This window comes from Sebastes umbrosus, chromosome 23 (assembly GCF_015220745.1).
Source record: "Sebastes umbrosus isolate fSebUmb1 chromosome 23, fSebUmb1.pri, whole genome shotgun sequence".
NCBI lineage: Eukaryota > Metazoa > Chordata > Actinopteri > Perciformes > Sebastidae > Sebastes > Sebastes umbrosus.
The window spans coordinates 16,857,961-16,930,049 of record NC_051291.1 but is presented as its reverse complement, the minus strand read 5'-3'; the positions used below and the strand labels follow the sequence as shown (position 1 = coordinate 16,930,049).

General features: G+C 41.5%; 1 protein-coding gene across 1 annotated transcript; it reads left to right on the top strand.

The window, feature by feature from the left end:
* Positions 1–43,558: 43,558 nt before the first annotated feature.
* gpr37b (G protein-coupled receptor 37b) lies at positions 43,559–65,300 on the top strand. The gene is made up of 2 exons (XM_037759949.1): positions 43,559–45,669; positions 60,058–65,300. Exons 1-2 carry the CDS (start codon positions 44,587–44,589, stop codon positions 60,874–60,876), a joined length of 1,902 nt encoding a protein of 633 aa, XP_037615877.1. The 5' UTR covers positions 43,559–44,586; the 3' UTR covers positions 60,877–65,300.
* Positions 65,301–72,089: the final 6,789 nt, after the last annotated feature.

Genomic DNA, 72,089 nt, shown 5'->3' with positions numbered 1-72,089 from the left:
AGTAAGGACAAATAGTCGGGGGAAGGTGTATGAATGGTATCCAAGGGTGGTAGCTTTATTCTTTCCTGACTTTGTGACATTTACAATCCATTATCAATTGGCTTGGCGTGAGGAGTGAATTGGCTTTTTCTTCCTGAAGGACACACACAAAACACAGCAATGCACCTATTCAGTACATGTCCTTCTATGTGCAGTTTTTAATAATGTGAGTTGAAGTGTCATATTACTTTTTAAATGGTTTTCTTTGTATTAAAGGCACCATCAGTATTTTAGCAGCAACATATTTAAGCAAAAACACTTGGTGATTTGATTATCAGATATTGCTGGATATTATATTATCCTCATTCTTTGGAAATTAAATGGAACCAGGCGGAAATTAATAGAGAAACCAGACCCGTGTGTGTGTGTGTTCTTGTACTTGCTATATAGTGAGGACCAAAACAAGTTTTTAACCAACAGTGAGGACATACCTCACTTCTTCAAAGGCCTGTTTGAGGGTTAAGACTTGGTGTTAAGGTTCAGGTTAGAATTGGATTAGGTTAAGGTAAGGGTAAGGGTTGGGGTTAGGCATTTAGCTGTGATGTTTGGTGGTTATGTCAATAAGCAACACGTTCTCATCCCAACTCACTACATTGTAGTTAATGAAAGCATGCTGCTTCTCATACTGGTGCTAAAGGGGGCCTTGTGCGACAGTATCACACGCCGACGGCCGTGACAAAGCATCGGTAGTGGACGCCTTGGGAATGAGAATGAGCTGCAATGAGGGTCCTCACAAAGATAGAAGTTTTTTTCTAGTGTCTTTATTATCACCATATGCACAACGATTAGTATTAACGAAGCAGTCGTTGGCAATGAAAATCCCTTCAACAATGATCTTTAAAAATGCATATAAAAAAAGGAAGCAAAAGCAAAATGAGAATCTAAAACATGAAACAGTGCAAGTTAATAGAGCTAAAACATAAAGAAGATATAAAATAAGTAATATAAATTTGTGTAGATAGTATTTCAAATGGATAAAGTGAATGTAAACAGGAATATGTATATATATGTATATTAAGGCTGTCAAAGTTGACGCAATAATAATGCGTTAACGCAAATTTGTTTTAACGCCACTAATTTCTTTAACGCATTAACGCAACTTGCGTTTTTTAGGTTGTAGCGGGCTCAGTTTTAAAGCTAGAGTGAAGATACTATCATATGAAACTAGAAAACCTAAGAAAGCCATCAGTGCCAACCATGTCGTACTAGCCTGTCAAGAATGAGGCTAAATAACACCCCGAAGTTATACCAAATTTTGATGAGAAAAAGTTGGCATCAAGAGGTCCCTTGACCTCTGACCTCAATATATGTGAATGAAAATGGGTTCTATGGGTACCCACGAGTCTCCCCTTTACAGACAGGCCCACTTTATGATAATCACATGCAGTTGTTGTTGCCTGTTAGGCTTGAGTTTGCCATGTTATGATTTGAGCATATTTTTTTTTTATGCTAAATGCAGTACACACACGATTCATATAAATATGTTTATATATTAGGGCTGTCAATCGATTCTTATCAACATGGGAGTGGGTAATTATGCTTGCTTTATGCAAATGTATATATGTATGTATTATTAGAAATCAATTAACAACACAAAACAATGGACAAATATTGTCGAAAAACCTTCACAGTGTGTGGACGTGCACACCATGCCTTTGCCCTGTTAGCATGGTGTGCAAACATGTACTTGTGTGTGTATACCACATTGTGTTTCATCATTTTTGGCTGAGAGAGGAGATGGGAGCATTGGAAGAGAGAGTCTACAAAAGATTTTCCTGAGAATAGTATTCTCCGAAAAACAGGGGCGGGTAGAACGGAGGAAAATGAGCAAAAAGCACAGAGAAACAGGGAGCTTGAGACAGCGAGAGAGAGAGAGAGAGAGAGAGAGAAGAGAAGGAGAGAGAGTGAAAGAGAAGGAGACAGGCTGAAAATGGATATCATAGAAAGAGGGAAATATGGAGAGAGAGAGAGAGTCTGGGTATGCAGCCAAAATATCAAACTTGTCTTTCTCAAACACTGGACGAGTAAAATGTGAGGGTAGAGAAATGGGAGTGTGTAGAAGAGGAGGAATCCAAATCCAAATTGCTTACAGCACATATCTTCCCCTCTCTCTCTCACACACACACATTCATGCAAAACAGTGCTGCCATCTTGACATGACAGCAAAAGGCAGGCGTCTTAGTTATGTAATCCAATCTCTCACACTGCTCTTAGATGTAAGCGTGCTTTTGTCTGTGAATTCGATCTTCTGATGATGCTCCAGCTCACCGTTCACGTCTACTGGCTTTAAAGGCCGGCGACGTGTGCGTGGCAACTGAAGTACCACAGCACCATCTGTTGACTGTAACAGGCAACAGCAGCTGACTGCAGCAGCTGTGCAACAAGAAGAGTACACAGATATAAGAACCCTCTCTCTGTTGAGTGGCACTAAACCCACTCTTATCCTGTCTCCTCCCAGTCATTTGCATAATCCCTTGGATTGGCTCAATAGGTTTATATACATTATGTGCTGTAGGCTATAAACTGGTGGAATTTATAATTCCAGCTATATGACGTCTCTGACAGCACTGTGGCTTTAAGTATAGAAAGGAGCATTTCAATCAACCTCCAGTTTTAATTTAGATTATAGGTGACTACTGGATAATCCCTTTAAAAGGTGTCATCACCCACACACACAAAAAAATCAATTTTTTTTACCTTTATTGTTTTATTCTAGTACACTGATTTGAAATGAAACAATGATCTTGAGGTGCGTATCTGAAGCTTTAATGTAGGGCTGTTCAACATCATATGAATCAAAGGAAATATATTTAAAATGGACTCAAAGTCTTATATATTATTATTATTATTATTATTATTATTGTTTTTATTGTTATTGTTATTGTTATTGTTATTATTATTATTATTATTAATAATAATAATTCAATGTGATATAGTACAAACAGGTGACAAACTATACGGACAAAGGTGTAACACGAAATATACGTAAATACATTCACATAAGACGTATGAAATAGATGTTATGATTTGAATATGGTACAGATTTTGGATTATTTTTGTTAGTAGGAGTATTGTAAGTGTTTATGTGCATGTATGAAAGTGTGCTGTGGAAGTGTGTCACATATTCTTACGTGAATAACTGTGACCAGAGGCAGGTATGTCCGAGGAGAAGGAGGATAACCAAATAACGTAATGCATAAATAAATAGTATTTGTAATAATATCAATAAGTAAGTTCAACAACTACATAAATAATAATAATAATAATAATAATAATAATAATAATAATATAAAAATAAATAAGTAAATGAGTCAATCAATATTAAAGGGTTCGGTTTAGCCTGGGAAGGAGGTGCCCTAATGCAGTCCAGTTTTCTTATCTCTTTCTCATGGATGTCATGACAACCAAAAGTCATCAGTACAGGAAGTGCAAATATGTGCATGAATACAATGTCCTTCACTGCTTGTTCATCGTGTTAATGACATTTTGAATAAATTACTTTTTGAATTCATCTTGTCCATGTATTTTTTTTAATAACAACAGCCTGATATAGCTATCTAATAGTGGGGACTGGGTGTTTGTTTTTTAACAGAGAGAAAATTGTACCAGAATGTAATAATGTTGAAAGTGAGGACAAACTGTGAAATTGTGAAAACCCTCAAGTTAAAGCTGAAAGTCGCCACTAACCTTATACTCATTATTTCATTTGAAATCCAGTGTAGCAGACTACAGAGCCAACACACAAACACATGTGTCAGTGTCATTGTCCAAATACCTGCAGAATGCTCTATATACATCTCAACGTTAGTGTTGTGTAAATGTTTACTGCCCTTTAATCTGCATTCAATATAATCCAAATTCATCTCATACATTGCAGGATTTCTGTCATTCCCACTCTGTCTTCCCGAATCTTTCATTTTCTCCATCTCACTGTCACCTTTCTCTTTAAATGTTGCTCGCATCCATATCTCCCGATCCATCTCGCTCTCTCCCAACTCCTATCTCCAAACCCCAACTCCATGCCAGTTGTCTCATTTCCTGTTTTTCCTTCTCCCCCCAGTCTCCCCCTCTAATCTCCATCCTTACATCATTTATCTCTCCGTCTCATCGCCTTCTCCCAGAGGCACCGACAGCATGAAGGATTTATCAGGGGACAGAAGTCTGTGAGGATGTTCATCAAACAACAACTGTCACATGTGAACATGCGTACATGTAACAAAACAGGAACATGGCCATGAATCCCGTGCACGCAGCTAATGATTCCAAGATATCTCACTGTTGAGGTGGAAAGGGCATTTAGGGAAATGCTCAAGTAAGGACAACTTAACTTATATTGTGGATGTTTTCTCAGTAATTCAAAAATTGTCTTATTCACATGTGTGTTCGTAACTGGTTTGCTAACTTTAGCCACGTACATTCAGAAGTCACGAGTTTAGTTTAGCTGCAGCCGAGGTCAGGAGTCCTGGAGAGCTGTGTGCAGTCACCGAGGCTAAGCTAACTACTGGATCCTCAGTTCCACATTGTAGGGCTTTCTGCTTGTTTAGCCCAGTCGCACGAAAAGGCGTATGAATGACACGATAATACGCAATAACAACACCTTTCTTGCTTTTCTTGTGTCATTTGTACGCCATGTATCCTGTACTGACTGCAATGTAAACGCATCCGTGTAAATATGCGACGCTCAGAGCTAGTGATGTAGAATAAAAAGCAAGAAAGACCGCTTGTGGCGGGCGAGAGGGAGGGGAGGTGGATGGGGTCCAACAAACACAGGACTTTCAACCAGGAGACTGGTGTTTTGTTTTGTAAGTTACGTGACTTACGTTTGTGACGTAGTTTCCATAGTTATGTTACATTGTTTCCGTACGTATTTTACTTAGTTTACGTTCTTATTTCAAGCCCAACCATTATGTTTTTTCCTAGACCCAAGGTTTTTACCCGTTAAAGAGGAGTTTTTTTTCTTGCCACTGTCGCATAAGAATGCATGCTCTTGAAGGATCTCTTGTTGGGTCTCTAAATTATAGAGTATATGGTCTAGACCTGCTCATGAAAAGTGTCTTAAGATAACTTCTGTTATGATTTTACACTATATAAAAATAAATTGAATTGACTTGAATACCGTAGTTTTGTTGCGTGGCGTAGGAAGGCTGTAGCTCAGAAGGTAGAGTGGTCGTCCTTTAAGTGCAAGGTTGGCAGTTCGATCCCCGGCTCCTACTGTCAAGTTGCCAAGTTGCTCCCGGGGTGCTTTACAGCAGCTCACTGCTCCTGCGGATGGGTTAAATGCAGAGGTCAAATTTCATCTATGTATATGACGAATCTAATAAAGGTCAAGTTTTAAAAGGTTACGGTTAAGTACAAATGACATGTGAGATAATGCGTCCTCAGGACATTGTTGTAATATTGTTGTAATGTCGTGCTATTTATACGCCTTCCCATGAGATCAGGTCAGCTTGTTAAACTAAAGTGTTTTGCTTTCTATTCATGGTAAATGGACTTGCATTTATACAGCGCCTGATGGCAGAGGTTGCCATTCAAGGTGCCAACCTGCCCATCAGGATCTAATCCGAATACTCATTCACACACACCGATGGCACAGCCTTCAGGAGCAATTTGGGGTTAAGTGTCTTGCTCAAAGACACTTCCACATGTGGGCTTAATTACAAAAGATGAATTCAAGTAACTTGCCCAACACTGCTGAGCACAGTAACACAACAGGTTCTGTAAGAGTTTGGTATGATATTAATTTACATATGTTTCACTCTACCAGTATATAAAGATGTGTGTGAGAGTGAAGAGAACAAAAAAAAGAAGGACAAAAGGAAGCAGGAAAATCTGGATAAAGTGAAATAGAATAAAAGAAAACTATTTGTATGTCTGCCAAAGTCCCAGAGAGTCATCTACAACGCCTCAGCTGTTTTCTTTTTTTACTTCCCTCTCCGCTGTAGTCCATAACAAAATCTGACAAAAATACACAGCAAAAAGCAGCACCGTGCTTTGAGCTCGGATGTGGTTCCTGTGCTCGTATTGAAGTAATTCAATAGGGTATCGCTGCTTTTTACTCAAGTAAAGAATTTGAGAACTTTGTTTTTTCCCTCCACTGCTCTTCTGCTCACAGTTGGATGAACAAATTCAGTTTTCTGTTCGGGGTTTTATTTTCAGTTTTCAATCTTTTGTCTCCAGCTCTCCCACTTAAAAGGAGACACACAAATACACACACATACCAAACGCAAACACGCATACTCGCATCGTTCTTTCAGAATTGCAGTTTTGACGTTTTGATAGCATTGATTGATCGAAGAGTCATGACACATTTTTTTCTGCTTCTGGCTCAAAAAAAAAGGCAAATGTGTAGATGAGTTTCTTGCAAAACAAACACTCACACTCAGCCACGCGGGCTCATTACAAAGAGAGTTACTCATTCCCTCACTGGTCAGATACTGTATGAGCGGCGTAATGTGCTAGGAATTATTGATCCGACAAAAGTACCTGACAACCCCAGCTGGCCTGAAACAAAAAAAGAAATCGATGCTTATTTTACCCGCACGACCAAATGCAAAAGCAGCACTACAGATACTCACATCTTTCACATTAACAATACAGACACCTGCTGCGCTTCACACACGTATGCATACATGATCCACCTGATGAATGCACTAGAAGAGCAGGAGTCCCACAATGATGGAAACGTTTATATATGTCTAATGGTACATGTCCACAGGCTCCGTCCTTTCCACGCTAAGAAGGGGCATCAAGTTGGCCGCTCCTCATTTGCATAAAGTTGAGGTCTAGGCTACTTTATGCAAATCAAGGGCGTCCGTTTAAACTGTTGTCGATCTAAAATAAAGACAGATTCAGCACCTGCGTGGCTTATTTCTCGTGTAAAATGCTTTCAGAAACACGTTTCAGTGAACTATTTTCGTGATATAAGAGAAGAAAGTTTCCAAACGAGACGCCATGTTGGTTCCGGTTTTAAAGCTGGGAGCAGCAGCAGCCCACAGGGGGAAACGTTCTTCCAACCAGGTGCCAAGTGTCTAGTGGCAGCTCATCAAGCATCCAATGCTGGGAAGCGATGCGATCCCTCGAGATGAAAAACACCCCTGTGGACCATTACAATGTGTTCTAGAGGGAAAAAAATCTAGTTCATCAGTTGATCATAATTATTATTTAAGTCATCTTTGGTGTCACACAAAAGTCTTTAGTCGGATTTAGGAGATTATACAATTAATCATTTAGTTTATAAGATCCCTCTTCTAGCTTTTCTGCCTCCATCCTTGTCCTCCTCTTCCTCTGCAGTTACGCTTCGAAAAGTTTTTGTTTTCTCAGAATTGCTTCTCGTATGTTCTGAATTAAATCAAGTGTCCTCTTTATTTTTTCCTCCTCGCAATCGTAAACACAGATAAGAAGTTAATCGCGAGTTTGAGTTTAACAATCAATTCAATTTGCCATTTTTTTCCCATCATACACTCTTCCGTTATTGCATTTTATTTCACGCTTCTTTCAGCACAACCGGGTGTGTTATCTTTTGAATAGACCTACAGTATATCAGTCCAGTTAAGTTTTTCTCTTCTTCTTCTTTCTTCATACTATTCTTTCTCGACATTGTGAATGTGGCAGATTCAAGAAACATCCTATGTACACATACAAAAACAGTCAATATTGTCTGCACATACATGCACTGTACTGTGAAATCTACTGTTAGAGAAGTGAATAGATGCCATCCGACATACGGTATGCAAATGCAAACGCACACAGGCACACTATAATTATCATATTGAGTGCGGTAACAATGTGAGCTTTTGCACACATATTGTTGAATGTGCTCACCCAATCATGCACAGGCAAACCCACGCAGAAACACTCAAGGGATGGATGCAGCCTGATAATTGTCAACCGGTTTCAGTGGACTTATTTTATCTGGGAGTGTATTGAATTTCTCTCCTTCCCTTATTAAGACAGGGGATTGAAACCAGCTCAGATATCAAGGCCGAGACAGAAGCTCTGATTGTCTCTGCTACTTAATGGCAGCTTCACTCCACCTCCTTTTAAATGATTTATTTTTCCTCCTGAGAGACGAGAGAGGTCGGAAGACCAAGGCTGAGATGAGAAAACAGGTTTATTAAAATCACATTTTTATGTGTGTTTACAAGCGAAGATTCAACTTCTTTCTGTTTTGGATGAAAACCAAAAAAGATTCTACTGGTCTTATATAACTAGTAGTGGAAGCACTTTTATATTAGTCAAGTTTTTGCCGCTCTGAGGTGCTTTATTCCACAAAATACTGTGGCTATGTTTCATCATAAGGATAATAAGAAATGTTTCCAGCTCGGTATTTAAAGAAATGAGGTTCTCATTAAACTAGTTTAGGATTTTTGGGAGCCTATCTTATTAAAAATGTCCTCCTATAGTTCTTGCAAAAAATAATTATGTAGATTATTTGAAACAGAGTTAAATATTTGAAAGGTTTTCTTTTGAAATACACAGAGCAGCGGTGTTTGAGGAAACACTTGCCACGTTCAAATATGGTCTCGAACCTTTCATCTAGACAACTAGGCATGTATGTGTGTGTGTGTGTGTGTGTGTGTGTGTGTGTGTGCGCGCATGGCCCGCAGCCACTAATAATCTTTCTTGTCCCAAATGTCATATGGTCACACAAGAGTGCAACGTGATAGGGCAACACCTTCGTTCTAGTCTCACAGACACGTACGCACGCACACACACACACACACACTGATTCTACAGACACATTAGAAGACTTTGAAAATTGTAATTGAAAACGCTGCGTCATTTCAGTTTTTTATCACCGTCATGATACTAATGTCAACACCTCCAATCTCAAAAGATTTAATGCAACATAATACACATTAATAGGGACTGAAAGATGGTAAATGACTCACTGTGGCCTGTGAACTCTCTGGTAACAGCTGGAGGCAAACATGTGAAAATAAGGTCAGCTTAGTTTAGCCAGTAACTTGGAGTGGGGGGAGAGTAGGAAAGAATATGATTATAGGTCTAACTACACTAAACATAACTTAAATGAATAGCTTTATATACAGATTTTAGTATCGGAAGCGTTGTGGTTAGTAGTAGGCTATTGACCAATCAAGTTCGAGGAGGCTTTGGTTAAATGCAGGTAAACAGTCCATGTGGAGAGCAAAAGAGGCTGAAATGCAATCTGGGAAACCACCGACTATCGTCTGATGATGATTTAGCTTTTTATTGGTTTAAAATTAGCTTGTTAACTAATTGTGAAACAATCCGGTCGTATACAGTATGTCATCTTTCAACTCCAACTACAGTCTTGTGTCTCAAGTTAGTAATCGGACTGCAAGCTATGAGCAGCGCACAGAAAAGGAAGTCTTGGCCCGGAAATCCGCTGGCTACACAGGAACCCAATAAATATAGCCCTGATGGGTTCCGAGATTGGTCCAAAAGTAACAAAACAAGCCTATCAGCACCTCTACAGCTCACTAAATAACTCATATCTATTTTTTTGAATCATATAAAAAGCCAATTCTCAAAAGGACAAATTGTGGTTTTACGCAACATATCCTCATACAATGGTTGGTATGATATCCTACGAAAAAGTTATTCCTCATTTTGCGGTTTTCCTATGAATGTCCAGCAACACGTGACGCAACGTGTCAATTCCCACACATTACATGAATACAGTGTTTTCAAAATAAGCTTCCATCTTCACAGGAAACTACTTGGTTAGGTTTAGAAAAAGATGGTTGGTTTGGGTTAAAATAACTCTGGCGTAACTTAAGTACGGATGGTACGTGACAAATAAATCAACGTTGACTAACGTACGAACACTGGTCTCCTGGGTTGAAGTCTGGTGTTTTTTGACCCATCCATCCACCCCGACGTCCTCCATATGTGGAGTTTGTCGCTTTTTATACTTCCTGGTTCACAACTTTGGATACGAATTGCTTTTGTGACACATACACAAATTACAGTGAATTACTTTTTGTAGGTGTAGCTACGAACGACGTATGAGAACAGTCTGTTTTACGTGGGGGTTGTGTGTGGACTCTTTCTTAGCCGAGCGCAGTCACTTCTTGGAGTCGCAGCTGGTTGCCTGGCAACCTCACGCAGACAACAAAACTCCAAAATAATCTGTCACACAGAATAAAATAATCAAAATCCAGGTCTAATATCTAAACATCACCTGAACCCCGAGCTGAATACCAAAACATAAAACATTTTGTGAAAGATTTTCTGTCTCAGTGTTTGCAGGAGAATACATTCATCACACACACACACACCAATCTAAAGAAAATTACACAGTTGCACACAAACAGGCACAATCTGATTTATCTAATACATTAACTAAAAAAGAAGACTAATGTAAACACGCAGTGAACTTTCCAGTCTCCAGAGGTGAGGAGGAAACGCTGCTGACATGCGCGGTCAAACTGCAGCCCCACCACGGGGGACACCAAATAGCCACAAGCAGTTTTCATTACCAGCGAAAAATATGCCGCCCATCACTCCTCCCCACGATATCAGGACGTGTCCTCCAGCTGTATTAGATCAACAAGTCTAATGCAAAGTGGCCTAAACAGCCTTTAATGTGCGCCAACCGTAAGCCAACAGAGAGATATTGCTGAAAAAATTGCTGCAATTTGTCAAACTTCTGTTGTTAAACGCTGCAAAATGACCGTGATGGAAATATGTGCCGTCCGATACACCCACTGATGTGCAGAAAATGGCACATCCGTTTAACACTGCATGATTACCACTTAGAATTAAATAGTCGTTGGCAGGCGCACCGCCGCGCCGCGAATGAGGTTAATACGGCCAATCACGCTTGGACCCGACACCACTCATCTCCCGGAGCCGCTGACACAAATGGCATTGATTTTTAAAGTGTGTGACACACACGAGTCATAGTCTGCCACTGCAATCATGACGCACTCCTGTTAAGCCTGTAAATACAGTGTAATGGAAATGTTGCCACATAAGCTGATTACTCACGGGAATTATGTGTGTACTCAGGTGGAAAGAAAAAATAAGGTATAGAATGACTTTGTACAGCGTATGAGACGCCTCTAACAAGCTAAACAGCAGAAAGACGGACAGGTAACCTGGATGAAAGAGAGGCTGCACTCAACACGATGATCACTTGTACGTAATTATCATGCAGCCGCCGTACGCACAATGTGAACGTGTCTAATTCACTCAATGATATCGGCGTCAACACTTGTGATATCTTCTTGATGAGTCATTACCAGAAATGCCACACACACAAAGAGCGCCGCGTGTCATTTCTATAATGACGCCCTCCTTTTTCCAGGTAAGATGCAGCGCTGTTCAGAGAGGATGAGCATTCAGTGTGATGACTGCATACTTAGACCCAATTTGCATACATCAAAACTCTCACGCAGCCCGTACACTCTCGGGAGGATTCGAGTCAGTCACACCACCGGCGACTCCTCTCCGTCTATTGTGGGGAGCCTTTTTGTTAAGAATGACAAATGGTAATGTGCGATAAAAGTCACATGCTCATTTCAGGAGACATTGTTCCGTCGTCTCGGTGGCAGGCGGGGGTTAAATGTTGGATGACAAATACCTCTAAAGCCCCCCCCCAGAGGCAGGCTGGCTAGCACGAGCAACCCACTTACCCCTAAATGCCCTTCCGTGAATGTGACCTTTCAGGAAAACCATTTCACAACAACCTGCTCTCCCATTTTTCTCAATGTCACGTCCTCATCATGTCGTGTCCTCACTCTAATTCCACTCCCGTTTCGTGTCTTTATCAGCACCTGTGTCCCGTTTGTTGATTCGGACTCTCATTCCCCTTCATCTCATTGCTATTCTCTTCTCATTCTTCTTTCCTTGCCTCCTCTTATTTTTACGGTCTCCCCCCTTCCTCTCTTTCATTCCAGTGCCTCGAGCACTTCTACTCATTTCGCTGACACTAGATTGTCAGACAAGGACTTGTTCAAAAACGGCCCAATTTGACCTTATTTTGGTGTGAGGGGAAAAATCACTTACTGTGTTACTCCTCTCTTCCTCTCTCTCTTGTTATTTTAACTTCTCCAAGTCTCCCGTATCTCTGTGATTGTGTGTGTGTGTGTGTCTAGACGCAAAAATTGTCATTCTACAGGGCAGAGGTATGCATTACCCCGTCAATCCGCCACATGTGCAAAAAGAAGAAATCTGAATACATTTTTGCACTCAAAGTGTCAAACTTGTCAGAATGTCTTTCACTGGAGAGGTATATTGTGAATTTACCAGAACATGTACGCTGTGACACCAACAATGTAATAATAATAATAATAATACCTTTTTATTTATACAGCACCTTTCAAAACTACCCCTTACAAAGTGCTTCACTAACATGACAAATGAAAGAAAGCAGGAGAACAATCAAATGCAAGATCACAGTCAATAAAACAGCAGAAGTAAAAAAAAATTATGGATAAAAGTACATAACAAAAAAAAATATTTAACCGATAAAATGATCAAGACAAAGCTAAACGGTAAAAGTGAGTCTTTAGAGATTATGCAAAACAAGGGCAGTGAGTTTTCTAGTCTGAATTCCGCAGTTAAGCTATTCTAAAGGGTTGGAGCCCTAACAGCAAACGCTCTGTCACCCTTTGTCTTCAGTCTTGACCGGGGAATAGCTAACAGGATCTCTCAGGCTACGGGTTGGTACGTAAGGAGAAATAAGAAGCTCAGCCAAGTAGCTAAGTGCCACACCATGCGGGGCCTTAAAATTCTAAAATCAATTCTAAAGCGGACAGGCAGCCAGTTAAGGGAAGCTAAAAGAGGGAAGATATGATCAGCACTTTCCACCAGTAGAGCATTGAGCACCAATCGTGGTGTTTTATGATACTCCACCAAGCAGATAGGATAAAAAAACAAAAACGTATATTAATATAAATCTTTACAGAATGCTGCTTTAAAGGAACAATGCATAGGATCTGGTGGTATCTAGCGGTGGAGTTGCAAATTACAGCCTCTCCCGTGTACCAAGCGTATAGGATTGCTGCGGTGGCCGACGCAAAAATGAGAACAGCCCTCTCTAGAGCCCGTTGTTGTCAGAGTAGAGGACGTAGAGTGTGTGTGTGTATGTGGGAAATGATTAGTGATGCAAGATGGAGAGAGCGGCGGTGACAGGAGCGAGTAACGTTATTGTCTCCGGCCCAAGCAGGAAAAGTTAACAGAGTCTGGTTTGTCCGTTCTGGGCTACTGTAGAAACATGGCGGTACAACATGACGGACTCCCGCTCCCTATGTAGATAGAAATGACTCATTCTGAGGTAACAAAAACACAACTATTCTTATTTTCAGGTGATTGTACACTAAAGAAAACAAACTTATTAATATGATATTTCATTTCTGCCAATAGATCCCCCTAATTGTTACAGAATGGTCATTTAAGGATCTAGTGAAAGATTTATATGATAGTATACAAAGGTTTTATAAAATTGACAAGTATGGAAGACAGCTTTGCATGAGCTTTCTTCCAAAATGTAATTCTTTGAATTGAATTAAATTGATCTAAAATGATTGTTTTTACAGTATCAGATAGATAATGTAATGGGAACAACATCTTTCAGTGCCAGAGCCAAGAAAGCGGTGACGGAAAAATAGCAGCAATCTGCAAATTTCAATTTCTGGGGAAAAACATTAACCGCTGGCCGCATCCATTTCAAATTGCAAATATTAGACGATGACGCGGTACGTGGGAAAGTACGATAGCCAATTGAGAACCAAGCTGACTGAAGCGGAAGGACAACCACTGCCGTCATGTTGGCCTTGGCTTATGCATGAGCTAATGCATAATCTAATGCAAAACGCTAAGCATAAAGTAGTAGTAAGATGGAGCTCAGAGATGGAGGACCAACTTGTTGATTTTTGTGGCAACAACACAAGTGTTTATTTAACATGTCTCCATGACTTCATCCATATTTTTTTCTTTTTTCTTTGTGAATTTTCAGTAAAAAGTAGTGCAAAAACTAACATCACTAATTCTTCCTGCCCGTGTGGTGTGCTGTTTTGGCCAATTCGTTGCCCCCCACACACTATAGGAACAAACCTGTTGAATTAATCATAACATGACATTATGTGTGGGGTCTCTCACATTTTCAACATCTTTTAAGATTTGAATAATCTTTGTGGGCCAGCCTTAACCTGAACATGATGTCAGACTGAGTAACGTAATGAAGGTTTGAGAACCACTTTCCAAAATTGCAAATGCAGAAATGACAGAAAAAGAGTCCAGAGTTGCGTGGTGGTGTTTTGGTTTCAACAAAAGCCTTTCATCATCTTTCACCTTGTGCCCACGCCAGTCACACTCTACACTAAATGTACATTACCCTCTCCTCTTCTTCTGTTGCTTCCAAAATTTTGAATGCGGGGTCAAACGTCATGCAACCTCTCACCCCTTATAGTCTCCCCTTTCATTGTTGTTTCCATGTTACTCTTTCTTTGGCTTGGCACCTAAACCTGACCTCTGATCCATTTCACACATTTGCTCCATTCTGTCCACCCACTCCCTTTCTAGTCCTGACCCTCAAACCTGACCTCTGCAATGTATGAAACATACGGAGCGTCCTGTGGTCATGAAAGCTCTTCACGCTTCCATCCTTCCTCCTCTCTTACTCTCTTCTTCTCCCCCTTTGAAGATGCTCTTTTGATGTTCGGACCTACAAACCCGACCTCTGCTCCATTTTAAACGTGTACATTCACAATTTCTCATAACGAAAGACCGATCTCCCTTTCCGCTCTCTCGTCCTTTCACTCCCTACCTACTCTCAATTTTTTCTTGACCACCTCAAGCTGCGTTTCTCCACGTATCCCTCTCCCCCTCAGTCTTTTTTTCCAGTGTACTCTTTATATTTCGCACCCTCGGAATCTGACCCCGGCATTTTTCTATCTGTCAAGGCTCCCCACCTCTGCACCTCGGTGTCTACACTATTTATTTCAACAAAATAACTTCTCTCAGTGCCGAAAAAAATATGCTTTTTTTCCCTCTGCCTTCCAACAGCCTCTGCAATGCAGTAACAGATGTTTCACAGAGGAGTGAAGGTTACCCACAGCTGAAGCACATTCATTCATTCAGACTATTGTGTGTGAGTGTGGTTGGAAAGGGGGGTTAACAAAGTGACTAAGTGCCCGGTGTCTTGTCTTACTAAATATTTGAACAGCAGCAGAGCTTCTCCTCTACGCTGTTTTGGGGACAGTTTGAGGACATGACTCTCTTTTGTTTCTCCTGCTCTCGTATTCTCACTCTTTTGCCCCTACATCTTTCATTACCAGCTGAGACAGCGACGCTAGTATTGTTTTCACCTTGAGTGTCTGTGTGTGTGCGTGTGTGTGTGTGTGTGTGTGAGATCATGGATGAATGTGGTCCTGGAGACAACCTACTGTAATGGGAACTACCACAAAGACGGTTTTGAGTACTTTGAGAGGTGTTTATATTTCTGTGGGCAGACTTTGTGACAGTGATAGCGTCACAACTGTGTAACAGTGTCACAAGGTGTGTAATTGAGATCAAAATGAAGGTTGAGTTCGAAGTTGGGTGTGGTCTGAACGAAGGTGCCAGAAGTAGAGGGGTCATTGGCCCCCCCACTTTACGCACCTGGCCCGATTTGGCGTCGCAGCTGGTGTGATCCCATCGCAATGTTTTGTCTATACATTTACATTTTTGTAGTTTTCTTCCTCCAAATCTCTTCACCTTGGTCTCATTTGTGTGCGTCTTCCAAAGACCGTATATAAGAAGTTAATGTAGTCACCGTGACGTAACGTATTGGTTTGTGGGCTGCCACTTTGAAGCTAAAGTTGGGCATTTTGGCCGTCGCCATCTTGTTTTTTTGCAACAAGAGATGACACGAGAGGGTGGAGCTAAGTACAACTGAACGCTGACAAAAACATTTTTAGGCGACCAAAATGTTACAGTTAACTTTCATGAACTGAAAACACACTGTGAAAGGGTGAAAGTTCTAAGACGAAAAAAACAATAACACCCAGACCGGACAACGCCGTGTTAGCGACCTGTCAATCACAAGGTAGCCACGCCCTAAATCATCCCCTGCTTTATGGTCTATTTGACTCTAAATGGGACCGTAATTTACTAAATGAACATCATGCTGTATTGAAGAAGACTTGAAACTAGCGATTGAGACCATAAACTCATGTTTACAATGTTTTCTGAGGTAATAAATCAAGTGAGAAGTAGGCTCATTTTCTCATAGACAATCAGACTTCTTTTTGAAACCAGAGGAGTCGCCCCCTGCTGGCTATTAGAGAGAATGCAAGTTTAAGGCACTTCAGCATTGGCTTCACTTTTCAGAACCTGGAGGTTGCACGCTGGTGTCTTCATGATCTTTTTTATCATGTAAGCACGGCAATGTGTCTGTCGGTATAAGATGGATTGCTATGAAATTTTGAACAGATATTCATGGTTTACAGTTGATGTATCCTAAAGACTTTAGTGGTCCATCAATTGGGCTTCAGCTTCACCTCTGTCTAATCTATTTTATGTATTCTCTCTTAACTAATTGTCTATCTCTGTCTAAGTCAGCCTCTCCTCTCCCCCTGTCTTTCTTTGTCTTTGTGTACATAATGTTCTTCAGAACTTCTTACATTCTAGATGTGATAATGTAAACTATGTGTGCATAACCTTTTTCACACAGTCACATGTAGAAGTGTGTGTTCTTATATACAGACATGTGATAGGGCAGTAGTGTGTGGGTGTGTGCCAGAAGCAAGTTGACCACTCATTCATCACCCCGCTGGCGCCTGTCAGTCCACAGCTCCCTCCCCACAGCTACATAGCAACGAAACCAACCCACATATCCATCCAAATATCTCTCTCTCTCTCGCACACACACTCTTGCCACAAGTTATTCCTCTTATTACTGATTCCTCAGTAAGTTGCTTACATTAGATTCAGGCCCCAATTTCTAATTTTTTTGTCTTTTGCTATTCATCTTTGAAGTATTTCAAACAGTTTAAGTTCCTGAGTAAAGAAATTACTTGTTTTTTGGTCAGCAGGCCAACATGTTTTTTTTGTGTGTGTGCGTGTGTGTGTGTGTGTGTGTGTGTGTGTTTAAATCGATGTCAAGCTCTGGAAGGAAGCAGCCTCACCGGATGCCGATTTCCTCGGGCTTCAGCGCTGAGAGATCAGTGATCTGAGCGAGCCGTGAGGATAGGCCAAACAGGACTGCAGCCAAAGCGAAAGGAGATAGATCGAGAGAGATAGAAGGAGATAATGAGAGAAGTTGGAGAAAGCCCTAGATACAGGGAAAATAGATGAAAAGAAAAAGGGGGGGAGAGGGAAGCATAGATAAGAATGCAGAAGAACAAAGACAAAGGGAGAGGAAAAACAAATGGGAGCAGAGGAGAGGGTCAGATGTGCCTCTTTGCTTTTAATCTTATCCGTTTCATCGGAAAGTGTTAAACGTCCACTTAACAAACATGCTGACACCATCAAATCCTGATACACAAATTGAAAGAAGACCTTTCTACAAGTTAAGCATATTGTCATTGATGAGATTGTGTCTTTCGAGTTTGTTTCACTGAAAAGTTGACGTCAATTCAAGTGAATTTTATCAATATGCTCCAAAGTCACACATCACCTTTTAATTGCCTAACTTTAACTATACTATAAAAGGCCCCACGCACCCACAGTCCACCCACACAGGTGTCAGGGTCACTTATTTTGACCAATTAAGACTCGTTCTGTGTGGGCGTGTACAGACTACACCTTCATCATCCTTGTTGGTTTGTAAAGTTCGTGAATTTCAACATTGTTCCACCCAACTTCACCCTTCACCATACCTCTAATAAGCCACAATAAGCAGAAACACCTGTGTAGGAGTACAGGGCATTTAACAATACTATCACCATACCTTTACCAAAAAGTTTCCAAAAATGTATTCAGAAGTGTCAAAGAGTAGATAACTCTTAAAGCAACATATTTCTTCAATCAACACGAGATATTTAGTTGACCTGTCAACCATCAATTGCAACCACAACTTCTGTGTCAACAGAAAATGATGTCCATTAGACGAATATATCAGTCAGTACTGATTGGCCCAAGCCCGGCATAAAACAGCTAACATGAACACAATGTAGTGTAATGAAAAAAAGGAAATTCATTCTGATCCTCAGGCTATACTATAGGTTTAAGAACCATCATAACATATCTATCAAAGTCCATAAGATCACACATACAAACACTATTTGTCCAATAGACTATTAATAGGTCTAATAGTCGTAGTAATCAGTCACAGTGTAACTTTTTAACCATTCTCTCTAGATGCTTTTTGGTAGCCAAAAAGGTCTTCAAAAGTGCCAAGGACTAGACAACTTGTGCTGAGATATAAATCATATACAACAACCATGGTCAATACCATCTTCAGGCCATCCACCCCAATTTATCTCATGCAGATTTTGCAAATAAGGTTCTTACCAAGTCAAGAAGGTAATCTAGAAACATCTCTGAGGGCTTCATGTCTTTCTCTGACTCATTTTTGTTTTCAGTAGGACAACAAAAAAACAAACTGGTAAGGGAAGAGTGCAACCTGGTGGAGCTAAAGGGGAAATGGGGAACAGCTGTGGGATCAGGTGCATTATTAGGTGATTTCTGAGGCCGGGAAGCTCGCCAGTGACGGCTGCTGGACAGTTCGGAAATGACCAGGCTGTACCCTCCGATACTGAAAAGTGTAGCCAATGCAAGCTCCAACAGAGCAGACAGAGGGTGAAAAGAGCTGCTGCAACACAGCCGGTATTTGAAAAATAAGGCGCTGTTTTTATTAAGCATGTAAACATGTTCTAGTAGAAACTCAAAAAACAACCTGGAAATAGGCATAATAGGTCCTCTTTAAACACTTCCAAGAAAGATTTTATGACTGAACAGGCAACAAAAGATGCAAAAGATAGACATGTGTAGCTGACATTTCTCGGTAGAAGATTAAGCAACCACAGCAGAGCTGGGATCTATTTGGATATGGTTAGAAACCCGTTTTGTGTGCGAGCCTCACGGGGCAACATCTCTTCCATTTCTCCAACTTTGAAAAAACTGCCAAGAGAGCATACAATCATCTGATGAGACGTGACAGGTTAGAGCCGTGTTTGTGTGAGTTAACAGCCTGCAATGAGCATTTTCGTACAAAAATAAATAATTGGAGCTTCCACTCTGGGAATTTGGATGTCAATATTATCTTTTTGAATTCTTGTCATGGCTTGTTTGCTTGTATATTTTGTCGGATGTTTTTTAAAAAGCATTGCCTGCGAATGCGTGTGTGTGTCGGTGCATTTGAGGCTACATGTCTGTGTCCAACTGTCATCTTAAAATACACGCAACATTTGTATGAAACATATAATCTCCTTTCTGTTGCCGTATATGACGACGCTTTTGCCTCTGCATGCAGCTTTTGTTCACCCGTCACATCTTATTCGTTATGCTGATGGATGTGTGCATACTTTTATGTAACATTAAGCATGTGTGGCCTCGTTTACGTGTCATTCATGTGCTCTTATTTGAAAGACTTTTATGCATGTTTCTATTAATTTGTGTATATGCATTTTTAATTACTTGCTTGCCCAACTCTGATGTGTTCATGACTCCTACATTATTCCCCCTCGTCTTTTGTCTGTTTCGTGTCAAACGGAGACGGTGATTTGTGTCTTTTCATGTGGCTGTTTTTTTTCCTCACTTCCTCCCTCCTTCCATTCAAACACGTTGACAAATTCAATCCATTCTTCAGAGCCGCCGTGTTGACGCGTCTGGCGCCGGCAAAAATTGCTTTCTTGCTGTGTCGCTCAGAAGGGTTCTGTTGTGACAAATCTGACAGTCTGACTGAGCGGCTGAGTGGTTTGCTGATTGTTTGTCTGTCATTTGACTAGGTGACAGACTGATTGACTGTCTACTTTGCTGAGGGAGTGATCGACTGGATGTAAATCTGACTGACTGTCTATCTGTCCGTCTTGAGTCGTCGACTGGCTGTCTGGCGGCTTTCTCTGTGACCCGACTGGTTTGATCGGTGATGGATGCCGTGGCCGAGTCATTAGGTTGCTGACTCGCTATTTACTCGTCGGTTTGGTTGGTGGGATCACACATCAACTGACTTATGAAGACGACATAGTGACAGACTGATGCCAAGCCGAGCCAAGGCTCACAGAGGTCATGTTTGGGTTGCATTTGGGAGGTGAGGAGTTTTCTGTCATCAGACAGAAGCAGGATTGTCTATCTTCTTATCCCAGTAATAGATGCCCCACTCTGGGTACTCAGGGTATGCAGCTTGATTATAAAATTATAATTGCATTTGTAATTTCTGTCTGGGTCAACTGCAGTTCAGATTTGACATACCAAACTTGTTCCAACTTTGGCAGAAAATAGTGAGTGTATCCAATTACTTATAGTAAGAAGCCGATTGAGAAATGACTTTAAAGGGACAGTTTGGGTGTTTTTAAGTACAGTTGCATACTTATCCATGATCGGTGTATTACCTACCAGCCCAGTCGCACAGCAGTTTGTGAAATAGTCACGAAATTGAATGTACTGATTCGTGTACATAGACACAAATTTTACATTGTTTTCAAAATTTGTATATAATCCTCGTAATTGTGAACCGGGAAGTATAAAGGGTAGCGAACGCCATGCAGGGAGGAGGTCAGAGTGGATGGGTGGGTCAAAAAACACCGGACTATCGCCCGGGAGACCGGTGTTAGTGTCCCGTGTGAAACCACATGTCAAAGTTTATTTATTTGTCATGTAACTTCCGTTCTTAAGTTACGTCACTTCGAGAGTTATTTTAACACAAACCACAATCTTTCCCTAAACCCAACTAAGTAGTATTGTTGCCTAAACCTAACCAAGTCAAACTTTTCCTAAACCTAACTAAGTAGTTTAATTTTAAAAAGACTGGAGTAGAAATTGACACATGCGTCACGTGTTCCTGGAAATTCTTTGGGAAACGCATGAAAAATACGTTGTTGAAAGTCATGCTGAGCATCATGAAAAAAAAGGGAAATTCGTGTCTATGAACACAAATCAAATAGATTAAATTTTGTGACTATTTCACGAACTGCTGTGAGACTGTGTTGTGCCTACAGTAGATGGCGGTGGGCACGTCCACAGCTTGGAGAGGCAGACAGGAGTACCGGCACCGGGGCAAAACAATATAGTGCTGTGGACGGGGATGGCAACAAAACGTATTTTAGCCAACTAAAAGAAAGGCTCACCTAAAAATATCACTATCAGTTTAGTATACGTGCACATGAAGTGTACACTATATTTAGAATATTTTTACCGCTTTATCTTGCCGTCAGATAGCCCTTTGCGACGGGGAACTGAACTGAAAGTGAAACTTATCTATGCTCTCTTCAAAACCACCAGACTCAGTTGAAAAAACAGTATAGATAAGTTTCACTTTCAGTTAAATTCCCCATTGGAAAGTGCTGTCTGATGGCAAGGTAAAGCAGTGAAAATATTCTAAATATAGCATACACTTAAACTGATATTGATTTTTTTAGGTGGCTAAAATATGTTTTGCTGCCGGCCCCGTCGTCAACAGTACATTGCTTTGCTCCGGTGCCGGTACTCCTTTCTGTTTCTCCAATCTACTGTAGGTAATACACCAACTATGTATAAGTACCTCATACAAGCCCCACTTCAAAACACCCGAACTATCCCTTTAAAATATGTTTGCACTGCATCTGCTGTTTGTGGTGTTTGCCCAGGTCAAAGCAGAGCGAGTGATACTTTCACTTAAACCAAAGAAAGATAGCAATCAACTTCATCATCCCCTCTCACCTCTGCAGCCAAAGTCAAGGTGCTGCCGCGTCCCATCTCTTTATCCCCTCACCCCTCCCCTCATCTGCTTTCGTTCTCGTCTGCTTCTATCCTTAAAAGCCCCGTCTTCCTCGCTCTCTTTACAGTATTCCCTCTCGCTATCCCTTATTTATTTTTGTCCACACTCTGCCTTCTTTTAGCCTCGTATCTTTTATTCACACATCACTCTCTGCACTTTTCATTCTATTTTTTAATCTTTCCTCCTCACTGTATTCCATTCACACGCATCTTCTGCCTTCTCTTTCAGACTCTTTGGTTTTAGCGGAGGAGTGGGAGAGGTAGAGAAGGTCACTGTGGAGATAAATGGAGCTTGTATCAGTCTGGCATCTCCTCCCCTCCAGCTTGGTTTCCTCCTGGCCTAGTCACACCGATGCATAATTCATCTCTCCCTCGTTGTCTTTAATTGACGATTTTGGTTGCCCTCTTTCCCCTTGCACCATCATTTCACCTCTCTGTTTTAGGCTTTTTCTTTTTCTTCTCACTATCTGCTTGTCGTCTCGCTCCATCACTGTTTTCACTCTTTGTCTTCTTTTCTTTCTCTTCATGTTTTGCTCTTCTGTTTCTCTTGACTTCTTTCTTCCTTTTTTCATATCCTGTTTTTCTCGATCGCCATGCCAAGTTGCTCAGTTGTACATAACAATTAAGGCTGAGAAGTGAGTATGGAAAACTGTTGGAGAGAGTTGGCATATGAAAGTTAAAACAGGTGTGTGTGTGTGTGTGTGTGTGTGTGTGTGTGTGTGTGTGTGTGCGTGCGTGCGTGTGTGTGTGTATGTGTGCGTGTACATGTCTGTTGGAATCTCTCCCTTAATGTCTATGCCTGCCTGCATAGTTTGTATTTGCATTCATGCCTGTGTCTGCACGTCTGCAAGTCTTTGAGGATGTGTTTGCATGAGGATGTGTGCAGTCGGTCATTCGGTCCACTGCTTTGGTTCAGACTGAAATATCTCAACAGCTATTGCTATGAAATTGTTTACAGCAACGTATCCTCATACAACTGTTAGTATGATATGTTACGAAAAGTTATACCTCATTTTTCGGTTTGCTACAAATGTCCAGCAAGATGTGTCGATTTCCGCTTGTTACATTCAAAATAAACTTCTATCTTCACAGAAAAACACCTGGTTATATTTAGGCAACAAAACTACTTGGTTAGGTTTAGGAAAAGATTGTGGTTTGGGTTAACGAAACTCTGGAAGTGGCGTAACTTAAAGCTGCAATGGGTAGAAATGTAGCAAATATGATTAAAAAAAGTTATTTTTATAAAACGGTCACTATATCCTGACAGTAGTGCACGAGACAGGTAATCTGAAAAAAAATCATGTGCAACTGTGTCCTCCGGTGTCTGCAAGATTTCACAGACCGGAGGAAAACAACCAATAGGAGCCAAGCTGGAGCCTGCCGTCTCTGAGCAGCAGAAACATCTTGTAGTGTACTGTTTAGCTATAAAATGAGAAAGTTTGTTACCCAGCAGCCATGTTGAGATTTGTCGAGGAAATACCAAGCACCGCCCACCAGCCAGAGCACAGCCAATAGGAATGCTCTCTCTCTGAAATGACCTGTGATTGGCCAAAGTCTTCCATTTTTTTAAGATTTTTTAAAACCTGAAAACAGAGCCATGAGGAGGTGTAGAAGTCTAGTTATCTCTCAGAACACTTGAATTACAATATGCTGAAAGGTTATTATGGATTTTTTGCCCAATGATGCCAAAAATATTCTGCCTACTGCTGGTTGAAGTGCGGAAGTTACGTGACAAATGAATCAACGTTGATTTGACGATCTTATTACTTCCTGGTTCACTTTTATGTGGATTACATTACTACAGTGCATCACTTTTCGTAGGTATAGTTGCGAACGGTGTGTGAGAACAGCCTGTGAAGAGACATTCACGGTTCCCAGAGGATGAATCCCAATGACTTTGGTAACCATGAGGTTGACATTTGTGGTTTGAAGTTAAACGCCTCAACAACTATTGATTGGATTGCCATCTGCAAAACCAATGACACTCCCATCGGCCTCAGCCGTGCTTTGTGTTTAGTGCTAATAAGCAAATATTATATTACATTAATAATGTGTGTGTGCAGCAGGCCGTACAAGGAAGCCGCCAAAACTTTATTGGCTTTTCATTGAAATGAATGTGTGCCATCTTGGGGTCCATATGCAGTTCTAGTAATACATCAGTGGTACAGTACAGGATTACAGAGCCACTAGTGTGACTGTAGACTGTATGTGTGTGTGTGTGGCCTGCACCCAGATTTATTCCCTGTTGCAACATCATCATTACTCTCATCCACTGTTAGTGCCCTAATTCTACGCTAGACTTTGTTTACTGCAACCTAATGTTTGGTTTTGTCATAAAAAAATGACACCAGCACTTTCCCATCTGCAAAACAAACTGTCTCTGTGTCCGTACAGAACACACACAGACTACACAACTAAGTGTTTCACCTCCTGAATTGCTCCTAACAAATGAGTGTAAATAAGGCTGTTTAGGTGTAAGTGTGGTACTTCATCATTTTTCCGCGGCAATAATTATTGGACTCTTGTTTTTTTGTTTTTTTGCTCATTTCCACTCAATGCAGAACCGGCTGGCTGGCTGAATTATGCATGTTTGTTTGTTGGTTTCATTACAGAAGCAGATGTCTCAGCTGGAATAATGGATCATGTTAGAGTGTTATTATGCTGTTGTTGTTTTTTTTTTTGTATTCTTCCTCGTGCTCTCCGGTTGGAGAGATGATTAGCACTTTGGGGTCTTTCCTTTCTCAATATGAATCAAATCTTCAGACACCGCTGCGTCGTGAAAAGGTCAGAGATGGGTTTGTTATTGTGCTGCCAATATGGATCCAGCCTCATTTCCGTGTTTCTGCTTCTCTATTTCTCTACGTCACATCATCCCCGAGCTTTCAGCCATAATGTTGTTTCATCCGCAGTTTAATATCTGCATTGTAGTCCTCGTTTCTCTACACTAGCCCATAATTTAACAATGTGAATGTGAAGGCTGAAACACAACGACTGTACGTTATGCATTTCTGAATCACGCACGCCGTTTCCCGTCACCCACGGACATTACGGAAACGAAGTACGTCTATACTCTGCAGCAGAAATGAACACCAGTGCAGACTATATCAGTATCTTTTAGTGAGCAGCGTTGGCAGCTGCAAACTTTCCAATAATGTCATTTATATGATAGTTTACAAGCCCGGTGGGGATTTTTTTCCACTTCCGTCAAACTCGTGCAATAAGGCCTCGGTGATCTTTTAAACCCCGCTCATGCTCCTTCAAACCTTGTAAAAAGTGTAATTGTATTTTTGTCATTCAGACCAAGGCTGTGAGGAAATTTGTGTGCTACAGTACAAATAGTGTCAAATTTGGCGTAACTTGGACACGTTCAATATTAATAAACATATTAACGCATATGGCGCTCTGTGCAGAAACCGGTGTGGGGCTTCAGGGCTTCAGGGATATACTAACACATGGATGCTGGGTATACTGAACTCTTCTTCACTTCCCAGGAGTCAACGAGCATCTTGACAACTTCCCATCAAGCTCAAGATTCACTTTAAGGTATAGAGCACTGCACGGTCAGGCACCGAAGTACATATCTGACCTGCTCCATCCTTATATCGGCAGTAGGTCACTTACTGGTTGTCCCTCGAGCCGGACTAAAAACTAAAGGTGACCGTGCTTTGGAAGTGGTGGCTCCGACAACGTGCAATGCTCCAGACATTCGACCTGTGGTCTCTGTTGACGTCTTTAAAAAACAACTAAAGACTCACTTATTCAAACTGGTCTTAGTGTCACCTTGCACTGTCTAGTGTTTTAAATTTAGTGTCTTTAACAGCTGTTTTATTGATTGTCTTTTACTGTTTTAGGGTTTTATTGGTTTTAATACATTTTATTCTTGTAAAGCACTTTGTGAATTATGTTCTATGAAAGGTGCTATAAATAAACGTATTATTATTATTATTATTATTAACCTTATCGCTGGCAAAATACCTCCGCTAATTAAATCCATCCTTCTTTATAACCGCTGTGGTTATGTCAAAGCAAGCGACTAATACGTCTATTTGGAAATTAATACATTCACTAACTGTATTTCACTAGTGTTTCTGACTGTGAGTAGCCAGACTTGGGTGTGTTTTGCAAGTATGTTTTCCCTTGAGCCAGTCTGTATTTCACCGGAGTTTTGGAGTAGCTGCGACTTAGGTATGTGATGCAAGTATGTCATGACAGGTGTATTACTTAGGACCTAAGGAAGCGCAGTGTCGAGTGTGAAGTTGTCTTTGATTCTCAAGAAAGCTGCAAGCAGCAACACCACAGGCCAAGCATTCTGCCTGTTCCGAACAGGCATGTTCGGCACGGGCCACTGGCACTAGTGAAATTACAGCGCAAACACGCCCAGAACGTTTTACAGCTGAGTGCAATTTACCCTTTTTTTTTTTTTTTGTATCTGATTAATTATGCATGTGGCAAAGGTATACATCTAGCCTTTGCACCAAGAACACAGTAGGCTGTATAATGGCAGAGAGAAAAAGAAAAAGAAAAATCAGAATGTGAGCTACAGGTCCTGACTGATGAGGTGCAGAGGCATTACTCAAAAGCTCAGGGAAGGAATTTAAACGTGACAGAGAGATAAACCGTCTCTGGGATTAACAGTAGCATGCCATGAGCACTGGAAAGTCTGGGTGTGACGCTTATAAATGCAAAATGTTAAAGCCCAACTAGGGACAAGAGTTGAAAATTAGCGATAGCTATAAACTCTCTGTGCAGCACGTCAGTTTCATGCCCTGTATTGGAATCATCCAAATGACCAAATCAAGATCAAAAGCCACCCATGGTGAATTTGCCCCTCGATGTCCAAAATCTGTCTCATACTGAGTTGCGGCCCTGCTTACATAGTCCACGTCCAAATTGGCTCAAAGCATTAAAAAAACCTTCTCTAATATGTCTGCTTCTGTTATTTCCATCTGCACTTTGGTAAGTTTCACCTCCTTCCCTAAGTTGCCTCGAGGCTTAAAAGACCTTCTTCAACCCGTCTCCTTGATCATCATCATCCCCCCTCGGGCCAAACTGAAGCCCAAAAATGTGTTACAATTTTGTCTGATGCTTGATAATGTTACAGGGCATGTCAAACATATGCTTATAATCGTCTCCAATAGGTAACACTTTAGGCGGGGCCATTGCAATTTGCAGATACTTGATTTAAGTAAGATGTGACACAAGATAGATTCACTTTTACTTTGGAAATTTGATACTCTTAACTAAAAGGATGTTTTATGGAAGAAAAAAATTATGACAATTGCTTTGTTGTCTAACCATCACAACTAGTTACTCCTCACAATAACAGATGAAAATACAGTCTGTCAGACTCCCAGATCCTAAAAAACAGCTACATATTCTTTGAAAACAACTGTTTCATGTCTGACTCACGTCTCGGTTTAAACAAACTCCTGAAAAGTACAGTATCAAACTATCTGCCTGTGGTCACATGCTCCTCTCCTCGCAGCTGGCTAATTTCCCATTACAACACTAGTCGCTTGTCATCTTGATAACTTTGAAATGACATCTAGCCCGAGGTGAGAGTAATTCTCACAGACATCCCAGATGTTAAAGAGGTAAACAATCAGCACAGCTTATTTCTAACAGACTTTGCCTGATATATGTTAGCGTTAAACTACATCCTGTCAGCGGCCATGCTTATGTCTCCCTCATAGTAAATTGTGTTTGTCAGAAAGTCTCAAAGATCACTAAAAACAACATACCAGGGTAATGAGAGTATTTAAACCTGAACACACATGGTCATAGGCAGCAGGCGGTATTCACCAACTAAAAGCTATAGATTTATTTTTAGGTTCAGATATAAAACATATAAAAAGGTGTTACTATTCTAACTCATATATACCATAAAATAATTAATAATAATATTACAAAATGCTCTTAAAGCACTTCTTTTATAATATCCAATGTCCCATCCCAGTTATGAGTTACATGTACTTGAATAATTCCATTTCATGCAACTTGTACTCCATTTTTCCAGGAGGGATTGAGTCACTTCAATTTCAGTGGGAAACACTGTACTTTTCATTCTACTGTATTTATCTGACAGTTTCTTACTGATTACTTTGCAGATTCAGATATTACACACAACATACATGAGCAACAAATACAGTAAAATGTGGTGCGCTATTATATTGTAGATCAAACTGTCCTGCAGTCTATGAAGAATAGTTCAAATTAGCCCTACGTTGAAGAGCTGTATAGTAAATGTAAGCACATTTTGGTGATAATACTTGATTTTCACCTACTTAAAATGTTGAATGCTGGACTTTTAACTGAGTATTTTAAGAATTAACAGTTTTACTTAAATAAAAGACAGCCTGATCCCACAGAAATACGTCAAATGATCACGACCTTCTAACAGCGCATTAAGTGGTGGTGGTGGCGGCACGTAATGTGTCACAATTACACACTGGCACCACAGAAACGATGCCAAGGGAAAGTCAATTAGGATCCTTTGTCACGGTGACAAACAAATTCCCAGGTTCAACAGAAATATGTTTTTATTAACCAGTGTTCGTGTCCCGTGTGAAACCAAACGTCAGTGTTGACTTATTTCAAATTACGTAGGTTAACATAACAAACATAGGCTACTTATTTTAACACTATAACACACAAAGTAGTTTTGTTGCCTAAACCTACATTTTTTCCGTGGTGGCGGCACGTAAATAGTTTCTGTGGTGGTCATTTTAACACGTTACGTGCCACCACCACCACGCAATGCGAGGTCGTGGTCATTTCACGTATTTCTGTGAGAGCATGTTGACGTTGAGTACTTCTTCTGCCACTGCCAATACAAACCATTCTTAATTAAAGAGAGGGTAAAAATAAGGCACGAAAGAAGCCCCATGGCCCCCAGATAACTTAATCCGCCCCTGGTCATAAGGTCATAATATACTAGTAGCCAATACTGTATAGTAGGCTATATCTTACTTATTATTTGGATGCATCCTTGAAGCTTGACAGTAACGTAAGATGAGGCTACTGACTATCAACAAGAGCAAAATCAAATATATCAGAAATTGCTTCTAGGCAAATTCACTGAAAACCTATTAAGGGAAGTCATTTCTAAAAGATATATTGTTCTCATTCAATAAAGCTTCTGTATGAGAGCAATATTCAAAATATATGGTAACTAAAGCCATCCCTACATGCACACAAAGTGTGGTAGAAATGCAGGGTTAGCTGTTTGGAGCTGTCAGGCAGTAGACAGTGTGCCCAGCGGGACCCTGGCAGATTTAGCTTCTCAATTCCCAGCGTCTTCCTTCGTGTCTGGGTCACACACTTCTCCTTCTCCTCCTCCTCCTCCTCCTCCTAGCTAGTTGGAGGCCACAGGACTCCCTGGTGGTTTGTAATGAACTACGGAGTCAGCAGCTTCTACTGTACACACACAGTAATGTGTATAGGCTACACATTGACACGCACCCAGGTCTGAGGCCAGGCATACAGTACAGAAGCGACAGCGTGAACAAACACACAAATGCAACGTGCACAGCATTAACGCCCAACAAACAGACACATACAGGGGATGCAGTTACCGGTAAAACAGCAGTTCTGGCACACTGTGTGTGCACATGCATGTGCAGACACTCGATGATGAAGAGCAGCCCTTTGGAGGCAGGATTAATGAAGCAGCTAACAAGGCCACACTGAGCCACAGTCTCCTCAAGCTCTTCTGCTTCTTTGCTTTCCTTTCTCTATCTCTTCATTTCTTTGGTTGACGCTACACATCTAACTTCAGTGCCACTCTGCTTCTCTGTCACTCTGTAGCCTGCCTCTCTTTTTAAAGGTTCTCTTTACGATATATCCAGAGCATTAATATAGCAGCAAACAACTATACAAATATAGAGGAGTAATGTCTACCTGAGCAGAGAATGAAGTCACTCTCCCTCTGTGTGTGCTGTAATCCGAGCTTCCCTGTGCTTTGTTGACATACCCGGGGCTAGGTGCACGTGCCTTTTAGTGCACGTTCGTGTATGTTAGCGTGCCCCACTGGCTAGCTCACGGCTGCAGCTGTACACGGCGCGCATACAGCGGTTACAGCTGATAACAACGTACCGACTGCCGACACCGTTGCGGAAGAGTAGCATCCGCCCTGCGGTTCCCCCTCAGGGTTGACACTGTTAGCTTTGTCAGCAGTGTTGTGTTCACTGTTGGCACCGTTAGCTGGGTTCCGTTGGCCCGGCTGTCGTCATGTTGAGGGCCGCATGGAGGCAATAGAAATGCTCCCAATCTCACATTAGCACCTTTAATGTGTGTAATTTAGCTTGTTTCATGGGCTGTCAGATTGACTGAAGTGGAGGGACTGTTACGAAGAGGGATTGTTACAAGCTTATCGTACAAAAGTATCACAAAACTTACAGTATTTTGGAATCTATTTTGAATATTGGGAATTGTCCTCTTGTGATAGTAACGTTAATAGAGAAGAATGGCTTCCTATATGTCATTTTACATGCAAGCTAGCTAGCCAGATATCTAGCTAGCTAGCTAAAAGCAAAATATCAGGCAAGACAGATAGATATGATAGATGTGTCTTCTTCCTCTCACACACATAGATAGGTCAGTAGCAGAGTGCTGGTACTGAGTGTGGGTGCTTATTAGCAGATCCCCTATGGCCAAAATGTAACTCTGGGTATTAGTTTTCCTTCCTCTAACCCCAATACTGCTAATGATGAAACTATAGGGACCACACACACACACACAGAGATACATGCACACAGTCATTAGAGCATGGAAACAGGCAGTAATAAAGTATGCACATCCATGCACAGAGCCACACAGAGAGCACACGCCTGGGCCCCGAGTCGTATCACTTCAGCCATAACACCTAATTGATTTCCTCTGCAGTCATTCGGTCTCCGTCCAGGGAGGGCAGTAAATGGAGCCATCAGCGATATCATCAACATGTCAGTGCACACCCATTTGAATCAGCTGCATTTAGCAATGACTGTGTAGAAAACAGCTGTTGAGAATAAGCACTGTGTTGAATGTTTTAAACCAAAAATTATTCTATCCTCCGCCTGTCTTCAGCTCTCTCTTTCTGTGGCACAGTGACACCTGCTGACCAACTGAGGAACTACACACAGGTAGTTTAAAGAAACAATAATCATGCGGCAGACAATTTCCCCAGCAATTCCCCCACGCACATATGCAAATATGCACACACACACACGCTACACACAGACTTCACGCTACCTGAAAAAGACAAAAACAAATTTATCTTTTCTGAAACTTCCATAAAAAAAAAACATATGCTGACGATAAAAACTGGATTGCATTTGTTGCCTCTGTTTGCCTCCTTCCTCCTACCTGAGCAGGAAATGGTATTCCCACTGAGTTTAAATAGGCAGTGTGTGAAATCTCAACCATCTGTGCTTTTTTTTTTTTTTATTATAACAGAAAGAAAGTGCGCTGTGCTCTTTCAGTGTCAGGCAGACCTGTGCAGCCAGGGAGGATGAAAAGACAAAAGGTAGAGCATCAGGTGGGCGGCACGGTGCCTCGGTGACCGGAGGGGCAGGAAATGTCACCTCTGAAACACTTCAATGCTTAGAAAAATACCGGAGTTCATATAGTGAATGGCATCAGATGACTGGCACAGTGAAAGCAGTTGAAAAGCACAGTATTAGATGTGTATTTGATACACACTTACTGTACGGTACTGTTACTGTTACCCACAACTGGCCACAAGGAAACACACAGCGACACAATGTAAGGACCGATCATTCATTCAAATCATCCTGTTGGGATCTACGCTGTACTTTTAATAGAGTTTGGGGAGAAACTGGAGAGCCACAGCCACGGCTAAATATGACTACAATAGATTACATGAGAAAAAAAGGAGGAGCAGCACCATTGGCATCAAGGCAATAAAGGCTAAGATCAAATAAGAATTTTAGTCTTGGGAAAAGAGTTGTAATATTGTTGAGGTTTTCATATTTAAATGATCAAACACCCTCAACACACAGCCTCGGTTATACTCCCAAACGGACGCGTAAACGGACAGCTGCAGACACCACGGGCAAGTGGAAGCGTGGAAATGAGGGATCCTGTGGACACATACCATAACACTTAGTGTAGTGGCAAAGCAGATCGTCAGAGCGTATAACTTTAGCTTATAATTTGGCTAAAACTTATCGAGTGTGTTATTGAACCATTCGCACTCTATGGCAGGGAGGTGTGGGGTCCACTTAGAAAACAAGACTTCACTCAATGGGATCAACACCCCACTGAGACCCTGCGTGCAGAGTTCTGTAAGATTCTCCTACATGTCCAGAGGAAAACTACAAATAATGCATGCAGGGCAGAATTAGGCCAGTATCCACTAACAATACAAATACAAAAAAAAAGCAATTACATTTTGGACACATCTAAAACATAGTGACCCCCTCTCATATCATTATCAAGCCCTGCAGTGCCAAGAGATGAGCAAAAAAGGGAACCCCCTTACCCAGCTGGTCCTGAGGAGTTCATCAACCCTCTCCACTAACACACCAAGGCCTCAGGAACAGAACATACCACCGATTAGACTCAACCAGATTACAACACAGTTCAAACTAAACTACATCACCTATTGGCAAACACAAACAAAGGCACAGAGCAATCTGGCTCTAAATCGACAGTACACCATAGCAGACTATCTGAGCATGGTTACTGATCTACATTTAAGAAGAACCTTGACAAAGTCCAGACTGAGTGAGCACAGCCTCGCCATAGAACAGGGGCGACACAGGAAGACCTGGCTCCCTGTAGAGCAACGGCTGTGCTCTCACTGCAGCCTGAGTGAGCCTGAAACGAAGCTACACTTCCTCACCAGATGTGAGAAATATAAAAATATGAGGGAAATATATTTAAAAAAAATGAATCTAAGAACTAAAGGTTTTCTACAGCTCTCAGATGAAGAGAAATTATCCGTCCTACTGGGGGAGGACACTAGGAGCTGTGAGCTGGTAGCAGTCTATGTTGCTGCCTGCCATAAACTGAGGGACAGGGACATAAACTGAGGGACAGGGACATAAACTGAGGGACAGGGACAGCTGTCTGCACCTTGTTGTTGTTTGATTGTTTGTTAATTTGCTTCGTTTCCTGTTTATATCGTTGTTCCAATTGATTGATTATGATTTTTTATTTGATTTTATTGATGTTAATGAAATGTCACTATTGTAAATTTGCATCATTTGAATATGCTTTGGCAATATGTACAGTGTTACGTCATGCCAATAAAGCCATTTGAATTGAATTGAATTGAATTGCTAGTATGTAAACCTATGGTGCTGTAGAGTATAGTATGTTGTACCTGTCTGTTTTTATTCATCTCTCTTGTGACTGCCATAAATTAAATTCTATTAAAAATATTATTTAGTTTTAGCCAATTCAGCCAGTTCAGCCAAAGTCAGCGTGCTTCATCAAAACATGTATCCAATATGTCTAATATTTACTACATAAATGTGTGTAAAAATAAAATAATTTAAAAAGTATTTTTTTCCTCTTGCATTTTCTTCTTATCTTGCATTTGTATGAATATATGCGTGTCGTTCTGAGTGAAAAACGAATAAAACGTTGTGTCTAATGTCTGGATATAGAGTTTCATGTGTGACAATGACATTACTTATGTTTCAAACCATAAACCTCAGTTCGTGATTCTGGAGAAAATGAACTGTAATTGAAAAGATGAACCGTTAATGATCAGTCCGCTGCTCAGTATCTCACATCATTAGAGCCAACCAAACCACCCCCATGCACGTCTTGTTATGGTGTGTGTGTGTGTGAGTGTATAGCTACGCATTGGCACAGGCGTCCAAGTAAATCCATTTGCACGTATCTCTGTTTTTGGTTTTGAGTCATTGCTGGAAATGGAAAAACACTCAGCTGGAAGAAAGAGAAAACAATTAAGATTAAATAATGATCATAATAAGCTTGCTGAATACCATTTAAATACTCCATTACCATGCCCTGAGCCCCAATCTGCTCCAGTGAAGCTACTCAAATGACAAAAATACATGACTGTGGGTGTTCTGGGTAGCTTCCAGGTGTGTACAAAAGGGTTCAACTTACTAATTAGATACAACATATGGCAAATATCATAAGTATAAATAGAGAAGTAAGTGGAATAATAAAGAGAACATCTCTGCAAAAACAACTTATCATCTAATTGAAAGTCGTTTTCAACATAATCCAGTTAACTCCAAGGAGAACAAAGACGCAGTGGCCTGTCTCCGGCATTCACTTAAACAACACTTAGGCTCTCTAAAACAGACCACTTCTCATTGATTTCGGCTCTGTTTTCAATACCATCAGATGATTAAGAAGCCGCTTAAAGCACTTTAAAGTTCTCAGCAGTTTCCTTTAACACATCTCAAGCAGTATAGGTTGATAACACGCTGTCAACAAAGCCACTGTCATTACCCAGGAGTGTGTGCTCAGCCCATTTCTTTTTACACTCTGTACAAGACTGTCACAACCCATCACCTGTTACCCCCTAACACTCCTCTAATGCAGTTACGCCGATCACCAGTCAATATCTTTGTTCTTTCTCAGTGTTTATAATTGCCTCCTCCAGATCCAGATCTTCTATACTTAAATAGTTCAATAAAAGACTACGTTATTGATTTATTCTTACTATTATGCACTGAGCTTAAAATTCAAGAGGCAACTCCATCCTGATTCACATCACCCAACAAGTGTAGAACGATCACTCCACACTGTTTCCCAGATGGCAACCAGTCCCTAAAAATGATTGTCCTTATTAACCCAAATCAGCTAATCAATTTTGGGGGCTTCATCCTCATAACTGTGCATCATTTTCCGAGGTTTTATCCAGAGTCAGATGAGGAGATCAATGTAAAATTGTTGGTCCAAGATCTGTGACTGGAGGCAGGGTCATAGACCGTACATAAGAAGTGGACGTAGTCACCGTGACATCACCCATCGGTTTGTGGACTGCCGTTTTGAGGCATTTTGACTGTCGCCATCTTGGTTTCTGGCCGTCGCTATCTTGTTTTTTTGGAACCAGAAATGACACGAGAGGGCGGAGCTACGTACAACCGAACACTGAATAAAACATTTTTACTTTACCAAATTCATTTTCATGAACTGAAAACACACTGTGAAATGGTTAAAGCTCTAAGACGAAAACACAGACGACTCCCAGACCGGACAACGCCGTGGTATAGCGACCTGTCAATCACAAGGTAGCCACGCCCTGAAGCATACCCTGATTTATGATCTATTTGACTCTAAATGGGACCATCATTTACTAAATGAACATCATGCTGTATTGAAGAAGACTTGAAACTAGCGATTGAGACCATAAACTCATGTTTACAATGTTTACTGAGGTAATAAATCAAGTGAGAAGTAGGCTCATTTTGCAACCAGAGGAGTCGCCCCCTGCTGGCTATTAGAAAGAATGCAAGTTTAAGGCGCCTACTCATTTGCTTCACTTTTTAGGACCAGAGGTTGCCATCTGGTAAGTTCATTCCTCCATCAACTATCCTCCTCACCTTCAATTTTAACTTTATTGCTCCTAAACGTAAATTTGTCTTGCAGTCAATGAGAAACACAACAGACGCGAACATAAAACATAGTATATAAAACACCCACCAATTGTATATGAAAAGATAATCAACAGCATAATATCAACAGCTAACAAGGTGAGCTACGTTAGGCTCAACATCATCTTTATATTTTGTACATAACAAGGATCTCCTGACTCTCTAATTTAGCTGACCTTAATTCAGCAGCCACATAAACGTGTGTTAGTTACTGTAATTAAATGTCACGTTCAAGGAGTCAAGTGTTTCTGTGTCTCATGTCTCCGTGGGACTCCATCCACTTAAAGCATATCAGGATCAGTGGCAGTGAGATTCGACGATTTGCTGTAATTACACCTCTGTAAGGGTCATTTACTGCAATCATATAGAGTTGCAGTTACCTGCTGTGGGAAGAAAACCATCTTATTTTATGGTATCTCTTTCTCCATGGTTACAGTAAGGTGATATGGTTTTAGTGAGCTCAGGATGAGTTTGTGAGCTTTTTGGGGTTTATCATGGTGATTTAACAAATTTTTCTCTCTGCCTCTATTTTTTATGAAAGAGTGAGATGTTTCATTCAGGAACATTCAAAGTCACATCTCCCTCTGCTCCATCTCCTCTCCTAAATAAGATCACCTTTTCACCTTTAACGTTAGAATAAATATGCTCACAATAGCAGCTGGGATTAGATACTGCACAGGGGCAACAGGAGAGTGATCAAATAGGGGAAAAGGTAGGATGAAGTGGAAGCCGATAACAAAGAGAAAAGGCATTAAAGGTCTTATTGATAACATTTTATGTAGACGAATATAAAAAAAAAAAAAAATACATCCACAGAGTCCTTATAACGGTTCCGAATAAGTATGGCTTCTCCTGTTATTATGTATATGAACTAGTCATTTCAAAAATGTTGGTGGTCCAAAATGAATGTTTTGCTTATATTTGTGGAAGATATCTGATGTTCAATTCCCACTTCTAACAAGGCTGGTGAGACAATAGTAAGACAACGTTGGTATCACGTGGCTTCTCTGGGTCGTCAGTTAGTGTTGAAAAAATGGATAAATGTCTGAGATTGACTGTAAGTGCCTAGCAACTACTTGTTGTGAAGTAAATGCAATGGAACGGGGGAGTGAGGATCTAGGGGCTGAATGTTATTAATGTTATCAATAGCACCTTTAAGATTAGAAAATGGCAAAAGATCTCTTAATTTGTGTTTAGGAGATAAAGATGGGAGGAAGACAAGACTCTTAGGGAAATGACTTTATTCTTGTAATATTGTGACTGTGTTCTCAGAATATTAAAACTTTTTTTCTCATAATGTTATGACTTTATTCTCGAAATTTCCAATTTTTTTTCCTTCAATGTGGCCCTAATACTCCGTAGTACATTTGCACTTTGGCCCTCACTGCGCTAGACTTATATACTATATACTTAGACTATAAGCTGTGTTACCTTCATCACAATGCTCAAATGTTTTGCGACTCTAGACAGATTTGTTTTTTAGTTTTTTGCCTAAAATGGCTCTTTTGATAGTAAAGGTTGCTGACCTCTGGTGTAGGCAAAAGAAAATTGAGACACAATAGAGTCATAGAAAAAGGACAAAATGAAATATAGGGAGGCAGAGACAAGAAGTGCACATTCAAGTATCAGTTTATCAAAAAATAAATATTTAGGAGAGGTGCTAAAATTAAGAGCAGTATTATTTGATGTGTCCAACAGAATGTGATAAAAATGCGTCAACCTGTTTTTTCTAACATATGAGTGATGATGACACTAGGAGGATTTCAAGGAGCCTCTCAGATGTTGCTCGTGATCGTGCTATTCCTTCAAATAGCACCAGATGGCGGCATTGCTCCATACATTGGCATGTGCCGAGCCACTCTGAGTCATATGTTTACCATGGCTACCGCCTAGTAAACAGACACCATCACTGAGAGCCTCCTGGAGATGTGCTGACACTATTGAAAGATAATGATATTCATCCTAAAGCGCTGAAGCTTGTAGGATAACAATGAGTTTGGTGAAAAGCTCTCAGAACAACTGCACATTGTATTAGATCGTATAAGCAGTGTGATAAAAGCCTCCCTCTGAATGAGAGAAGAGGAACATAAGTCTCATTGATATGCCTGCAGTGTCTAATGCTGCATAAAAACAGCTTAATGGCTACGAAATCAGACTTGTTTTTTTTACTGCAATTTCAGTAAAAGGGTCTCCCACTCATCCTGATAGTTCATCAGAACAATTTCACAGTGACATGGTCTTACAAATTGCAGCTACAGGCTAGCTGATTAATACAATTTCCACCCTTCTATTGATTTATTTATTAAAATAACTTTTACAGACAAGACCGCAGGGATGTGGAAGTGTAAATAATTTAGACGAGTTAAAGTATGAAAACTGTTTTCCCCACTGGAGCTTCCTGCGCTGTAATCAAATTGACTGCTTCTATAATTCATTGAGGCCGCTCTACGCCGCTGTAGGCTTGTGTTTTGGGGTCTGTTGTCTGTTTTGTTTAGCCTGTGTGAACGCATGCATCATCGGTTGCCTCTGTGGGTGTCGCTCCATTCATAGCAGTTCAGTTTTTTGTGTGTATAATTTATTTTCCACGCGGCACATATACACTGAAATCTATTAAATCTTCATGGTCCTCGCATGTTCATCTTGCCCTACTAAACTTCCACTGTGTGTGTGTGTGTGTGTCCTGCTGTGTGCACTTATTTGTGTTTCATGTGTGCACACGCATGGTGTGTGCCCTTGATGTCCCTCCGCGTCTGAACCGTTGAGTGTTTCCATGCATGAGTACATCTGTGAAAGAACCTCTCCTCTTTATCTCCACCCACACACGCCAACTAGCAGAGTCTCCACGGACAGCACACACAATAGACATGATAATTACATGTGGAGTGTTGCCCTGTGCCTTCCAGCTGATTAAAATGGTACCACTAAGTTGCTGTGGTGGTATTTTCAAGGTCAGATGCACAGTGTAATTTGAAGGATTTAACCTGTGAAGCCCAGTGGATGCTGAACATTTTCCGAAGTGATTAGCTTTTGCCAGGATTGGCTCACATTTGGTAAAGGACTCATTTTGACATCAAAGGCGGGGAAAAAAATCAACTGTTTCCATTAATTTGAATGCAGCCATGTATGACTCGACGCATGCACTCTGCTAAGAACAGTTAAAGCTGCGGTTGGTAACTTTTATAAAAATTACTTTTTATCATATTTGCTCAAACGGACACTATATCCTGACCATAGAAATAAAGCAGGAGTAAGAAGGGTCGTTGAACTGTTTGCTGTGGTAATTTGACTAGTACAATAGAAAATGGTGATTGTTGTTAGTTGTTATGGTGACAACACGTTAGTGGGGGCGTACAGTGTGTGGTTGCAGCTCGCCAGGAAGAGATCGGACGCAGCTCCCGGAGACAGACGGCTGGCTAGTTAGCTAGGTAACTTGTCCTGGCAGAGGAACCGTTTAGATCCAGCGCTGCCGCTGGACACCAGCCCGCTGTTCGGCTCATTTTCCGTAATCAGTGCAGAACCAAAGCCTGGCGGAACCAGCCGAAGAGCTAACCAGTCATCTGTCCGCTAGCTAGCGAGCTAGCTTGCTAATTCCACCAAGCTTCAAGGCCACACTGATTACAGAAAATGAGCCTAACAATGTTGTCACTCATCCGGCCGATAGCAACATCATTTCCTCCGCTGACAAGAGTGAGTGATGAAGCATTAATTTGCTCAATTTGACTTATTTACATTTTCTATGTGCCTCGTAATGTTACTACTCCACTGTTCGTTTAGTCGTTACTGCAAAACCTCACCTCATTGAGTCCGCGACTTGCTGCAAGTTGGTCAAGTCAGCCCGCTACAACTGTCACAACGGTACACTTAAAAATGGTCGCCACTCTGACCAACCTGCTACATTGATTTGAATGGGAATGCCCGTTCTACTCCTAAATCTATTTCCATGATCCTAACAGTAGCGTATGAGACAGATAATCTGTGAAAAAAACAGGTTCCTCTGCCATGAAAACGTTTGTGACCCGGCCGCCATGTTGAAAACAGTCAAGCCAAAACCAAATACATAGAGCAAACTTATCATTTCACAGCTAAACAGTACACTAAAATAGGTTTCTGAAAACATTTGAGGTGAGAAATAGGCATTATAGTAACAGAATATTGATTCATATTTGCACTGCCTAGTTTGAAAGTTTGATCAGAGTTCAGAGCTTCACGAGCAGTGATTGACAGCTGCATTAGAGACTCCTCGGCTCTGATTGGTCGTTTTCCTTCGGGAAGCAGTGAACTCTTTGATTCTCTGATTTTTCACAGATTATCTGTCTCATGCACTATACTGTGAGGATATATATTGACAGTTTGAGCAAACATGATAAAAAGTTATTTTTTATAAAAGTTACCAACTGCAGCTTTAACATTTAAAAATTTAATGACAAACACTCTCCCCTCCATGTATATTGTTTTACTCACTTTTGCCACAGGGATCATTAAACTTTCATTAAATCCAACATACCCAAGGAGGCTCTGTGTGAATTTTCTGGGAGCTACTATACATGTTCTTTCTTTTAAGTTGTATCCAGGTCAGATGAAGATATTGGCAGGAGCCACTAGAGTTATCTATCTTCAGTATTCTCCCCCCTAGTGAAACTTGGCTGTGTGTGGTGGCATGTATGTGTGTGTGTGTGTGTGTGTGTGTGTGTGTGTGTGTGTGTGTGTGTGTGTGCGCCACCCTGGTTGGAATTGGCTCCAATCACCTATTTGATGTAGAAGGTCACCAGCTAGATGTCCTCTATGTCTGCCAATTCACTCTCCCCTGTCTCTGTCTCTCTCACTACCTGCATATGTTTATGGACAAAACATGCACACATGTACACGAGTAAGTATGACTGCAAGTATTTTTATAAAACCGCATGTTTTGTTTGTGTATGTGCAGCACACGCATGTCCATTTCTTAACTGCATGTTTGCATACTTAGAGGTTGTGTGAGAATATGTTCTGTACTTTCCCTTTTCCTGCATATGGTTCAGACGTATTCGGTATGTAGTCTGAGACTCCATCAGTGTGAAAGGTTCACTTAGAGCACTTGAGACATAATGTGCTCATTTCATTTAGTCCTGGGAGTCTCTTGAATTATTGACAGAGCTACTGGACATATTACACTTAGCCACAGGTTGTGAGTTGTGTTTGTATTTAATCACTGTAGCCACATATCTTTGAATACTCTAGTCTTTGAGAAGGGCTCCTTGAGATGTTCTAACAGGGCTGTGGGGGTACGTTTGATTAAAAACTTGGCAACCACTAACCGGACTCACCAGATGGTTTGGTACACAGAAACTGTTTGGAAAAAAGAAGGCACTCTTAAAAAATACTAGGCAGGTGATTGGATGAACCATCTGTCAATCAAACTCTTGCCGAAATCAGTCAGGAGAAGAGCGAAAACATCATTCCGTTGAGAAAAGCCCTCAGTGCCGTACTTTGCTCATCTTTCAATGAAGAAATACTCTCCAGTTCTGTTTAGAACAAACAGTTGCCACTCCATGACGCGTCTCACACACCTAAGCCACGCATGTAGCTCCTCACAGGACGCCGATTGGTTCGGTCACTGACACAAATGCATTACTCGAAGCTTGACAAGATGGATTTTTGTGTGCTATGTGATCCATTCGTGAGAATCCAGCTGCCGTGCAAGGTAAGGGAACCACTGCTATGGCTGTCGTTTATTATTTATTTACATTTATTTAAAGTTTTTTAACCATTTAAACAAATTACTCTTATTTTACCATTTCAAATTCAAGCCATTTCATCATTTCCTTTACTTTAAGCTAATTATTTCAACTGTTTATCCATTACATTTAGCCTTCTATCTTAACCATTTATCCACGTACTGGTGTTTTCAAATAATTTGAGCTGACTTATTCTACAATCTTTCCACGATCCCCCAAGCACAATTACTCCCTGGTACAAGCACAGTGCTTGGGAAACCCTTGCTCTAGATAGCTATTTATTAGTTTGAGAACATGTCGTTATCTCAAACTGAAGAAAGTACAGACATGCAGGCACAGAGTCAAGTAAAAGTTTAAGTGCAAGAGGTCAGAATACACTTGACAATAGTTATACTTTAACCTAACTACAAAGGTTTCCTCTCAGTGATACAGGTCACACCTCTCATGGTGTTTCAGACAACCATTAGGTGTACTTCATCCAGCCTCTTAATAAATCCTACAACGTTTAGTTTATATAGTCAAATGTCTGTTTGATTGGCCGATTAAATGACCTCAAGTACCGTTTTATATGGAAGGGCACATTTTTCTTGAGATACGGTGCAGTTATTGATGCAGGCAGCTGTAGAACAAGCTGCAATCAATGTTTATATCCCCTACAGTTAGATCAATCCAGAAACCAGCTGAAGATCACTTTCAGATATGGTGGTGCTTGCAGCCGGACACACTGAGGATGCTGGGAGTTGAATATGAATGATGAATCTACATTTTACAAGTATCTTGGGTCTAATGCTTAGTCTGAAATGTTGTTTTCTTAACACAAATAAAAATATGCCTGTGGGGGTAAATAAGAACCCTTATCCTTTGAACATTTTAAAAGGAAATTATCATCACATTTAATTAATGATGTGTAATTATCTTTTGATATGTTTAGATATATTTTATTTTCTTCTGTAATGTTTTTTGTATATATTTCATTGTTTTTATTGGATTGTTTTCCACTGTTTGGTTAGGGTTTTTCTGCACATTTTGTGTTCTTCTTGTTGTTGTTTAACTTTTGATGTATTTTTAAAGTTATGTTAGTTTAGATCTTTCTTCCTTTTTGTTATTATTTAGTTTTTTCTCCTGGGGTTGGGGGATGGGAGGTCCTTTGTATAAGCCCGTGGCTTCTTGATCTCTCCTGACACATTTCTTTTTTTTTTTTTTCATTGACTGGATTTTGTTTAGTTTTATATATGTGCAAATAAATTAAAGGGACTGTTTGTAACTTTTTAAGTGTATAAATCTACCTGGTCGGGATCCCATGCAGAAGAGTTAGTTTAGCTCTGAGAATATCTAGTGAATGTAGAGTGGACGTTTGTGCAGAAATAAATGCTGCAGCTCCTCCAGACCAACAGAGGTTTCCGGTGTCTTGTGAAGTGATGTGGCTCCGCAGCGAGTTATGTTATCGTCTCCGACCAAAACTCCGGTGTCTTCCATGCGGGCGCAGTCGGGAGGCGATAACGTTTCTCTTCCTGCTTCAGCCCCGGCACCGACCCACTTGGAGGCTGAAGCAGGAAAAGCCAACACTAGGATCAGCAGTGATTCATGGAGAGACCTTCGTCTGGTCAGCTAACATTACCGCCAAGCAGGTGAAATATAGAGTGATATTGTGCTTTTAGCTGACGTGTGTCGCCTCACTGTTTTGAGCAATGCTCGTTCATGTCTATTTAGAGCGAGCAAGCGTGAAAGTTGACTTTCGTTGACTTAAAGCTGCAGTGCGTAGAAATCCGGAAAACGCAAAATCCTGCATCCCCTCGAGCTGCTCTCTCCTCTCTCTCCTCTCTCCGCTCTCCCCTCTCTGTCCGAAGCCCCTCCCCCCACACGAGAACGGGCATATGCTCGCTACATCTGAGGAGGCTACCACAGCGAGCTACACATTACCTTCTAACGACATCAACAGTTTGGACTGTCTTTTTGAAAGTCTGTCTTTCTTTTTTTGGGTTGTTTTGAGGTGTAGGCAGTTGCTGCCAATGCTGGAATAGCAAGCTTTCCAGTAGGTTGTTCCGCCATTGACCGAGGCTTTCACTATCTGCAGAGACCAGACGTGAACGCGCATCTCCTTTTGTGGAACAGCCAATAGGAACGCTCTCTCTGAAATGCCCTGTGATTGGTCAAAGTCTGCCGTCACGGGCTAGATTTTCTAAAGCCTGTAAACAGAGCCATGAGGAGGTGCAGAAGTCTAGTTTTCTCTCAGATCACTTGAATTACAATATGCTGAAAGGTTATTATGGAATTTTTGCCAAATTATGCCAAAATATTGTTGCCTACTGCCACTTTAACGGCCACAGGTGTAGCTGTTAACAAGCATTTCTGATTCTTACAAACAGTCCCTTTAAAAAAAAAAAAAAAAAAAAAAAAAAGTGCATTTATGCAGCTTTAACAGTTGAACTGGGCAGATCACATTTTAGATGACAGACTTTTCTTTTTGAGAAAAACAGTCACTCACTGACAGCTTTATTCCTGTTTTGCTTTTAAACTAAACAGAGAGGAGGAGTAAACGGCATCTGCTTAAGTGTGTCTGTATCGCAGCTCCGCCTGTGCGTAAAAGTAAGAAAAGAAAACTGGCTGATCGATTTTATTCGCACGTCTGTCGGGCGTGGCTGCATGGCTCGTCTGCCTGCTGGCTGTATAGTGGCCGTATAGTGAGCTCCGGGGCTGCTGGATGCTCCGTGATGGATGAGGAGTGACAGATCGAGGTTATCCGCCAGGGGAGTCCATTTTCCTCTCTCTTCGAGGAGGAGGAGGAGGTGAAGCGCTGGTCGCAGAGGAGGAAGGGACGAGAAATAGACCCCCGTTTCCACCCCTCCTCTCTCTCTCTCTCTCTCTCTCTCTCTCTCTCTCTCTCTCTCTCTCTCTCCACTCCTGTGCATCACAACCTAGTGGGCTTTACCCGGACTGCACCGCATTGACGCTGCTGCTGCTCCCAGCCGACCCAACCCACTGAACTAACGCACTAACAGAGAGAGAGAGAAGGAGAATCGCTCTTTCTCTCTTTCTTGATGCTATTCTCCAACATCTGGAAGCTGGATGCTGTGCGGATTGTGTGCATGGATATGCAGCATTTCCATCTCCACATCTCTTTGCTTCTTTCTCTCTGGATCTGATCTCCTATCCTGCAAGGTAATGCCAAGACTTTGGAGACGGGAGTGACTCCAGAGAGAGCAATTTTGGAGATTATACTGCATAGTGCAAGAAAATCAGGATACAAGTTTTGCAGAGCTCACATCATGCATGTTGCTGTTTACTTGAATCCGTGAGCTTCTTCTTCCCAACATGGGTGTTGACTGAAACGGAGGAGTGTCCACTGACGCGCCGTCAACAGAGGTTCGAATATGCACTTGTGAGGATTCGAACTGCTGCTCAATAAAAATTCCCGGACCATGCAGATTCTGCAGCCCAGGACGTTATTTGTGTTACTGGCCCACGCACACGCATTGTTATCTCTGAGGACTAATAATGGAGAAGTACGAGCGAAAGAGGACAGCAGCAGCAACGCCAGCGCGTACTCTGCGAGGACTTTCTTCCACGGGTCGCTCCGGGAGAGTCACCAAAACAAAGCCTGGGACCGCGCCGCGCTCTCGCCCGGGTACGCCACAGGTGCGTCCTCAGCGGAACTGCGGGCGCAGCGGGCGATTATGCGAGGGGGGCCCCTGAACTCCACTACTCATCCCTGGAAGAGGGTGATTGCGGGAGAGACGCGTCGAATTGGACACAACAAGCACGACTATGGCAGCAGGACTGTGACACCCGTGGAGGATCCCAACGCTGTCTCCCATTGGGACCCGACGCGCCACCACAATAAGAGGATAAAGTTGAATAGTAGTACGGGGACGCCAGCAGGTGGACACTACAATGCGGCTAAGCCTTCTTCAATGGGCCGGGGGGACGCGGGAGGGGGGTCCGATGAGGGCGACAGGCACAAGAGAGGCACAAAGGACGAGCAGAAGAAAGCCTCCTCCAAGAGGGGGAGAAACCGGCTCAACAAAAGCCCGGGGGTCTTGGCTCAGCCTCACGCGTCGTCGCCGTGGGAACCCATCCCCAAGCCGTTGGCCCTCACCTCCACCGACCTGCCCTTTGACCTCTTCACCAGGAGGACCGAGTTCTTCACGTTCAGGGAGGAGAACCCGTGGGACGCCACGCCGATCACCCCTCCGAGCTCGCAGGACTTCGGGGACGAGATCAAGAACCCCTTTTACCCGGTGACGAGCGAGACGTACGGCGCGTACGCCATCACGTGCGTCTCCGGGGTCATCTTCCTGGTGGGGATCGCGGGCAACATCGCCATCCTGTGCATCGTGTGCCAGAACTACTACATGAAGAGCATCTCCAACTCGCTGCTGGCCAATTTGGCCGTGTGGGATTTTGTGCTCATCTTCTTCTGCCTGCCAATGGTGGTGTTTCATGAGCTGACAAAGTCCTGGCTGCTGGGGGAGTTCACCTGCAAAGTGGTGCCCTACGTGGAGGTAAATTTAATCTATTCTTTATTCTGCTCAGGGACAATTATTTCACATTGTGAGTGGAGTTTTGAAGGGATGACAGGTGATAAATGGGGCTCAACCGGTGTCAATTACACACCATCCACATTGTGAACACGCCTCTTTAGTGACATAATCTGTTGGACTGTAGGGTATGAAAAGCGAGTTTCACACTCTTGTCGCCTGAGTAAATGGACTTTAAAGAGTTGAGTTTCACTTTTGAAGCCCTGACTGGGCAGAGAGAACACAGGCATGGCTATAGGATGTCACCTCAGCCAGTAACAAGGAGACTCTTAGTTTGTCACTTGTGCACCTGCTACTGGAGAGCCTCACCTATAGCCCTCAAGGCCTGTAGACACACACACACATGAACACACACACACACACCAGGATGTAAGGTTATAGCTCACCATCTCCCATTCACACTGACTTATATAAAACACTCCTCTCCTGTTGCTTTCCCTGTACATATAGTTGATAAAACACGTTTTAGGTCGCACTCTCTCTCTGTCCTTGTTTGTCTGTTCATGCTCATGAGGAGTGGATGGATGCTAGACAGGTTGTTTACACCATGTTGATCCCATTCCCTTTGTGTGCTCACTGCAATTACACCAGTGTCAGATTCGCCCCAGCAAGGTGAATGTCTTTTGTATTGTATGAAAACAGGGGTTTCCAGCTCAGGGGTCTTAAGCTCGTTTTTTGAATGGCCATTGTCACAACCTGGCTGAAGGAAGGAGGGACAAAGAGGGGTTTTAAAGGGGTTATCTTAACCCAAATACAACATGTGAACTTACAGTATGGGTGGCGTCTGAGTAAGTGAAGAGGTGTGCTGCAGAAAAAAAAGAGGACAGCGAATGTAATCAAACCCGGAAAAGACTAGATGTCAGGGGAGAGAGAGAGAGCTTCTATAGCCAGGCAGTGAGCCAGAACAGGTGACCAGAGAGCGACTCCGCCCTCCGGAGACCACAGAGCCGGCAGACGGGGAGGTGCCGTCACATCATGATGTGATTATATGAGCAGGTGTTGTTATCTTCAAATCAGCTTTGATGCAACAATTTCCATACCTGGTTAATTTGTAGGAGTGGGAAAAAAAAAAGATTCACCTTTTTATTACGATTTTGAAATAGATTTTTTAATGCCAGAATCTATATATTTGCTTCATTTGAGTCTATGCGGAGGTAGAAGGAAGTTACCGCTTCTAATGTTCTAGTCTGAGTAACCTGACGTCATATCAGTTCCGTATCCGTCACTAAAACAAACAGTAGTTGGCTGCAGTGAGCCAAGACGATAAAGTAGAAAACAGCGGAGGGTGCAAGGATACGACCTGCATCCTCACATTTTAAATCCAACGTGGTAAACACTACACATCCAGTAAAGTATGGAAACACTTTGGGTTTCACACATTGCAGGAAAAGCAGAGCTAGACATCATGGCTAAAGCTGCTAACTCCGTCATGGACAGGATTGTATTGCAGTAACGTGCGGTCAAGCCAGCCGCCACTTGCATCTCCTGATATATCTGACTTCAGGACATCTCTGACTACATACTGTATATGCTGAAAATCAAACATTTTTATTGTATTAATTTGGTTATTTTCTCAAGGTAAAGTCCCTAGAAGTGTATGATTCAACTTTTTCCCATGGTCTAGTGTTAAAAGATAATACTTGTAGAACAGCAATACTTAAAAATCGTAATACATATCGAATCGGCACCCAAGTATCATGATAGTGTCAAATCAGGAGATAGTTGAATCGTCCCAGCCCTATTAATTTGGGCATGTTGAGCTTTGATTTTCACAAAACGTGATAGCTTCTTATTACAGACAGATGTGTGAAGACCTGCAGCTGCATCGTAGAAGTTCATATTTATTTCAGTGTGAAAGAGACTTTCATGTATCCAGTCCTTTTCTCTGGTCTTTTGAAATGCAGGTATGTAGCCTCTCTGCAAGAAAATAGGTCACAACTAGAGAAATCAAGATTGCTTGCATTTGCACCACCTCCTCTTCCTTTTCTGCAATCTTGCTCGCCAGGCTTTGTCCTCGCTGACCACACACACGCTGTAATACACACAGTATCTCATTTGCAATTTCATTTGCAAACACCTTGTGAGTGCATATACAGTGTGTCTTAATGATTGGGGGGGATCAGAGGGAGACGGAGCCCCCTCCTTGTGTTATTGCGTACAAGCTACCCAAGGACCACGGGATATTATTTAATAACCTTAATAACCTACTTAGAGTGCATAGTGGATATGTGTTTTACAGTGAATATCCATCAGGACGTGCGCATTGGGGCCTGTCTGTGTTCATGGTGCCTTCAATGTGTGTGTGCGGGGCATGTGTCAAAACAGGCCGTGAGTAATGCAGCCTGGGGTTCACTGTCTCCCTGTGGAGCATTCAGAGAAACACACACACACACACACACACACACACACACACACACACACACACACACATGGAGTGACTTTATTTTCACTTAACCCAAATTCAGCCATGGGGAATCTCAACATTTTGGCCTGAAATAAAGACACACAGACTCAGTCACACATGCTCGGATCTACACACGAACACACTCACACTAACCCAACTTCACGTGTCCATGCATGCGTAATCAGAAGGTGGTATAGATAATGTCGCCTGCCGTCGTGCTGCCTTCAGTAAACCTCGTTTTATTCAGTGTTTAGTAGAGCGTGGAATCGGCCAAACCTCAAAGAGAAAAGCAATTTGAGGTGTGTGATGTGAGAAAACACGGCAGGGAAATTTATAAGAATGCCGCACAAAGTAAATATGTGGGTTACAGCCAGCCTGCGTTATACATCCGATACGCTCCTGTTTCATGCTGCTGTCACTGCAGACGACCCCCTCTAGGCAGCGATGCGCAGAGCCAGCAAATTCAGGCAAAACTAATGGGCAATAATTGGGTTTTTGCACCTGGCAGTTGATTAGGATGAGACTTGAAAGTAGGCTAAAGTAACAAATAAGCAGAGCAGTAAGCATTTTATAAGCCTGAGGGGGAAACGGGTCATTTGTCAAGGTTCATTCAGAACTGTGCTGCTGTAACGCAGCGATTTTACAAACTTTTTTTGTCTCATTACCCCTAAATAAAGAGATGCTTACACCATCTGAAAAAGGCAAGTACAGACTGGTGAGCTCTAATAGTAATAAACATTTGCGTATCTTTGTCATGCAACATTGTGCTTTATTGGCAGATGCCTACAGGCCAAGTTTACTGTTCAGCAACATAAAAACATAGGTGTTCGTTACAATATAATGATGATGGTAGTAACTGAGATAGACTCCGCTCATCCGGTTGTTGAACAATGTCGTACCTAAATGCATTAAAATATGCATAGAATGTGTTAGGGCTGCAACTAACGATTATTTTCATGATTAATCGATTGGTTGTTTGGTCTATAAAATGACAGAAAACGGTAAAAACTGTCGATCAGTGTTTCCCAAAGCCCAAGATGACGTCCTCAAATGTCTTGTTTTGTCCACACCTCAAAGATATTCAGAGTACTGTCATAGAGGAGTAAAGAAACCAGAAAATATTCACATTTAAGAAGCTTTTTTTTTCTGAAAAAATGATAGTTGGCAATAAATGTAATAGTTGACAACTAATCGATTAATTTTTTGCAGCTCTAATTTATTCGTAAAACTCCTGTTTAAATCATGCAATGTCTCTCAATTATTAATGTCTCTTCCCATTAGCAGACAGAGACGACTGTGTTCACACCTTCTTTTCCAACCTGATTTACAGCTAATTGCAAATCTCCATCATGGGACATAAATCTAGTGGCTCTCTGCAGACTCGTTGTCTCCTTAGTGGTATATTGGCAATTCCACTAACAGTCCTGCCCTATCACTGTTGCTGTAAGCTATATACTGTAGTGTGAGCAATAATGGCTTGTATTGATTTATAGTACATGTGCAGAATATTTTTGGCAATAGGATGGCGAGCACTTCTGTTCTGGCAACTGCTCAGAAGCCCCCTTATTGTCAATCTACCTAGGAAAGTCCAAGGTCTCTAGTTTGTGTTTGTAAAGTTTCTTGAGGCTGTGATTATCCTAGAGGTCACCACAGGTCATTTAATACAGTGAGGTCAAGTTTCACTAAATGAAATGGCTACTATGGGGACTATAGTGGGGCTCATTGGATCCATTAGAGTCGCAGCTTTACAGTGATACCCAATTTATGCAATTCCAAGACTGTTTAGGGATCCCAGTATGCAGATTTTTACAATAGGAGAAAAGAACACATTTATACTTTATTCAAACAACTGCATGTTTTTTGTCCCAAACTGCATGTGATTATCGTAAAGTGGGCATGTCTGTAAAGGGGAGACTCGTGGGTACACATAGAACCAATTTCCATTCACACATCAGAGGTCAAGGGACCCCTTTGAAAATGGCTATGCCAGTTTTCCCTCTGCAAAATTTAGCATTACTTTGGAGCGTTATTTAGCCTCCTTCATGACAAGCTACAGCCTTTTAAAGAAAATAAAATAGTACGACTTTGGTGATAATGATATAAGTCCCTGGTCGTTGAAAAATATTCTCAAACATCACAAACATCTTCAAATGTCACTCTTTGAAAATGTTATTGAGTCCTTATACGCTACAAGGGTGTACTGAAAGGACTGAAGCTCCAAGTAACATTTCAGTCATATTCCCTCTTTTGCATTATTCTTCTCTGTAATACTTCACCATATTTAATGTCTGCTGAATCCTTTAGTTTGTGCACCTTGTATACCTGGCTTCTACTGTGCTGTACAGTGGGCAACCTCCGGGTCTGAAAAGTGAAGCCAGTGCGGAAGTGCTTTAAACTTGCATTCTTTCTAACTGCCAGCAGGGGGCGACTCCTCTGGTTGCAATAAGAAGTCAGATTGTATAGAAGTCTATGAGAAAATGAGCCTACTTCTCACTTGATTTATTACCTCAGTAAACATTGTAAACATGAGTTTATGGTCTCAATCGCTAGTTTCAAGTCTTCTTCAATACAGCATGATGTTCATTTAGTAAATTATGGTTCCATTTAGAGTCAAATAGACCATAAATCAGGGGATGCTTTAGGGCGTGGCTACCTTGTGATTGACAGGTTGTTACCATGACGTTGTCCAGTCTGGGAGTTGTCCATGTTTTCGATTTACAACTTTAACCCTTTCACAGTGTGTTTTCAGTTCATGAAAGTTAATTATAACCTTTTTGGTTGCCTAAAAATGTCTTATTCAGCATTCAGGTGTACTTAGCTCCACCCTCTCGTTTCACTTCTGGTTGCAAAAAAACAAGATGGTGACAGCCAAAATGCCAAACTCGAGGATTCAGAACATCAGTGCACAAAGCAATGGGTGATGTCACGGTGACTACGTCCACAACTTATATATCTCTATATATCTATGGTCCTTATATGCGAAAAGGGTGTACTTAATGAAGCTCCAAGTATCATTTCAGTCGAATTCCCTCTTTTGCATTATTCTTCTCTGTAACATTGCTGAATCCTTGAGCTTGTGCGCCTCCTATACATCTGTCTTCTACTGTGCTGTACAATGCCCTGTAGTCTGAAAAGTGTAGGCTGTCTTTGCTATGGTACAGTGGGCTTCAGCATGCAGAGAGAGACGGACTATTGAAGCAGAGCAAGAAAAGAGGCTGAGGAAAGTGATAGAGCGATAGATTGAGAGAGAGAAGGAGAGAGAAGGAGAGAGAAAGAGAGAGAGAGAGAGAGAGAGAGAGGGCTGCATAGAGGCCACAGAGGGCCGGAGGTAGGCCCATTGAAATTGGTGGTAATGGCAGGACATACATCAGCTTGACACATTCACTGTGCTCCATCTCACCACATGCACACACTTTCAAGTTTGTATTTAGAATTACAAATTCGGTTTCTGTGCACGGTTGTGTAACGTCCAGGAATATGTGGCCAGAGAGCCCACGTACAAACACTTTTCTTTCTGGTGTTTCTTTCCTATATTCCAAAATTAAAACTTCCCCCCAATCACCATAATTACTATCGCTATCACTGAGATCTCCACCTTCTTCTTATATCAAGAAAAGGTCCAGTTTCTCACTATATCTATATATACATCCATCCACATGTCTGTCTATCTATCTAGCCTGTAGACACACATACACACGTGCACAAAGTCAGTAGGGTGTGCTGATCCTCCAGATGGGTGGGATGGCCTTCTCTCCACTGATCACTGCCCACGGCTGCTCTCTCTCTCTCTCTCTCTCTGCATCAGCTATCTGTGATTAGAAGCTACCCTCAGGGAGACCACACACACACACACACACACACACACTTACATACAGTATGGGAACACTTTGGCACACACAGACGTTTGTGCTTATACGCTGAATGCACACATATAGTTACAGTCTATAGACACTGCAGCAACACAAAGCAGCCTCACGCCCTCTCTCTCCGTTTCTCAGCTCTATCAGACATGAATGATGGTTAATTGGGAAATATGTAAATGATTCAGGGGTATGTAATTAGTAGCTCTACATAATGCATGATGGTGAGTCCATTCAGTCATCTCTTTGTCCGCGGATGAGTAGATATTGTGTTTTGAATGACGAGACGAGACCACACACAACAGCACGGAGCAAAGATTAGGCTTGCTGTTGGATTCAATTAAGCAAATTGATATAATTATCCATGTAAATATGAAATATTCATCGGGTGATTACCGTTATGAATTGGTGAAATGAGGATGAACAGCGTATCAGTTTCAGATCAACAAGGTACAGGTCGGACCCGTAGCCAACCTCCATAGGATACAATAGAAGAGGAAGATTTTAGGCAGGGATCAGCGATCTACAAGTGGACTTTTTTCCAGCAGCTATGTCTGTGCACTGAGAGCAGAATGAAATTTTTAATGTCCAGGGGGAAATCTGCCACAGGTCAGGATATAATTTAATGGAAGAGAAATTTATTGCGCGGAAGAAACTGGCTCAGACACACTGTGAAAGATTCTAAAAGGCAGAAAGCAACAGAATACAGTTCAACGCTGTGATGGATGCTTGCTATTACTCTAATTGAAGAAAAGGAGTCAAGAAAGATGAAGATGTGTGCGTGCTCGCCCTACTTATTTGTGATTTCTATGGATCTCTGTTCCCAGCTGGTGGAGACTGTTTCTTTTGTTCATGGAATAAAAAAGAATTCAATTGACTGGAAGTTCGTTCTTTACCAAAGAATGTATATTGTCAAGAAGTGAAAGTCAAATTGTTTGCAGTCAATTGACGTCAGTGAAACGTCCGCCTAAAAAGTGCCGTACAAAAGTAAAGCTAAATTAATTCTATTCTTTTGTCATATGGCCTGTGTTGAACCATAAAATGTTATAAATATAATAAGCGTTTTCAGTCCAAAATGGCGGCAGCAGCTGTTGTCAAGAGGTTTGCCTCTTTGCTCCTATATTTTTCGTCTTTACTTTGGAAACAGTAGACAATTTTAGCACATGCAAGGTCCATTCTGGAGCTTTCGATCACATCACACAATCGTCTCCAGCTGGTTGCCTGGCAACCTCACGGTGACGACAAGACGCCAGGAAGTTTATGCGCTCGGCCAGGACATAGTCTTGCACATAACCCCCCGTAAAATGACAAATATATAACGTGTGAGCTTTAGAGGTGCTGGTAAGATGACGTAGTTGCCTTTGGACAGAGCCAGGTTAGCTGTTTGTCAGTCTTTGTGCTAAGCTAAGCTATCTGGCAGCTGGCTCCGGCTTCATATTTACCGTATGTGGATCTTCTCTGCTGCAACAATTAATCGATTGGTTGTCAACTATTAAATTAATCGCCAACTATTTTAATAATCTATTCATTTTTTAAGAAAAAAAAAGTGAAAATTTTCTGATTCCAGCTTCTTAAATGTGAAAATGTTCTGGTTTCTTTTCTCCTCTATGACAGTAAACTGAATGTCTTTGAGTTGTGGACAAACTTGACCTCACTGTATTAAATGACCTGTGGTGACCTCTAGGATAATCACAGCCTCATGAAGCTTTACAAACACAAACGAGAGACCTAGGACTTTCCTAGCTAAATTGACAATAAGGGGGTTTCTGAGCAGTTTCCAGAACAGAAGTGCTCGCCATCCGATTGCCAAAAATATTCTGCACATGTATTATAAATCAATACAAGCCATTATTGCTCACACTACAGTATATAGCTTATAGCAACAGTGATAGGGCAGGACTGTTAGTGGAATTGCCAATATACCACTAAGGAGACAATGAGTCTGTAGAGAGTCACTAGATTTATGTCCCATGATGGAGATTTGCAATTAGCTGTAAATCAGGTTGGAAAAGAAGGTGTGAACACAGTCGTCTCTGTCTGCTAATGGGAAGAGACATTAATAATTGAGAGACATTGCATGATTTAAACAAGAGTTTTACAAATAAATTAGAGCTGAAGCGATTAATCGATTAGTTGTCAACTATTACATTAATCGGCAACTATAATTTTTTAAGATGAAAAAAATCAAAATTCTCTGATTCCAGCTTCTTAAATGTGAATATTTTCTGGTTTCTTTTCTCCTCTATGACAGTAAACTGAATGTCTTTGAGTTGTGGACAAAACAAGACATTTGCGGACGTCACCTTGACCTTTGGGAAACACTGATAGTCATTTTTCACCATTTTATGATATTTTATGGACCAAACAACTAATCGATTAATCGAAAAAATAATCATCAGATTAATCAACAATGAAAATAATCGTTAACTGCATCCCTAATCTTGTCATCTAACTCAAGAAAGTGAATAAGTGTATTTCCAAAAATGTCAAACTATCCCTTTAAAGTAGTCAACATCTACAATTATATGACAACTGGGCATCTGCTGAGGAAGATCATGTGATATGATTTAAAACACCAGAACAGCTACTAAAATGTATGCACCATCCATACTTATATACACACACCCACAATGAAATACAAATTTTAATAATTCTGCATAAATGTGGACGTGCACAGACACACAATGAGCGTGCATGCTCACGTACATCAGTTTTCTGTCTCTGCCAGACACACAGGCCAGCTGTGAGACGGATGGTTGCTGTCAGTGGCAGGGTCTCTCTGGTTAGAGTTATGGTCTGCTGGAACCTCCGCTGGGTCACACACTCAACCTAGAAATAGGTCTGCAGCTGGAATAACCCTTTGTCTCCTTGGCTCATTGCTCTAAGACTGTATGTGTGTGTGTGTGTTGTTGTTGTTGTTGTCTCTACATTAGCCCATTCATCACCTGATAACACCTATTACCCCTGACAGTGGCTGTAGTCACAGTATGGCCGCACAGGCTCCACCAGTCCTTGTTAAAACCCAATTAATAACAGGAGGCCATTGTGCCACCAGCTCACAGGACCTTTAATCAGGAAGTTAATGGGCCGTTATTAAAAACAGCAGTGGGGGAAAAATGTCTTTGTCACCTGCTGCACAGATAGACGGCCAGACATGTGTTGAAGATGAAAGGCCCTTTTATGGTTTTGAGTCCTTGAAGTCCAAGGTTGAGAAACGGTACTTCACAGGCTGTATGTCATCAGTTTATGAGAGGGGATTTGAACATTTTTATTGGCAAGTTGAGGAGGTCATTGGAAATAGTTGAAATAATAACACAATATACAGATAATTCATAAAACTGTAAATTAAAGGAATACTTCAAAAATTTTGGAAATACACAGATTCACTCTGATTCGCTGATATTTAGATGAAGAAGATCGATATAACTCCAGCCGGTAAGCTTAGCTGAGCATATAGACTTGAAACTGGGGGAAACAGCTAGCCTGGCTATGTGCAAAAGTAATACAATTGAAACAAAGAGTTTAAAAACAACCGTTTATGGTTTTACAAGGGGCTATGTGGCAGACTAGTTCTCGGCCTGGCACATGACCGCCCCATAACACCACAGCGAAAAATGAAATATGACTGTTTAGTGTGAGCTAATGCTAAGCTAAGCTAACCACCTGCTGGCTGTAGCCTTTTATTTAGTGTACAAACATGAGAGTGCTATTTTATCGTCTAACTCTTGGCAAGAAAGCAAATTTCCCAAAATAAGGTTGTAGAAACTAGGGTTGCAACTAACAATTTTCATGGTCGATAATTTGTTGATTATTTTCTCGATTAATCAATTAGTTGTTTGTTCTATAAAATGTCAGAAAACGGTGAAACAAATAATGATCAGTGTTTCCCAAAACCCAAGATGACGTCCTCAAATGTCTTGTTTTGTCCACAACTCAGAGATATTCAGTTTACCGTTATAGAGGAGTAAAGACACCAGAAAATATTCACATTGAAGAAGCTGTTATCAGATAATTTATACTTTTTTTTTTCTTGAAAAATGACTCAAACTGATTAATTGGTTATTAAACTAGTTGGCGATTAATTTAATAGTTGACAACTAATAGATTAGTCGTTGCAGCTCCAGTAGAAACCATAAAAAGCAAAATCATTATCTCGCTCTGGACGAATGCATTACTGTTGTAAATAAGCAGTGAGATTGAAATGATAATATTTTAGAAGCATCTTTTCCGCCCCCGAGGCGAGCCGGCCTGTCACCCTGCCAGAAGGTAAAATGAACATGACAGGGTCAAGGCTCCTTTTTTGCAAGAAATGCCACATTAACATTGTTAATCATTCTGAAGATGTCGTGGCTTATTCCTCTCTTCCTGTCACTTTGGACGGTCTCTTAACTCACTGATGTGTCCCCCTGCTATTGTCTCCTGTATTCGCTCATTTCTTTCTTTCTCCCACTCTTTTCCCTTTGCCATTCTTCTGTCCTTGTTTTCTCCGTCCCTCATTTGCATAACCCCCTTCCACAAACACACAGCTTCATCACCCCACCAGGCCTGACTCTTGGACTCTCTCTCTCTCTCTCATCTCCCCTCCAGTACAAAGCTATGCTTGTTCACTGTGCCCTTGCTCTCCGCCCCGACACGCTGATCAAAGCTGGGTTTCCAAGTCCTCCATGACGGCCTTTAAAGCCGTTCCAGCCCTGTTGTTGAAGCCATGAAATATTCACTATGTGCAAGCACCTGTCCATGTGTACTGGATGGGTATTAGTGTATGTGTGTGTGAGAATACAGGTTTGCGGGTTAAGAAGTGGGTCACAAGTAGAGCTTGATATGATGCATCTTTAACTATTAAAATATAGAAAACAGCTTTATTTTCTAGGGATGTAGAGCCAATCTACAGGGGCCAATTAAAACATTTTTTAACTGATATCTGATGAGAACCAGCTGTCAAAAACACCTCATTGTTCTCCATTTAATCTAACACGCAGCGTTAAAGTGTTGTAGCTGTGGAGCGGGATGGAGAAATAATAGCAGAGAGCAATTTCAGTGAATGGTATAGACCCTGACGGATGAGTCAGAGACTGAAGTGAGCAGAATTGCTCTGTGTGTTTGTAATTTATTCATAGTGGAGATGAGGTGATGCTGTCAAAATCCTGTTTGAACTTTAGTGCCATAACGGCTCCGGACTGACACTCATCTCTTCGTTGTTATTACACAAAAACTCACTAAGGCACAATAAAGAATACTCTTGATATTATAAATTGCCGTAATTGCCGAGGTGCCATCAGTTTTAAGGATCATTTGAAACTCTAAGTCGTAAACACTTCAATGTTAATGACGTGTCACATAGTGGTAAAATGAGCGTGTTTACTGCAATGCCTACATGCATTAATGCCTTTGTTAATGTATGATTTGCCGCGATCCAACACATACTTTAACTCAGCAGCAGGTTGTTTTTTAGACAGTTATAACAACCTGTCTTTCCTGTGATGTGAGATTTTTTTCTACAGTGCAGTCAAAACAAATCCTTTAATTTAGCATGATCGTGATTGAGCTCTATATAATTTTCCTTTTCTGTTGTTTATAACAACCTGATGAAAGCCTAGCTCAAGACCGCTGCACAGTCTCTCTCATTTATTCAATTTTGTTTTGGTTCCTGGCTTTCCAAGCATTGGGTAACGAAGCGTAAGATGACACATCTGCCAAGTGCACACAAAATGTTGACACCTGCCCAAATCACCTGAAGGATTAATCTGTCCAGAGTGTGAATAAACCACTCACATAAACATGCTTGGCTTAATTCTACTAAAAAAAAAATGCATCGCTTGAAAAGCTAATGAATAAGTATTGTTCTGCTTTGAATGAATTTCCCCAAAAATTCACTACAATGACAGTAACAAGATTGAGGCGTAACGGAAAGTAATAAACCTGTTCTGGTTCAAAACGCAGTCACATTTGATCCCAGTGACCGTCCAGAGTGCTGGAGCCTGTTGGTGGTTTATCTACCCCACTTACCCCTCGCTGTTTCCTTCATTAGTCTGGTTAGGCAACCATGTGTGTCAGAGGGTCAGTGTGTGTGTGTGTGTGAGGCCTAGATACGCAGACCATCTTGCAGCGCGTGTACATCTATATCTGTCCAGGAAGTATGTGTTTGGAGCACTAAAGCCGTGGCTCACTGGGGCCATCTGGGAAGCTGGCTGTTGTAATTAAATTTGATATGAAGGGAGGAAAGGAAAGAAGGAGGAAAGGATGTATAAAGAGGGGGGTAGAGAGTGAGGAGGCAAAAGGAGAGTAAAAGAGAGGAGAGAGAAGTGAGAGTCAGAGGGAGAAAAAGGTAAGCAAGGTGAGACAGCATGGAGGATGAGGAGGGATCAGTGGCTGTTCTGGCAGATTTCGGTGCTTAAGGCGAAATCATGGAAGGAATTGGTTCATGTGAGGACAGGCGTGCACACACACACGCACACGCACACGCACACGCGCGCGCGCGCGCACACACACACACACACACACACTCCAGCTGCAGAGAAATGTTTTGCAGGGTGCCCCGCTCTGCCAAAATGACTGTTAATCCAACAGATGCTTTCACATGCTGAGGAAATTTGTGAGCTCCATGACAATTTTTTTTAAAGACTTTTTTTTTTTTTTACATAGAGAATGTGGAGGCAATGACAGGCAGTTAGCTTGATAGCATGACGGTTTTGAGTGAAACATGTTTAGGAAGTTTTAAAGGGATAGTTTAGGTGTTTTGAAGTGGGGTTGTGTGAGGTACTTATCCATAGTCAGTGTATTACCTACAGTAGATGACGGTCGGCACGCCCCCAGCATCGAGAAACAGACAGGAGTACTGACACCGGAGCAAAGCAATACAGTGTTGTGGATGGGGTCGGCAGAAAAATTTATTTTAGCCTCTTAAAAGAAAGGCCCACCTAAAAAAATGTATATCTCTTTAAGTGTGCGCTATATTTGGAATATTTTCACCGCTTTATCTTGCCGTCAGACAGCCCTTTCTGATGGGGAACTGAACTGAAAGTACAACTTATCTATGCTCTCTACAAAGCCAGCAGGCTCAGTTGACAGTATAGATATGTTTCACTTTCAGTTCAGTTCGCCGTCAGAAGATATTCTAAATATAGGGTACACTTCAACAGATATACTTTTTTTTAGTTGGGCCTTTCCTTTCCCCGTCCACAGCACTGTATTGCTTTGCTCTAGTGCCGGTGCTCCTGTCTGTTTCTCGATGCTGTGGGCGTGCCGACCGTCATCTACTGAAAGTAATACGCTGACTATGGATAAGTGCCTCATACAACCCCACTTCAAAACACCCCAACTATCCCTTTAAGTAGGACTCATTGAACAGGAGGTGTGAAAATACATTTCAATGAACAAGTGCAGTGCTTTTAATCCACGCTGTCACTCGCTAACTGTGTGTGTGGTCTCTATTTCTGTCTGTCTGTGCTTTCTCTTCTCTCGCACGCACGTACACACACATTGAGGGATGCTACACAGTGTTAATAGCAGCTTACAGCCTGCCATTGTGCTCCTGTTGCTCCGTTGCTTGTAATTACACCAGTGTCAGGTGCACCCGAAAGGCCAACGCCATTACTGGCTGTGGCCCCTGCCGTTTATTTATGTGGCGGTGGCTGACTTGTCAACTTGCAGAAAGGCCTTTGTTTGTGTGTGATATACAAGGGAATCTAGTTGTTTACTTCGCCGGCAGCCCCTCTTTAAGATTCTGCAAGATAAAGTCAGACGTTTTCTACACTGGAGATAATTTTGTCAGTTCCTTCTTTTTTTATTATTCATTTAAAAGACTGGGGACCTGACAACCTTGACAAGCTCAGCCCTTCTGGAAGTTGAAATGATTGTAGATTATTTCTAGTATGAGGCTATTGTTAGCATATTGAGGCTGTCTGTTATTCTCCCCTACAGTCCTGTGCAGTTTTAAGATATAAACAGGATGCTTGAGGCACCATGATTCAATCAAGTAAAGCCTCTGCAAGCCACCAAGACAAATTCATGTGCACTCATTGTACACAATGACTAAAAGGTTTGATTCTGATAAATGCTGTAAGATTTTATCTTTGTCTGTTCCCTCAGGTGGCCTCCCTCGGTGTGACCACCTTCACCCTGTGCGCTCTGTGCATCGACCGCTTCCGCGCGGCCACCAATGTCCAGATGTACTATGAGATGATCGAGAACTGCACCTCCACTACCGCTAAACTAGCCGTCATCTGGATCGGTGCTCTCCTGTTGGCCCTCCCGGAGCTCCTCATCAGACAGCTGGTGTCGGAGGACACGGGAATCCCGGACGAGCCCCCCGTTGAACGCTGCATCATCAGGATATCCACCTCGCTCCCCGACATGCTCTACGTGCTGGGCTTGACCTACGAGGGCGCTCGCCTGTGGTGGTGCTTCGGCTGCTACTTTTGCCTCCCCACCCTCTTCACCATCGGGTGCTCTCTGGTGACGGCGCGCAAGATCCGGCGCGCCGAGCAGGCCAGCGTGCGCAGCAACAAGAAGCAGATCCGGCTGGAGAGCCAGATGAACTGCACCGTTGTGGCGCTGGCGATCGTCTACGGCGCGTGCGTGGTGCCCGAGAATATCTGCAACATAGTTTCGGCGTACATGGCGGCCGGCGTTCCCGAGCACACCATGTCCGTGCTCCATCTTCTCTCCCAGCTGCTGCTCTTCTGTCGGGCCGCCGTGACGCCGGCGCTGCTGCTCCTCCTGTGTCGCCCGCTGGGCAGGGCCTTCCTGGACTGTTGCTGTTGCTGCTGCTGCTGCAACCACGCGCCCTCCTCGGCCACCGCCAGTGACGATAACGAACATGAGTGCACCACCGAGCTGGAGCTGTCGCCGTTCAGCACCATCCGCAGGGAGCTGAGTAACTACACGCCTGCAGGCTCCAACTGCTAAACTGACATTCCTCATCAGGGATGGGGATTTCACTCGCCTGCTATTAGCCTCTGGCAGACTCGGCTAGGAGAGATTTGCCTTACCTAGTCTGGTCACATTTTGAAATGGGTGCACGAATGAAGGTGGACACTGAATAATCACGTTCAGCCAGTGTCCTACATCCTCATTCCTTACAAAAATTCTGTACATTTACAGTGTATAACCCTAATATCACAGGAAATCTAACAAATCTTTCACTCATGCCCTGGGGTGCTCTTAAAACAGGGTCACTACATATTTTTAGCAATCCTGCCTGAAACCTTTAAAACTTACAAACCTCCCTGCTGTAGACCTTGTATGCCTAAACATCTTTGGACAGTTGGGATGGCCTCTTAGCCTGTCTGGTTCCTCACAAGAAGTTGAATCAGGTTAATTACTTTAGATTATCTGAAGCAGAAACACTGTTTCCCAGAGGCCTCATGCTATAAATGGTTAGGTAATAACATTTATACTGTACAATGTACATAGGGAAATGATTGTACAGAATATGTCACAATATGTTCTGTTAGAATTAACAGCTTGGGATGATAGGTGTACTTGGTTACCATAAATAATATGTATGTATGGGAAACTGTCCTGTATAATAATCACAGGCGAGAAATAATCAATGCCAATCACCTTCGAAATGTGTCACTGTTGAAATGACGGGGACTAATTAATCAGAGAGTGCAACCATGTATAATAACTTAAATACAGCATCCAGCTAAATGTGTGGGCTGACACTGCCTATAGAAATACAGGACTCAATTTACAGACGACATCAGCTGTAAATGTACAGTTGGTGTATTGCTGCAAACATGGGAACAAGGCTTACCATAATTAAACTAGCGCAGGGCGTCTCTGCAGTAATGACAGTTTGCCAGACAGAGGGGAGATTGGACTGGAGAATCCAAATGTACACAATAACACTGTATATTGAAAAATATCCAGGTGACTCAAACACAACTGGGCTGGTCTCAGAGACACATAAGCACGGACTTGAGTGGAATTAAAAGGTTCGGAACGGACTAATTGAAATCAAATTAGAGTTGAACGGAGTGGAATGAAACGCTACAGATTCAATTGAATGGAGTAGGAGGTAATGGAGCATAACACCGTGGAATATAAGCGAAAGGGACGGACTCAGCGTTGGACTGGACTGAAAATAAATATCTGCACTACACTGTTGTATCATGTTACGCCTTACACTTTGGGCTGTATATATATACTGTACACTTTCTTTGGTGCTCTTATGATGAATGCGCTGTAAACAACAAATCCATCGGTTCGACTTAGATTCGCAAGTAATTGAGCTGCGTGTTATGTTTTTGGTGGAGAAGACAGATTGCAGTTGTGTGTGGAATACATGAACAATGGTGGTGTAAAAGAATAAAGAAAAAAAATCAATGTAGAGCTTCACTGAGCTGCCATAGACACAGTTTAGAGAGATTGCCTGACTCTTTGAGTATGCCTTTGTTAAAAGTGACGGTTGTTCGAGACTTAATCTACAAGAATGGTAGCACTTTATTTTACAGTACAGTAATTACTCAGTGTTTTACTGATAAATGAAAAGCTAATTACTTGTAATTAACATTGTAGAATGAATAGATGCAATAAGTAACTAGTATCTACATATTTTTATTATTACATTGGTACAGAAATATAATTATGTTATGTAACAGGGACAGTAATTAGCAATCATTTACTAGGTAATTAAAACATATTATTAAGTTATTATTACAAAAAAAAGTGCCAATACTGCATAATTGCATTGTAAATACAACTGCTGGACTGTAATTATAAGTGGAATTATATATTTGTACCAATAATCACTGCAAAGTGTATAGTAATTATAAAGTAGCTGTTTCATTTTCAAGGTATTTATTTACAATTCCTGTACTGTAAAACAAAGTGCTACTACAAGTGTGTAAATTAACTTGAAGGCAATTTGCTAAACCCCTCCTCCGAGCAGTGATTATCTAATCACAACTTAGAAACCATAACTAGGCAGTTCTGCATTTTCAGCCTCAGTCTTTCAGCACATAATCATCTATGTAGCCATCAAGAACATATGCAAGACCCCTTTTACAGGGTTCTCAATTTAAAATGAGTGAGACACAAAGATTAAAAAGTCAGCCGGAGACAGCGTTTCCAAACCAACACATGCTGCTGGTGTTAGCTCAGTAAGCTAGCTAGTTACAGCTAATAAAATCCTCCAGCGACAGGTGTTATTTCAGCCGGCAAAATCGCCAGTCGCCAGCCAGAGTCTGCTTCTGTCTGAAATGAAGGACCCATTGTGTCAATAACAATTTTGAGTGGTAAATGCCACTGTCATCTGCATACGTGTCGTGCGAGAATAGAAAGCTTTACAGGCATAGCAACAGGGTAGTGTCAAGAAGGGAGCCCGCAAATCTTATCTGAGATCTGCAAAAACTTGCAAAAACTCTTGTGAGACTCGCTGCCTGACGACCGATCCTAACCTTAACTATTCAAGATTCTAACGTTAACTATCTTGCGAGTTTCCCCAGTTTGCGGGCTCCCTTCTAGCCACTACCTAGCAACAGTAGCCAAAGGAGGTGGGGCTTTACGGATGGTCAATTTTACAATGTAAAAAAAAAGTCTTGTTTCTTGACCTCTTAAAACCCTTTGCAGTTTCATTACTTGAGTTTTTGAGGAGAACCAATGAAATGTTTTTCACAGTGTATAAATTTACAAGTGTATTGTACTGTAAATCTGTTTTCTTAATCCTACCAATCAGATCTGGGTCAAAACAAGGTTCAAACCACTATTACAACTTATTACAGTGCAGGTAATTAAAGTTGTACTGAAAACTGAACAGCCTAAACATTTGTGGTATTGTGGCAGAGGAAATGACACTTAAAAGCCTTTATTTTGCTTGTTAAACTCCAATTCCAGTCCAATTTCTTTATATATTTATTACTATAATGAATGGTGGTGCACTCTGTGATGACCCAGGTGTGATGTTCATTGGTATACTGTATATTGCGATGGATCTTTTGCATACGATTCTGCACTGCCAAACACCTAATCTCTGTCTGTCTCTTGTGCTCTTGTGGTAGTAGCACACTATCTCTGGGTGTCTCTCTCTCAGCGTGGAGGTCAGTTTGCCCCGAGCTCCATCAATACAGGAAGACGAATTTTACTACAAAACATAAATCACTAAAGGTTTGACAGCACCCGGGGCCAGTCATACTAAAAATATACGCATAGTGGAAAAAACTGTGGATAAAGGGTGTTTTTTTCCCTGCCATGGCTGGAGGCAACAAACCCTTTGGCTTTAATGAACTACAGTTTATGAGCTCCAAGAGATGCAGGTGGACGCAGCCTCTGGTTGGCGCTGCCTGCAGTTCTTCCAGTTAATAGAGGAAATGGGCAGAAACACAGCACCACTGCAACATAATGCCCTGCAGCCTGTTTGACAACTCTTTTTATTACCAGCACTATCAGGCTATTGTGGGCCGATGTGTAAACCTGTCCAGGGATCTCAGTTTATATGCCCTTGCACCAGCCCAGTTTCTACCATTAAATCACTTCAATAGTTTTTTGTATTTAGCTCAGTGAGGTTAGAGGGATAGTTCTGGTGTTTTGAAGTGAGTTTGTATGAGTTTGTATATGTGAGGTACTTATCCATAGTCAGTGTATTACCTACTAATAATATCAGTATAAGTGGACGCTGTATTTTGAATATTTTCACCAGTTTACCTTGCCGTGCGACAGCTATACAGACTATGTTTCCGACAGGGAACTGACGCTGTTGTCTATGCTCTTGCTAATACAACTACAGCAGTTGCTGGTTTCCGTGTTCTGTAAGGTAAAATTACAGGTTTTTTCAATGGTGTCTGTTGGCTTTGCCGAGAGCATAGATAACAGCTTCAGTTCCCCGTCAGAAAGGGCTGCCTGACGGCAAGGTATAGCAGTTAAAATATTCTAATTATAGTGATACACTGACTATGGATAAGTACCTCATAAAACCCCACTTCAAAACACTCAAACTATCCCCTTAAGTCTGGATTTCCCACCTGTATTTTGATGCGACAAGTGTAAACTGACTTCCTGAAACTGATTCTCTTTTTCTGCATTTTTCTGGGAGTATAGCTCATCCTAAATGGCTCAGTGTGTAGTAACGTGGTTCAAACTATTGATGAAGTGATTCTTGTAAATCAGTCAGTGAGACATTTATTCTGAATTTTGTGAGTATCCTCTCTTCACTCTGAGCAAATTGTGTCTGTATTTGATACCTGAAAATGTAAGCACACGACCACTATTGTCTCGAAGTCTAGTCACTGGTTTCTAAATAGCTTTTTATATAGCCAAAAAACTGTCCCTTTGTTTATCAAAGAACTTTATCTTGAAAACTGTATATTAAAATCCTAAATGTACTATTACTGTTGTGTTGATTCATTGTGTGTATTAAGGTCATCTTTGTCTGCAAAACTATTTCTGCGTCGGAGCGTCATCATCTTTAATCTATTATTGTTTCATAATTATAATCCGAACATCTCCTCCAGCAAAAGCAAAGAATTAATCCACCCTCTTGCCTCCATGCCAAAGGGTTGTTGCCATGGAGATAACTGATGTTAAAGGGGTACTCTAGCAATTTAATATTGCTGCTCCATAAATTTGGGAGACTTGGGAGGGAGAAAAGAAAAACTGACTCAGCAAAAGCTGAGAGATCCTGACTTTTAGTCTCTAGTATGGCTCAAGCTCCTAAAACACTGGATCCTACAATTCCCATAATGCCTCATTAGCTAATAGGTGGTAGAGCTCCGTCTATGGATGGATTTCCATCAAAAGTAAATTATTTCCTCTGTCACAGTCCGTTTATTTTTTTTTTTTACTAATGCAAAAATTATTTCACGAGTAGTATTTGCTTCAAATTATACAAAAATATATATAATTCTGCAAAGAATTAGATGATCATGGAGGCCGCCATTATGTGTGTTGCTAAGCCACTTGCAATTTTATTGAAAGTGCACTTATTTCGTGGTACTATTTAAGGTTTTGGTTTAATTTTATTATCAGGCTGCAGAATCTCCTCCGCTCTCTGTGTCAGTATGAACGCTTGGGCTGTTGCTCAGTGTTCACATCTGTAGGATCACATGCTCCAGACCACAGCTGGAACAAAAATGCATTGTTGCTTCTTCAGTCTGGTCTATTCAGGATTCACTCTGCAGTATTATAAATAAACCAACATGAAAGTCAAATGGACTGACAGGTGACGCAATCGTTGGACAGTTTTGATGACCTGCCAACCCGCGTCATGTCATCACTGCTCTAACCTCACGGGAGGAAATCAAAAGTATCTCGAGACCGACTTCAAATAATGTTACGCTTATTGATCTTCTTTAGTGGTCTGACCTACAAAACAGATTGTACATCAGTGTAGAGATTATTCTGCAACTTCACCCGTCATAACGAAGAAGGACTAGAAACAGTGACGCCACAAAGAGTTTCAAACATGTAAAACAGGATGTGATAATTCTATAATGTATGAAATAGGTATGTAGTTTCACAGTGCAATAAGTGCAAAGGCATAACTACAGAAATGAAAATTGTCTTTTGAAACATGAAGAAAAACCCTGTAAACTCAGTTTCTTTTTGGGAATAAGTCTCAGTGTGTGTCCTCGTGTCCTGATTTCTTTAAGATCCTCCCACTACATCTGTACTGGGAAAGTGTCTTCATTTTTCTTCCTCCCCACATAACAGAGGACCCTTTAAAATATTCATCAGCGATGTATCACTGTGCTCTGTTCTCCCAACACATCCTACACACCCTCTCTCTCTCTCTCTCTCTCGCTCTCTTCTCTCTTGCCTTTTCTTTTTCTGTAGCATCCAAAGTGTTATACAACGATGACGATAGCGGCCGACGTCCTGGGTCTGCGTTTGCGATAAGGACGCAGAACAGAACTGTTTCTACCTCCCGTAACATCATTAGCTGTCTTGTTGGAACACTGAGCAGATGCCAGGAAGCTTCCGCAACCACCAAAGACTTGTCTTGCTCGGTCCCCCCGGAGGACGCCGCTCACTCCCACTGTTGTGAGGAGGTGGCGTCTTTCATTTTTCTCTCTCTATTTTCTTACTCTGTGTCATGTCAAGGCAGAAAAGTTAAGGGTTGGAGAGATGTGAGGGAAAGAAATAGACCAGAAGAGAAATGGAGATGTCTCTTAAAACAGCACTTTTGTGACATTCAGAAGACAGCAAAGAAACGCATCATTCACTCTTACAGATCTGAATGAAACCTTTTCAAACACAGACTCAAATGTGTTTTACTTGAGGTGAAAATTGGTTATCTTCTTTAGCACCCTGAGAGCTTCAATTGGGCAAACACTATCACAGTGTGGGGAATAAAGGAAGAGGTGAAGGACCCAATGCAGAAGCATGATCATGGATAGGCTCGGTAGGCAGGTAACAGACAGACAAGCAAACAAAAGACCACATAGTGACGATGAGGAGCTGACAAGGAACAAAGGAACTGGGCTGCAGAGCTGGATCTAATCAGAGGGAATGGGAAGCAGCAGGTGATGCAAGTGAGGAGGAAGGCCAGGCAGAGCAGATGAGGAAAGTCGAAGTAGGTGTGTAGATGGGTTTCTCACGTTCAGAAAGTCGTAGTTTTTGTTGTAGTATCGTTTAGATTTGTGTGAAACCTCTCAGTGAAGCTAGCTAACTTAGCTTTGACAACGCACAAATGTAACGTTATCTTACCTGATGGGTTTTATCCAGCAGCTCCTGAGCTGTGTCTCAATGCGGTTACTTCCATTAGTACACTTCCATGTTGTAGACTGTGCACGCTATGTACTAACTTGCATAGTGCTTGAATTTCGACAGGGTATAGTGTTGTCTCAAATTGGCTGTTGTTGCACTCACCGGAAGCTCGGTAGATCAGCTGGTGATAGTCAGCCACAGACATCACGCCGTATCAGGAGTAATTCAATTCAGGAAGGATAAATTAACCCAATAAAGGCTTCTATTCAACTACATCATAGTGTTATTTAGTGGAATAAAAGCACATGTATAACTTAAATTTGTAAAGTTCTGTGTTCGCCGGTTCAATCGCAACCGCTGCAGCTTCCTTGCCCACCATTTTCACAAGTTTGAAAAAAGTTGGTGGTCTCTTCCTCTCCGCTACATAACAAAGATGGCGACCGTTGAGGGTGAGAAGTGTCCATCGTTCCACACTCAACTTTTTGACCGTTTTGAGTACACTGACTTAGAGTGCACTGCATTTTGCCATACTTCTCAGTGTGGACGCACTGAAAATAGAAAGTGTAAGTACGGAATTACGCAAATTGAGACACAGCACTGGTTTTTAGCAGCCGAGAAGTGAAGGAACAAGCAAGATTTGTTGCTCCTGTGAGCACATCCAAGTATGAAACACACAGGCATCGTAGCTTCAGCGAGAGAAACGTCACTTACGCGACTTTTGGGTGTGTACGTCTTACCACAGTCTGATACCTCAACAGTTTTACGACAAACTGCGACTTCCTTGATTTGCAAAATTTCCTTTCAATCGACAAACATCGTATGTGTGATTCATGACGCAATTCAAACAGGATAAAAAAATTATTTCCCTCTACCGTACATATTATTTCTGAAATAAGGTCCCAGGGAGGTGCACCAGAAGGGGCGGGACTTCGCCTCTCTATTGGGAAAGGAGGGAAAATCCGAGGGCATCTAATGGATTGAAGTGAAATGGCAATGACAAACTGCGACAAACACACAGTACTGTATATTAAAATGACACATCAAGCACTTGTTACATAATTTTAAGAGTCTGAAATGCATTTGGGAAGTCTTATTTTTAGTCCATTATTGTCAAATCACCACTTTGAATCAATTCCACCAACTATCTGCCATTTATCTCTCAGACAGAAAATGAGAAAGCCCAATTATGAAAGGAATTGGGCACTTTGAAATGCACCACAATTCAGTCTGTTATCTGTTCTCTCCCCTATCTCCTCCCTCCTGTCACAGAAGAAGCACTGCATGTGTTCGTCTGTGTGTGTGTGTGTGTGTGTGTGTGTTACGGGCATCTCGTCCCAGAAAAGCTGACAGGCGATGTGCCACTCATCTTCGTAATTTCCCCAAAACAGTTGGCCTCCTGCCAGTGCACTCGCTCACGCTCAATCAGCCCCAATCAGCAACATACTTGCTAAAGAGCGTGAGTGTGTACGTGTGGCAGTGTGTGTGGCTGTTTATCTGTCTTTTTGTTGTTTCATTACGCGATTGTCTTCAAAAGCCCTTTTCCCCCCTTATTCAGCTTCCTATTGTTGTAAAGTCTCTTCATGATCAAACACCGAGAAGTTCTGATCCAGCTTTTTCACTGTCACTTTCAAATCTCTTTCATTGTGCTTCTATTTTTGGGCTCTGAAGGACCAATTCCTTAATTGCAGCTACAGTATATAGCAATTTACAGTGGTGTGGTTGCAAACTGTCTGGATTGTTCTACTGACGTCCTTGTAGTTGGATTGTGAAGCAGACAAATTTTAATCTCAATTTTTAGACATTGGAAAAGAAAGTTTCATGTTTGTTTTCTTTTTTTGGCCAGTAAAAATACTGTATATCAATAGATTTTTCTCTCCACTTTCATATCAAATTAAGGACTGAGATGAGTCAGAATATACGGTTTCAGTATGATGACATGATTACAGTATTGTCAGCATTAGCTGCTGCAAAGCAAAATGCGGGTAAAAGTGCGGATAGGGTTACATCGCTGATGTGGCAGGTGACTACGTGTGTTTAATCTGTAACTGACCACTTTTCTTCCAGTAAGCAGTTTATTTTGGGCTGCGGATGACATCAGAAATCTGAGTATTCAACCCATGATGATATACAATTTGTTGACATTATTGTTGCTGATGCACAAGTCGGTCCATGTTACAGTCTTTTCTGCTTTTCAGTGCATCAAAAAGGGTTAGACTGTAGCTGGTGCTGAGGGACAACAGACAAAAGATGGCTACCACTGTTGCTGACAACATGTATTTATCTACCCAGGTTTCGTAGTGCATGTAGTATTTTTGGTCGTACACGACATCAAAACACAGTCCCCAGTCCCATCCCTCCATAGCTGGTATATATTTGTCGTTTCCATCCATGGAGGGGAAAGTACGTTAAGACTATTTTGAGATTGCTGCTCTGAGATTCTTCTTCTCGCTGCAGGTTTTACTGTTTGTTCAGACACACTCCCACCTTTCTGTGTTTCCAAGTGTAACTGGGCATTCATTAAAAATAGGAAGTCCCAGCCAAGCAATCTGGCTGGGAGAAGGTTTTTCTGGCTGTGCTTTATGAATGGTTGCTAGGTAACCGGGGAGTTAAGTTACCATCTTTCTAACTTTCTCCAATATTTCCATTTTCTGTTGTGTGTATCTTGCATTGAAAAGGACCTGCCATTCAGGAACCATGCATTAATAACTCCTTTATGGAAGTAATGCTAACTTTTACAATGCTTTTATGGGTGCAAGCTACAGCTCAGTTGTTAATCACAGTTACACTACTCTGAGGTATTGAGGTATTACATCTGCACTAATCAATATTTTTATATCAACAACAGAATGAATGTGAATGTGTTATGTTAAAGGGGTCGCTCATAGTGACAAACATAGATAACGCTGCAACTCTGGAGTTCCCCTCAGCTCTACGGGTGTTTTAACATCTTTCAGCTCTTTGTTTTGGTTTTATGCCTCGCAACTTTGCTGTTTCGGCTCATTTTCAGCCACATCAGCTGTTTTCAGCGAATAATACGGGATATTTTACACTACTGGCCAAGCAACAAATGTCAGACAGACAAAGCTAGCTGTACAGTGGAACAATTAGCTGCTAACGAGTGAGCTATTTCTCTTCAGAGTTGGAGGAGACCAAAACAGAGCTAAAAGAAAAGTAAATATTGTATTTACATTTGCCAGGAAGCCAGAAAAATGACTTCAGATAAATGCTGTTGCTCTGTGTCTGCTGGATGCGCAAATACGTAACTGTTGGCTAACATTTAAACCATAACAACGTTTTAAGGTTGTAATGTGTGTGTTTTCAGTTTGCTCAACCGCAAATATCCAAAACCAAAATGAATGGATACTGATTTAAACAACAGAGAAGTAAAAAGTGCACCTTTTCGCAAACAAAGAAATACAGTGATATGAGTTTTTTACAGTTTGGGCATTTAGCATGCAAGCTGTTGATTGATAATGAAACAAGGTCATCACTAAAGTTTGAGGTTATGCATGTCTTGCATATATTAGTACTTTTTAAATTGACTTGAAGATTTATATGGATCGCTGAACATGATGCTGATATAAGAAATTTAAAAGCTTTGAATTTGATCCGGCTGTTCATCCTACTGATCTGTTTGTAGAAATACTAGAGCAGGCTGTTGTCATTCACTGTTTGTACTTATACCTACCAAAAGTAATGTACTATAATTGGTATATATTACGTAATCGTGAGCCAGGATGGAGGTCGGGGTGGATGGATGAATCAAACAAACACAGGACTTTCATCTATAGGAGAATGCTGTTCATGTCCCATGTTACCTTAGTTTTGTTACGTAGTTTACGTACTTGACTACGTAGGTCAACTACGTACTTATTTTATCACAAACCACGATCTTTTCCTAAATCTAACCAAGTAGTTTTGACGCCTAAACAGGTTCCGCACTGCAAGGGGCTTGCACAGGTGCACTGATCGCTCGTGCTGCTGGACATTCGTAGTAAAACGCACGAAAATTAACAAATAACTTTTGAAAAGATATCATACGAACAGTTGTATGAGGACAGAATGACTAGAGGCAGCAGTTAGAAAGGAACTGTAGCAACCTCATCCTCTCATATCAACCTCAAATACACCCTCAACAAAGTACTTGCAGGCATACGTGCATGCAAAGACAAGCATATAGAAACATGCAGTCATGTAGACAGTCAAGCAGTATCAGGGACACGTGAGCAGATGTACGCACACATTACCCAGTAGCCGGGGTTTTAAACCCATATTACATGTGAGTATTTACTTAGTGAGACTTTTCATTTTGAAGAGTTATATTGCAAAGATATATTGAGGCTGTGCTTTGGGAACTGCTCAGTAATATCCCTCCCTATTTCCCTCTCATCCTCCCACTCCCTCTCTTTCTATACCTCTCTGCCTCTCCCATCTATTCATTTCTCATCTTCACTGAGCTCCATCCTGCCCTC

Coding starts and splice junctions, on each gene's coding strand:
- gpr37b (XM_037759949.1), top strand. CDS start 44,587: ATGCAGATTCTGCAGCCCAGGACGTTATTTGTGTTACTGGCCCACGCA. Junction 45,670..60,057: donor AAGTGGTGCCCTACGTGGAG/GTAAATTTAATC, acceptor CTGTTCCCTCAG/GTGGCCTCCCTCGGTGTGAC.